This window comes from Tetrao urogallus (genome assembly GCF_951394365.1).
Source record: "Tetrao urogallus genome assembly, chromosome: 7".
Classification (NCBI taxonomy): domain Eukaryota; kingdom Metazoa; phylum Chordata; class Aves; order Galliformes; family Phasianidae; genus Tetrao; species Tetrao urogallus.
The window spans coordinates 26,501,166-26,573,254 of NC_136820.1; positions in this window are offsets into that span (position 1 = coordinate 26,501,166).

Sequence of the window (72,089 nt, forward strand, 5' to 3'; positions counted from 1 at the left end):
AATCTATTTTTTCTTCAAATATGGCACTGAGTATATCAATTTTAAATGTCAAGAGGAGTGTCCAATGGAGCAACTAGAAGCAAAAGGGTATATTTCAGATCGAGATGTGAACTGCCATCTGTAAAGTTCAGTAACATCACCTTAAGGATACAATAGAAATTTATGAAGACAGATATTCTCAAGTCATCGTGAGCCTGATGGTGTGAGAAGGGCTATCCCTGAACCATTACAGAGTGACAACTGTATGAAAGGAAGGGTTAATTAGCTGAGGTGGAACAGCAGAGATGCACTGGGTCAACTAGTTTGTTCACCAATAGCTTGGAAAACCTCAGAATGAACTACAAATTGTGAAGTGCAAATGTGCTGTGCAGATGTGCTTTTGTTTCGCTAACAGCATGCCAATAGTTAATCTAAGCAACCGATTCATGCTCCTAACTGGGAGCAAGATTCAAATGCACAACCAGCTGTGTTAAATTAAAAAGATGGGACAAGAAAATGAGACAAAAAGTACTAACATAAAAATGTCATGGCTTCAGTAACATACGGTATGCAGCTCTATGGAGTTTTACCCTTTCCTTATAAATGTGTGTGTGTGTGTGTGGGGGGGGGGGGGGGGGGAATGATGAAAAAACAAAACAAAGCAAAACTGTTGTAGTTATAAAAGGGATGTTTATCATGCATAGTGCTGCAGCTTAGGCATGAAAACTCTCTGATGTGGATGAACAGCTAGTCACATTACCTGAGTCCTGGCACCAACAGTGGGTCTTCACTCTTAGCAAGCAATGTCAGGTTCTTCATGGTGAACTCCAAACATCAGATTTGCAGAGACAGCTTTATGCTAGGCATTAGAATTTTAGTTTAGGGAGACAAGTTTTGAGTTGTATGCAAGAAAATAAGAAATATCTTTAAGCAATGCAATGCTCACTTACAATCAGCACAGCTATTACCACCAGCTGTCCATCACAAATTCTGTTAGGAGGAAAGAGATCAAAATAAAATTGAAATGACAATTACAACACCTATGTTTTCAAAGGAGAACTCTTTGTATTTTACCAACCTATAATTTGCAAGAAATGTTGCAATGTGTACTTGATATTATTTATTTACTTATTTGCATAACCGTGGTTCTGCTTAAAATGAAATTAAATACGTATATTTTATAGAGAGAGTATGGAAAAACTGATAAAAAGGACAAAAATAAAGACATAAAAATTAAAAAACATCTTAATTAACTCTGGAAATTTTTCTTATCTGTGTACTTATCGTGCTTTGGAGATCAGTTAGGAGTTTTTCTCTTTAAAGAATAAATGTTTTGCTATTCTCATTTAATAGGAACCCTAACAGTGAAGATGATAATGATATAATAGTTCAATTTTTCCTGAGAAATCTCTGTAAAGCCTAGGACCCTAATGTGCAAGAAAGTCAATATACAGTACAGTCAGGTGCTGTTTCAGCTTCTTTCCATGAAAATCTGCTCATGGTGAGCAGATGATGTAGCATGGAGTTAATGTGTGTATAACCCTATAAGTCAGGCCCGTTAGTGCCCCATAAGGGCACTCAAAAGTGATGATGATGATGTTGCTGTGGTACTGTAGAAAGATGTATATTTTTATCAGAGAGAATTCATATGTGACTTAAGGAAAATTGCAGCTTATTTGTATACATATTTTTAATGCTCATCTTTCCTAGACTTTGATATAAGTCTTTGACACTATTTGATGGTTGAAACTGGCCAGCGTAAGAGGCCCATAAGCACAGAACTTTTACTCTCTTTCTACTGCCATCTTGAAAAGCCAAGGGCAAGACATCTGTCGCAGAGCTAACCTGCTCATGCTCAGCAACTCTGTCACAGCTCATGAAGCTTCCTAAAGAAGTATCAGATATGACTGACACTATCTGAATAAAGAAACTGTCTGGAAAAGGACAAGCAGAGACTTTTCAACTAGCCATCAAATAACCATCATTGTAGAGGCATGGGTGCTTAACCTCTGAAGGGAAACACAAACAATTTTTTATTTTTCTAATGGACTGAGTAGTGTTACACACAGAAAAGTTTCGTATTCCATGCTAATCTAATTTTTTATGTAATTGATTGTTTAAGGCAGTTTCCTTGTCTCTGGTGACATATTGCAAGCTTTCACTCTGCCTTAAGAACAACTTCAATCTGAATATTTTCCCTCATCATTTTGTAGAGTCCAAGCCAACACATCTCATTTTTATTCTTAGTAAATTTTGTTTACATTGTTCATCTGTTTGTGTTGGTACTTAACAACTTTTTTTTTTTCTAGACTATAGGTCTGCTACTTCAGACTAAACAATTGTATGCATGACACTACAAGTAAAATATGTGAGTTGTCAGGCTGGACTGCTTTTTATTGCTGCAGTTGTGTGTTTTCTTGTGGTTGTTTATATGTTGTTTGTTTGGGTTCTTTTTGACATATGTTTAAACATAGCCATGTATACAGGTTAGGAAATATATGTTATCGAGATTATTCAATAACAAAACTCAGTTCCTGAGGGGAAAAGTATGCTTGGAATTCTAAAAGGGGGAATAAACAACACACAAAAAAAACAGAAGTTGTACTGCAATATCTGGAGAGGAGCAAGATTATTTCCTTAATAATTAAAGATATTGCTACAAAACTGCTGGAGTTCAAAGAGTCTATAGTGATGTATGTGCTCTTCTGTGCAAAGAAGGGTGAAGGAAAACCTTACGAACTACCAGCCTGTCAGCTTCACCTCTGTACCAGGGAAGATCATGGAGCAGGTCCTCCTGGAAGCTGCACTAAGGCGTATGGAAGAGAGATGAAATGGGACAATCAGCATGGCTTCACCAGGGGGAATTCCTGCCTGAACAACTTAATGATCTTCTATTTTGGTGTAACTACATCAGTAGTGAAGGGAAGAGCCACTGATGTAGTCTATTTAGACTTCAGGAAGGGCTTTGACAAGGCTTCCCATAGCATCCTTTTCTCTAAATTAGTAAGAAATTAATTCAATATGTGGACTGTTCAGTGAATGAGAAATTGGTTGAGAGATTACACCTGCACAGTGGAAGTCAATGGCTCTATGTCTAGATGGAGATCAGTCACAAGTGGTGTCTCTCAGGGGTCAATACTGGGACCACTGCTCTTTAATACCTTTATCGATGATATCTGCAGTGGGATCGAGTGCAACCTCAGCAAGTTTGCAGATGACATTAAGCTGCATAATGCAGTTGATACACCAGAAGGATAAGATGCTATCCAGAAAGTCCTACGCAGGCTCGAGAAATGGGCTCAAGAAAGGAGAACCTCATGAGGTTCAACAAATCCAAGTGCAAGGCATTCCACCTGGGTCGTGGCAATTCCCACTATCAGTACAGTCTAGGGAATGTAATAACACAACATATCTCTGCTGAAAGGACTTAGGGTACTGGTGGTTGGCAAGCTGGGCACCAGTCAGCAACCATATCCTGGGCTGCATCAAAAGTGTGGCCAGCAGGTCAAGGGAGGTGATTCTTCCTTCCTGTTCTGCACTAATGAGACCTCACCTGGAATACTGCCTCCAGATGTGGAGTGCTCAGTACAGGAGAGACGTGGATCTGTTGGATCACGTCGTGCCCAGAGGAGGGCCACAAAAATGATCCAAACGATGGAACGCCTCTGCTACAAGGACAGGCTGAGACAGTTGGGGCTGCTCAATTTGGAGAAAAGAAAGCTCTGGGCAGATCTTAGAGTGATCTTTCAGTGTCTAAAGGGGGCTGTAAGAAAGAAGGGGACAGACTTTTTGATAGGGTCTGATGAGATGGGACTAGGGGAAATGCTTTCAAACTAAAACAGGGCAGATTTATATTGGATATCAGGAAAAAGTCTTTTACAGCAAGGATGATGCAGCAGTGAAACAAGATGTCCAGAGAGGTTATGGATGCCTCATTCCTGGAGACATTCAAGGTCAGGCTGGACAGGGCTCTGGACAGCCTGATCCAGTTGTGGGTATCCCTGCTCATTGCAGGGGAGTTGGACTAGATGGTCTCTAAGAGTCCCTCCCAACTCAAATGATTCTATGATTCCATGAAACTTCATTTTCAGAGGTAGAGGGTAATCATAGTTTTTTTTCTGTTTCTCTGCGGTCCGCTGTTTTATTTCATTCTTCCCTCTGTGATGCCAGAAGTAGGCTTGTATGCTTGCCATTTTTTTTTCTTTACTGGGGGGGAGGTAGAGTGAGAAGGGTGAAAAGTGGGGGAAGATTTCCCATGTTTTTTAAAATGGGGGAAATACTTTCCCTACCTCCTTTTTGAAAAGCTCTTTATATATGATAACATCAGTCAAGATTTTTTTACCATTCATTGAAGATTGGAGGCAATTAAGTCTTCTGTTATCCTACTTCCTGCTGAAAAAATATTGAATTTATCTGAAAAGATACTTGTGGTGGACGGTTACTAATTCCAACCCTTGCTTGTTTTAAAGTTAAGGTCAGAATGAAAGAGAGAGTTTAAGATGCTAAGTACTTACAAGAAGACCTTGAATGCATACCTTGAATAATAGGCAGACAGTTGAGTCTGCATGAGTCCTGCAGCAAATAGGTCCTTGAACAGTCATGCTGCTGCATTCAACATTAGTTGCAGTCTGTAAGTGGTTTTCAAGGGTAACTCCAAATAAAGCACATTAAGGTAATACAGCCAGGAGGTAAGATCACATCTGAGAGATAGGAATATATAAATACTCTTCCTTTAAAAATGAACAGATAGTTCTTGAATTGTCTACTTAAATACTTCCCATAATGCAGTAACAGAAATCAGTGACTGCAGAGGCGACAATAATAGTTAATTTCTAACATTTCTCAGTGTCTCTAGATTCTCCCACGTTTCTTGCCCAGGCATCCTTAATTTAGGAAACTTAGGCAAAATTAACATTCAACATATAGCCTTTGAACCACTCCACCCCATCATGAAAAGAAATTCAAGTAAGCAGCATATTCAACTATAAAATACTCTTTCCTTTTATAAATCCATTTAAAAGCCTCCATGTAGAGATACTACAAACTCTTATTTCCAAAGTGTCTTTTGAGAACAAATGCTTTTCTCATCCATTTTCATTTTCTTTTGTCTTTCAGAAGTTAGTAACTTTGTTACTTTTGTCTTTATATGATCAAATCATTTTCAGAGTTTGTCATCTTTATATTAACTTTCTGTTGGAATTAAAGATGCACTGAAAGAAGAATAAAAAAATTTATATTGTTTATACATAAGCACAGGAAAAAAAAAAAAAAGAGTTTCTTAGGTATTGAGAATTAACACTGCGATTAAAAGAAGCACAGAATATACATTACCTGCAGTCCATCACTTACACATGTTTGGAAAGCTAAGACCAGACTTCCAGGTGAGCTTGCTTTTACAGAAGTGCACTGATACTTTTAAGAAGGCAAGCCTCAAAAATTTCTCTACCCTCAAGAGAACTTGAAAGGCAAAATCAGGGCTGCTGAGTTCTTTGAACTATCTTCAGTGTCATTCTTAAAGGTATTTCAGGGTTTTCTTTTGTTACTTTGTGGAATTTAGCTCATTTCCAAATGTAAGATATATTTTTGAGATCTGTTCACTACTGTCATTTTGAAAAGATGTACTACTAAGTCAGAAAAAATTGAAGTTTCAACAGGCACCATTATTTTTACATTTTACAAGTAATGTAGTACGTATACTAGCAAATTTAGACTAGTCTCAGTTGTAATTGTCATTAAAAATACGTGGAAGGAAAATGTTGGAGAAAAGAACAAAAAGGGAAATATGTTAGCTACCTGTCTATCCATGTTACAAATCAGATGAACATGCAGAATATGTATGAAATAAAGATCATTTAAATGCATTCATGTTTTTTATCTATGTCCCTAACTTTATTCATCAATAACTGTATTTTATGCTGCCTTAATTACTTACTGAGCTGAAATACCTTTTCAGAATAAAAAATCCTCTCCTGAAGACATAATTTGAAATAGGATTTTGTTCCTTGTTCTCTTTCAAATATGTTAACTGTTTTTCTCTAATATGTTAATAAGCCTGTTTTATTCAACTTCTTTATTCGTGTGTGTTCTTTTCTCACTCTTTTTTATATGACATGCTTATTTACCCTTTTTGCTGGTTCACTTTCTCCTTTAACTTTACAAGTCCTAAGTGACTATAATTGGTTTCTATCATTGTTAATTTCTTCACATTTCAAGAACTGTTTCATAACTTCTGATCTCACAGCAGTTTCTCTTTAAACAATATTATTCTCATTTTCATAGACAAGAAGAAATTAAAAACATTATTCTTATAGGCAATGACTATGTCAATGTAATTAATCCCTTCTTCATTTGTTTTCATTATTTCAGAGCTTGAGTATCAAAATGTTTCTGTGTTTTTCCATTGATTTCTTATTTTGCAGCTGTGTATGAATACCTCCCCTACAGCAACAGAGAGAGCTGCGGCTTATTCATCCTGGAGAAGACTCTGGGAAGACATGAGAATGGCCTTTCAATATCTAAAGGAAGAATGTAAAAAAGAATGGGACAAACTCTTTAGTGGTGTCTGTAGTGATAGGACTAGAGGAAATGGTTTCCAATTTAAAGAGGATAGATTTAGGTTGGATATAAAGAAAAAGTGTTTTAAATGAGGGTGGTGAGGCACTGAAGTTGCCCAGAGAGGTGGTGGATGCCCCATCTCTAGAGACATTCAAGGTCAGGGGCTCTGGACAGCCTGATCTAGCTGTAGCTATCCCTGCTCATTGCAGGGGAGTGGGACTAGATAATCTCTAAGGGTCCTGCCCAATCAAATGATTCTATGATTCTTTGATTTATTTACTTATTTAGGAGATAGAAAAAGCTTTATTCTTTTCCATATGGGATTTTGACAATTAAATTTGGATTTTTAATCAGTGTAAATTGTTTCCATAATGCCTATAGTTAATCAAATAAAAGATCTTTCTAATACATACTGTTGTGTCTAGCATTGGCCAAGGGAAGATGCTGTGAATAGTCAGAAGGACAACAATATTTGTGTCTCTGTCAATACTCTCCCCACTTTTCAGCTCATAGACTTCCGAAGTAGGTGGGCTTTCTCTGTAATTACTAACCTCCTTGTAATTCTGTTCCCTCAATTTCACCCATTTCTTCTGGAATCCATGTATGCCAAACTTCTGTCCTACAGGTTACTAGCTAGGCAAGGTTGTTATCTCTACTATTTTTCTTTTAGGCTAATTACTTTTAAGGGATATAAGATATATGTAAAAAAAATGACTTTCTGCTTGCTATGAGAAAATATTTCACACATTTTTCTGTAAAAACACAGATTCTCAGTGCACAGATCTCTACAAGGGTGAAGGGAAAAAGAGAATTCCTAGTTGCAATCAGTTTGGCTTAATAGATACATAATGCATTCACAGAGGCATGTAACAACCTTGCTTGTTCCCAGAACTTTCTACTTACTATACCAGATCCTATAAATTGCAAGGCAGAGACTAACACTTTTTTGTGGCAGATCAACTGCTTAGTCAGTACTTATTTTGAATGATGATTGTGTATGTGCAGGGGACCAGATGTGTCCTTTCCAAGTGTTAACAGGGAATTGCCATTGTTGATAATTCATGGATGGTTTCCATAAGGGAAGCCTCAGTCCCTTTAAAAAATATATATATCATTTTTGCAGTAGCTTGTGAGAAAACTATGAACAAGGCATTTATTTTCTTCTCAGAGCTGTAAGTTAACGATAAAGGTTTAGATTTCACTTTCCAGTATCTTTGTTAGCTTAACACAGTACAATATAGAGTGTAAAAGGGGGAGAAATGTTCATTTTTGTCACTGGCAATTGTATCAGTGATGGTCAAAGAGTGATAGAGGCCAGAATACTTGATAATTTGCCTGCAGTGATGCTTGTACTCCCTGGGAGTTGTTTGAATTAAACACTGCCAACCAGGGAAAAATCAATAAAGTTGTTTAAATGGTTTCAGAGGGGCCTTTGTGATGATTGAATATTACTCTTCTTACAAGACCAAAAGCAGCTTTTTTTTTCCAGTGCATGACCAGTAACTAAAATTATTCAGACCAAGAGTTCAAATGAAGGCTGAAGGTCTTCTTTTCTCATTGTCTTCTTCTACTGACAGTTTTCATTTTCTTTTTCTTTCTTTTAGCTAAAGTAGCACAAATCAATAAACCTCCCAGAAACAGCAGCATTAACATTCCAAATCATCCTTATTTCCAGCTAAATCTGCAGAAAATAAAGGCCAATAGCAATACTGACTTATACCAGCTGAGGATATACTCTTACAATTCTGTGGGTCAGATTATTTTCAATCATTTTGGCCATGAAATGATGTACTTCACCAAAAAAGAACTGCAAACAACACAGATTTTCACTGTACACAGTAGCATAAAATTTTAGTTGTTTAATATGGTTTGGACACTTTTTAATTATATATAACAGCCTGAAGAAATAAACTGAAGAGAATTCAGCATCTAAAGCTGTGTTTCTTAAGGAACATGGAAAAAAAATATATTAGCTACTTCTTCAGAGAAAGTAATAAATCTGAGAAAATCTGCAGCATGTACATATGTAGAATTTCTTCATTCAGATGAAGACCTACAGTAGGTAGGAATTTTTTTAAAAAACTTGATTACAATGAAACCTCAATCTTGACCTTATAATGCGTCAGCTAAACAAGTACCAGTTTCTAGCATTCCTAGCAGAAACATTGTTCAGTTTTTCCTGATGTCAAACTAGTGGCAGCTGTCTGCACATTTTGTCTACATCACTGTTATTATATAGAGGCACATTTTATATCTAATGATATATCACTATGATATATATAATATATATACAACTAGTTGTTATATGTATATATAGAAGATCTGAAAGCACATTAATTTTAAATTTTCACTGCAAATCAGACATAAAGTGGAAAAGGAGTAGATAGAACCTAATCAAGGGAAGTAGGACTTTTGGCTCTTCTATCTTTGTTTTGCCACTATTCAACATTTTAACATATGTCTTGATTACCTTGCTAAAATAACAAAAGTAACAACGATCTCTAACATCCTGACGGATGAAAAACTTAACATAAATCAGCAGTGCTCTTGCAGCTCAAAAAGCAAATGGTATCCTGGGCTCCATCAGAGAAAAGGTGGCCAGCAGGGACAGGGAGGTGATTGCTCCTCTTTGCTCTCGTGAGGCCCTATTTGGAGTACTGTGTCCGGGTCTGGAGCCCCCAGTAGAAGAAAGGCAGAGAGCTGTTGGAAGAGGGTCCAGAGGAGAGCCACAAAGATGATCAGGGGAATGGAGCACTTCCCCTACGAAGACAGGCTGACGAAGCTGGGCTTGTTCAGCCTGGAGAAAAGAAGGCTACAGGGTGACCTCATTGCAGCCTTTCAGTACATAAAGGAAGCCTATAAACAGGAGAGCAGTCAACTTTTTGAAAGGGTAGATAACAGCAGGACAAGGGGAAATGGTTTTAAGTTGAGGGAGGGAAAATTTAGGTTGGATATCAGGGGGAAGTTCTTTAGTGTGAGAGTGGTAAGGTGCTGCAACAGGCTGTCCAGACACGTGGATGCCCCGTCCCTGGAGGTGTTCAAGGCCAGGTTGGATGGGACCCTGGGCAGCCTGGTCCAGTATTAAACGTGGAGGTTGGTGGCCCTGCATGTGGCAGGAGGGTTGGAGACTCATGATCCTTGAGGTCCCTTCCAACTCAGGTCATTCTGTGATTCTGTGAATAATAATGAAAGTATGCAAAAACAGGAAACAAAACAAACAAACAAAAAAAGCCACAACCACAATTCCAACTGTAATTCTTTACAGTGTATTTTTTTTCCACAAAAGTTCTAGGAGATGGTACTAAACAGTTAATTTTGTCACAACTATTCCTGTCATGTACATATGACAATGAACTTTCAAAGAAATGATATGCTTTTCTTTTGGAGCACATAACCTGGTACAGCAAAATATAGAATACATATTTATATATCCTCTCTCTCTATCTCTCTCTTTGTTATCTAAATGTGGAAGTTAGGACATGTATTTTATAGTCAGTTATATATATATTTTATATATAAAAAGTGGTGGCTCTATGTCAGATTATGCTCCCCATCCCAACTTTTGATTTAGAAAATTCATTCAGCAGCAGAAATCATCTTGATTGCAAAAAGGTATCCTTTATATCCATCATATACCTCTAAATGTTTCAGGAAAAAAAAAAAAAAAAAGATGGAGAACAGGCGTAACTATACTGACACAAATTATAATATGCCACTATGTGTTAAGTTTGCACTAAAAAGTTTCTTACAGTTTTCAGTTAAGAGGTAGAGCACATGTTCTCTTTTACAGTTTCAATTTTAATGCATCCAGTGTGATTAAATATACATCCTTGATATCTTAGTACAGTGTGGGGAAGTCAGAAATAAAGTAATGTTGAGGGGAAAAATTCCAATTTGTCATTTAAATATCAGTATAATTGTAGCAATAGGGAACTATTCTTAATTGTCAGATCATAAGTAGCTCATCCATCTTTCTTAGTAAGGTATTGTCTATGTGTACTATAGGCCCTCTACTGGAAAACTGATAGCCCAGTCTTGTCTACTAGCCGGACTGTAGTGTTGAAGTTTTCAGAGCAGTTTTGTGTCTATCTGCTTGGAGTCAACCAAACACATTAGTAATTGTGGTCATGAACAATTCCAGCCATTAAATAAACCAACAAGCAAACAATCCCATCTTTACCATCTAGAAATGATCATCTTTTGAAAGGAAAATGGTCTTCGGTCTGATGAAAAGCTTAATTAAAAATACTTGTGTTAGTTGATTTTTTAAATTCCAGTGTTGATAATAAATTCTAACATCTGGATTGTCTCATACGTGACATTTGCTTTTATAAGCTATGCAGCTATCATAAGTTAATCCTGTACAGAAACTAATCAAGGAAGGTGTTACACAATTGTAAAACATATGATTAAAGTTTGGGAAGGGAAAGCTCATGCAAAGAACTGAGTATTATAATGAAATTGCCACTGAATGGAGATATGAGGACTTCAAGCTCAGTTTAATTAGGCTACTGAGTGCAATCCCCTAAGACTGACAAGAATTGAACAGCTAATAATCAGTTTGTTCTTTACTGATTACCAACTAATCATGTCCCAAACACAACCCCTTTCTCCTTTCTCATTATGAATACATTTGCAAGCCTTTTTTCTAAACTCTACACCTTTATGGGCACACAAGCCCTAATCAGCTATCTTCAAGAGCTTTAATAACTAGTATCTTTAAAGGTCCACCTATTGTTTGTGGAGCAAATATTTGTATCCTTCAGCATCACGTTGGTAAACATTGCCTGTACTTGTATGAAGTGATGAGATAACCAATTATGCAAGAGCAGCAGATTTTGTTATCTCATTTTCAAGTTAATTTCCATTTTCCAACAGCTGAGTGTGTATCTGCTAAGTGCTATAATTTTGTGTACAAAGTAGAAAAACCATTTGCACTCAAAATTTCTTGCATATCATGGCAGTGACTTCTCAGATATTACCGTAAGGCTCCTTTTCTATAAGATAAAACAATAAACTCACTTTTATGTGTCATATTTCATTAAAATTGTAATCTCGAAGAATCTTGCCTACACACTCAAGTCATTTGAAAGTTGACTATTGACTTCATTGGACCTTAGATCTGATTTGTCATGTTATAGGCAATAGAACAATATGGTTAGAGAGTTAGCTAATAATGACCTCTTAAGAGAAACAAAAAGCCAAACCAAAGCAGTAGAAATGTATCCATCAATTGCAATGGGACAAACAGATATCCTGGAGTATTTTTAGATGAAAAGAGATAATTGTTTCTTGAAGAGCAGTTAACTGAGGAAGTGTTATTTGAACTCAAAATATACAATTCAAGGCAGTAAACAAAGCTTACACACACAGATAAACCTTTTTATAAAAATGCCTTCTGTAGTGTATCACTTCCATAACTGGGAGGTGGATGCCTAAATTTTGTGTGTATCTTAATTTTCATCTGTAGATTCCTAAATTTCCTATAAATCTCATCTACTTTGATAAACACCAGGGAGTTCTGCCATCTTGACAGACATAAGCAGTTCAGCAACAAAGTTGTGAATATGTCTCAACAGTAACCTCAGATTGTGATAAAACTTATCCCACACCAGCAGTAAGTTCTACAGAAACCAAAGGTGGCTTTTACTCAAAATCACAGTCAAACAATGAAGAGGTGACTGTGGGTTTCTGCCTTTTAGCACAGAGAGGTTAGAAAACCTGCATAAAACATTCATAAAATTAATTCCTCTGACTTGAATCTTTAAATAAAGAAAGAAAAAGGAAGGAACCAAGGAAGAGGCAAAGTGACTACATTAAGAAATTGATTGATGTGTTGCTCCTGTGCAGTGTTCAGCAAACCTTCCTCTGGAGAGGCTTTATTGGTTTGCTAGTACTAAATTTTCCAAACACATATATATCTTCTGGTGCACAGCAAGTTTGTCACTGTTGAGAAACTACGTCAGCCAAGTTAGAAAAGTTAAGAGCCTGTAAAACCTAAGTCATCCAGAACTGCCACTAATGGAAAAAAATAGACAGAGATATTAAAGAATTTCAAAGTTACATGAAGGTTGGGATTTTAGATGAATAAGAGTGAAAGGTAGGAAGAATAGGTATTACATTTGCAAGATAATTGCAAATATGCAAGATAACTTAGATAACACAAAAAATGATAATTTTAAAAGACAGTAGTATGTCAGCCTATCTTCTTAAAATTATAAAGCAAAAAAAATGAAGAGGTAAATACTTTCAATCATGTAAAAATAACAGGAACTGAAAACAGCATTAAATAGCATTAGAAAAATCAAAGTAGATTTTGCTTCCTTTATAGCCTTAAACATACATAAGCTCAAGGCGATAGTTTTTCTAAGATCTTCATTGTCTTTCTCAGCATTGTACAATTATTTCTGTCTCCAATAGAATTTTTACTTAGCACTTTCTGTGCTTAAGATTTTCATAAAGCAATTTTCCTCAGTTATTCAAAAATTGATGGACTTAATTTAAGAAAAGTTCAGTTGCTTTACTTTGTGTTTTTTGTCTGTGTGTTTGTTTGTTTTCTGTTGTACACCACTATAAGTGTGTGTAGAAAAAGTCTCTCGGACCCTAGTTCCTGAAATTTGCCAGAAATCACTAAGGTGAATTTATTTGTGTATGTAGTTTCTTTTTTTTAGAAAGGAGCATTCTGGGAGATATCAGTTTAGTGACTGACCCTCATTTCTAAAGTGAGCTGAGGATAAAATGTTTCTTTTCAAATATAAATGATTTAAGTATCCTGTTTATTTTCTAGAGCTCAGAAGAGAATTATTTCTTTTTAAACTCAACCATGATTCAGTTATAATTTAAAATCTTACATTTTCACCTACTGTAAACATTTAAGTGTTCAAGCATATTGGCAGAAAACCTGGAAAATTATATTTGTGTATGGAATGCTTGAACATATTCTCCGAACAAGATTTTGTTTTGTGTAAATAGCCAGTAACAAAATGGAGCATCTGCTGGACAGTATGCTGTAAAGCAACAAACTTATTTTTCTATTAGCTAATAGTGACGGACACAAAATATTGTTAAACTTGGACAAACAACAAAGCAATTTGTATTTAAAATTTTCAGTATGTGAGATTCACTCATGCTTTATATAAATTGTAATAAGGAACACAGTACCTCAGAACTGATAAATTCAGACCTGCATATAGCAGGTATGAATTAATTCTGTATCTTTTTCCTGATCAAGTTCTGTATTGAGCATGCCCAGCTGAACCTGTTTCTGAATGCAAATACAGTGTTTGTAGCTGGGGCATGCAATTCAATAAGCTACTCTTGTACCCTTGGGAGTGCAATCCTCCCTAAACCACGTGAAACATGGTTTCAACAGGGTGGAAAAAAAAGGCACAGCTATGACACAGCATGTTTGCAATAGCAGAGTCTAATATACTTTAAAATGCTATTGAAGTACATGTTATGCATCTACAGGAATATTTCTCATTTGCCACAAATCAGGCTCCACCATCCACCAAGAGAAACCTCTGCCTGTGAATTGTTGCACTGTTAAAAAGCTGACATTACTTTCTACTACAGCACAAGGAAATAAGAGATCCTTACAAATGACTATCCTCAGCCATGAAAGCCAATGACACGGGGAGCACTTACAGCTGATAATAAGCATTTACTCTCTGCCACTTCAAAGGCTTCTCCCTGGGATGCCTTTAATCCTACCATGCACCTTAAACCCAGTGCTCTGCACTGCAGCAAGAGAAGATGAAAGTAAAAGCACATAGGCAATGGTGAGACAAGCAAATTTAACAAGATAGGCAATGCATATGACTGATCATTTATTGACCCAAGAAGTATGAGAGTGCAATGTAATAATGAGGATGCAATACTACTAATAATAGTATAAATAATAAGATGAAAACAAATCTGTTTGGAAAACTGTTGCTTTAATGAGTCACAGTGTCTGCCTGCATAGCTTGGAAAGTTGTCTTCAGTTAGGATGAAAATTGAGTAATTAATAAATTAAATGCACAGCAGCACTGGGAGAAAAAAAAAAAAAGTGCACGTCTTTACATTATCAGCAGATTAGCAAAGAAAATGTGGGTTTGTATGTCTCAGATAACTGAAATACTTGCTCTAGAAAACAGAGCAAATCCTGCTTTTTTTCCCTACTTGCAGAACTACTTAACTGAGAGATATCACGACTCTGACATAATACAATGACTTCCAGCTTTAGAAGAACAGTGAAATGCAAAACCCACCAAACTTATGTCTACTAATAAATGAACTGTTTTGTTTTAGTTTTGGGGTTTCTTTTAATTTCTATTTTTCAAGATGCAAGGTAAATTCTTCATGTGGTCATACTTTTTTTTCTAATCTGTGTGAACTTAGACTTGTTCAGGAGATATATCTCCTTTCTAACTCCTTGCAAATGTCGTAGCTGACAGGGAAAGATGCTTGTGTTTTTTTTTGGTGGTGGCGCTTTTTGTTTTGTTTGTTTGTTTGTTTGTTTTTTGTTTTGCTTTGTTTTTTGGTCTTTTAAAAAAATTTATATAACTTGAGTCTTAAGGCTTACTAGCTGATTAAAGGCAATTACAGCTTCTGTGTCTCATTTTCTTCTTATTTATCTCAAAAAAATTGAGAAGAGAAATACCTATCTGCATTTTGTTTTTGTTCACATTTAGAATATATAAACAAACACGTCTGGTTTAACACTTACTAGAACTGGGAGAGAATCATAGCTGTTATTGCTCACATTTCTATGCTTTAGATCAGGATTTCTTTTCAGTCTCAGATGAATTCTGAGGTAAAGCAAAGAGCAAAGTAACAGTAGAACTAACTATAACCTGGGTAACCAAATAATATACCTATGATAAAAACAATCAAGCCAAAACATATACGATTTATGGTAGACTACAGAAGAAGTCTTGACATAATACTTAATGAAGTCATCATCCCATAGTGATGGAAGAGAACTCTAACCTAGCCAACTTTATTGAAGAAAAAAAAAGCTGTAACGCAGACGTTCAAGCTGTGCCAGACTTCTTTTGAATCACTCATTCCTTAATAAATACCTTTGCAGCACTGTACTCAAAATGATACAGTACTCAATAGCATTAACATGACCGAATCTTGACCAACGTAAATATATGACTTATACCTTATACTGATAAAGCTTAGAATAAATATAGAAATAATGAAACTGCTATACAATGCTGCTAGTTAACTAAAAATTGCTTCCAAGCCTTAATCCTGGCCTTTCCCAGGGAGATTTCTGTTAAATTTGTAGCTATAGTTCATGCACAGACAAACATATTCATGGTCCTTGTAATTTTTTCAAATGTAGACAAAATGTAAAAATTTAAAAATGTTTTATTGCATATCAAATATAATTATATAATTGCATTTATTCAGGGAAACTTCTATTTGCATTGTATTTCAATATTCAATAGCTACGTAGACTTTAGAATATCTGGTAATTATATTCTGCAGCTAAGACAAAGCTGCTTGTACTTCAAATCTAGTCCTGGTTGATGTATTTCACCTGTTTCTGTAATACTGAAGAACTTGTTCAATGTAATTAGCTTCATTACTTTGAAATTTTGGAATGACGACAACATAGTACTATGATTACCTCTGTTTAAGAATATGGTGACTATTTTCAGAGTTTCTACTCACCATGCTCATTATTTTGACAAGTTTTTATACTGTTCATCAAAGAATACATATCAAGTGTACACTTTGTGGCTATCAAGGGAATTTTCAAACTCATAAAATTGTATCATTATTCATTAACTGAAGTGAGTGATTGGTGTCCTATGCCATGAATCTTCCTTTTATTATTCTGTATTAGGTATTAAATGAAATTTGAAAACTCTTCACGTTGGCTAAAATGAGGCATTCTTCAAGATCAGTCCTTTTATACCTCTCATTGATTCAAGCTGAATTCCTTACATTATCGCACATAGTCTTAGATGGATATGAAACTTCACCTCCCAGTGCAGTGACTAATTACAGCTTTAAAAAGTTACTGTAATATTGCAGGCAGTACAGTTTGACACTGAATTTATTTGTTTTTATGTCATCATGTTTCCATTAAAAATATTTTTTTTTAATATTAGTAAAATATTTGTTATCTCTAAGACCTCGTTCAGTGGCAAAAACCATGTGCTTTGTATATATATATATTATTATTATTTATATATATGGAGAGGAATATTGTTGGAGGCTTGGAAGATCAGGATTCTCCTATCATCAAGCTGAAACAAAATTTATTTCACCTGAGACAGGAATGCCTTCTGAAAGACTCAACTGAGGTGGGCTGTTGCTATCACTACATCAGTGGCACTAGTGAATGAAATCTCCCACTAAACTACCACCAGTGGATTGAAAGAGTGATTGGTACTACACCTGTTAAGGCAAATTGGATTGTTTGAGGTCTGCCTATTTATTCAGCACCTTTCCCTGGCCAAGGGGATTGCCAGCAGTGGTACTGGCTTATTCTGATATTTCCAAACCCTCCTGGAAGTGTAAATAACTGGGTGAGCCATAGCCCCTCACATAACCTTATAAAGAGAACACATACGCTATCAGCAGTCTAACAGGCAGATCACAGCCAGACAATGGTGCTGGTTGGTGCAACACAGGCAGCTCTATTAACGGCTCATCAATGATTATGCATAGCTGTCTCTTCACAGATAATGTTCTCCTTAACTATTTTCTGAAGGTAAGATATCTAGAGGCAAGGTGACCAGAGCATCACTTAAAATTCCACTGGTCATATCTTCTCTGTTTACATTCTTTTCCTCATACCTCTTCCTTTCTCTGATTTCTCTCCTATTTCTTTTCTCCCTTTTCTCTTATGTGCCACATGAAATTTGGACAGGAGATTTACTGTCTCAATGGAGAACACTAGAGGAATATGGAAGGAAATTAGTGCTTTAAATGGGAGGAACTAGACGGTACTTTTTAGTTTCAGGGCCACTGTCTTTATTTAGGTAATTTCAGCAAACAATTCAGTTGCTCATGATGTCAGGAAAATTGGAGAGACATGCGAAATAATTTTTTTTTACTTCCAAATTATTCTTTTTCAAATGTGCCATTTCGTATAATTTCTGTTTAGACCATAGCCTGGCATGTGCACTAACTGGTAAGTTAACAGCTCATTTTCTTCAGGGAATAGCTATTTGTAAGCTAAAACTACCTTCACTTAGGAAAGAATAGAAAGTGGCAAGTAGAAGCTAAAAGCTACTGACAAAGGAGTCTGAATAAAACTGTATTTTTCCTGACTGTGCAAACCTGTCCTGAACAAAATTCTGCACCATCCTGGTTAGGAAATTGAGGATAAAAGTAAAGTGACATCTGATAGTGTGATGAACTCTCACAGTCCCTCCTTTGGAGCAACCACTGTATATTCTTCGTTCCTTTTTAATCATTCCAGTCACCTACAGGCAGTTCTCTCTTCCATTGTATTAGTAAAAAGTGAAGATATTTTTAACTAGTGAATGTTCATTTGACATTTTCAATGCTGTCATTGTATTATTTAGGATAGAAACACTGTTTCTCACTAAATAAAAAGATTTCAAGTACAGTAGATTCAACACAAGGTGTCAAAGAGCTTTGATTATGACATTTCAACAGCATAAAAATCCACTGTAAAGGCTTAAATGAAAATTCTGTTTCTCTGTGAGAGAAAAATCTTTAGAACAAAGGCCTTTTAGTATCTATAACTTTACTAAGTTTTAGATGCTAGTTTCCCTCACTTTTCAACATTGGAACATCTCTATTATTGCTTTTGAGACTGGAACATCACGCGGTGAATTAAAAGATCATTACAACCTGGCTACTGAGGTCTATTATCGTCACTTAATTATAAAATTATATAACAATATATAGCATCTAATAAAAGTATGAAAGTGAAAGAGCAAAAGTGTTTCATTCAGACAGTGTCCTGAATGAAAAAAATAAAAATAAAAATAAAAAAATTTTCACACTACTCACATATACAAACACCTGCTCTTAGCTGGTGGTTCCTGAACTTGATGCATCTATACCAATTCAGTCTGTCTCATAAATGTATGTAAGGAGATGTAGCTGTATTGCAGGACAGTACAGATTTCAAACAACTGACTGCCAGACAGTCATGCTGAGGAACAATCCTTCTGTCTCTATTTGAAGGTGAATAGAATTGAATTGCCCTAGCCCTGATCTTGGTGACAGCAATGTCTACTGCATTGCTGTGACTCATCATGGGGACCAAGTACTCTAGACCACTAAGTGTGCACACACCTGTGTCCTCACTGCTGAAAATTATCTCACTGCATACACGGGAAGAAGGGTGGTATCATGTGTCTCTGAATGTTCTGCAGTCATATGGGTAACTGGCAGTGACACCAAGATATTGAGGGGTAAAAAGGACATTGGACTCTCCTTCAGAAACATCTTATCCTTAGAGCTTTTAGGGAATTACTTGGTAATTTCAATAGCATCTGCAGATACAATGTTTCTCAATGTTTTTCAAATGTGGTGAGGAATCCTTTTTGCTCAGAACTCTTGTTGTAAAGCTAGCTGTTCCAGTTGGTTATTTAACTGCACTTAATTTTACATTTCACTCACTTTTGACTTGAATCTCATCATATTTGTTGTGTGGTTTCTGAGGAGTTCCAAACTGGCACCCATACCCACTAAGAACAAAGAATCAACCAACTGCAAGTTAATTCACCTATCTTCAACAATCCTTTAAAAGGAATTCAGCACACAATTAAGAAAGTGCTACTGGCCCCTCACCTTCTACTTTATTGGTATATTTACTTGAATTCTATAGTTATGGAATTTTTTAACCTTTTATCAGTTTCTGAAGTTAGCAAGATTGCATTGGTGAATGAAAAATATGAGCACTTATATTTTACTATACCTAAATATACTTGAATATAAAGTTGAAATAATGAAAATTCCAGCTACAAAATAGACTTAAACTGAAATGTAACGTAGCCAAAACTTAGTCACATTAACATGCAAATTGTCCTACACGTTTCAAATACAGAGCAACAAATTTAATTTTAGGGGTCAGACTACACTTTTTTTTTTTTTTTTTTTTTTTTTTTTTAATCTGAAACTCAAAATGGCAATAATTCAGCAGCACTCCAGCCAGATGCAACAAATTTTTTTGACTCAACTCCTAGAGTAGTAGTACCTCAGTGTTCCTACATATCTGCAGACACTCTGTGCAGTGAAAACAGACTTGTGAATGAACTAGTGTTTAAGTGTAATACCCTTATCCTACTAAAAGTATTGTGTAAAATGCAGAGTTCTGAGATAATATGCTCCAGCATTTTGTAGTTTAGTTGTAGTAAACATAATACTTTTCCTATGTGCTTAACTTCATTTTTACTAACTTAAGATACTGAATAAAATACTATTTTCTGTTCTCTGCTTAACACTAGTTACAGGAAAATGCAGTCAGAGCTTTAATACTTACTTAAAGTATGCTGCAGAATTTTTAGCAATAATGTTAGTACTTTGACCTTTACAATATCCTACATCTTCATTGGATACCCACTTCATCTACTTCCCCACAGGTGAGAGAGACAGTAAAATAATAGGATACATGAAACAGATATGCATCATAGCCAATCAAACCAAGGAATATTAAAAAGGTCAAAATACTCAAGTCTACAACTGTGATTTATAAAACATATGAAGAGTTCGAGTTTTAGTACCCAATTCTACTGAGAATAATCATAATGAGAACTGAAAATGGCACAATGAATAGATTTTGGAGACAGTAATTTGATTTTGAATGAGAGATAGTCATCTGTTCTTCACTAAAACTAGGTTCATTACTTTTATGATTTCACTCTTCAAAGTTACGTTTGAGTCTGGGGCCTATTCTTACTTTTCCTCACAGGTGAGCTTAAATATTATAGCTATTTATATCACAAGTGCCACTCTGGGAAATACTGTGGAATCTATTTCTTGCTGTGGGAATAGAAGTTCAAATTTAAGTATTACTGTGATTTAACCGAGGAAGTAGCTGAACACCATACAAACTTCCACTCTCTCTCTACCCCTCTCCTCAGAGGAAAGGGAGAGAGAATCAGTCAGGGGGAGAAAAAAAGGGAAGAAAAGGAAAGAGGAGAGGAGAGGAATATATATATATTATATATATATATATATATATATAAGGTGATGCGCAACACAACTGCTCACCACCACCTGATGCCCACCAGTACCCAAGCAGCAGCCACACCCCAGACAATTCCCTTCAGTTTATAGTTTTTCTACATGATATCTCATAGTATGGAATATCCATTTGGTGAGTTTAGGTCAGCTATCCTGGTTTTGTTCCCTCCCAGATCCTTGTGCTCCTCCAGACCCTCTGCTGGCAGGACAATAAAAAAGCTGAAAAATGGAAATGTCCTTGGCTCTGTACAGCATTACTGAACAGCAACTAAAATATTGGTATGTTATCAACATTGTTTTTCTCCTAATGCCGAAGTGTAGCATCATATCATGATACTATGAAGAAAATTAACTCCATCTCAGTTGAAACTAGAGCACTAAACTCACATATTTTTTAGTTACAGAAGTTTATACAAAAACGTATGCAAGCATGTGCACAGACAACTCCTCCAAGTGTTACGAAAATCTTCTCCACAAAATGCGGCTTCTGCTCTTGCACCTGCAGGTCTTCAAAGATCTGCATATTTCCCTCAACGCCCTTCCACTCTATTTCACTGCTACGGTTCTTGCCCAGTCCAGCTTAATTCCATGACTAATGGGGTGGAGGGACCCACAAACCCATGCCTCAGGAAAGGGGGGAGGGGAGTAGGGAAAAGGTAAGGAGATGGGCCTTAACAGCAGCAATGACCTAAGGCAGAAAACTAATTTACTGAATGTGATATCAGAATGTGAGATTACACAATACAATACAATATAATTTGAATTGAAGCTAATAAGTCAAATAAAAATGAACGAGTGTCGAAAAACTGAAGGCCTTACTCTAGTGCTAAAGGTGAGACAGCTAGGGAGTATGCACTGCAGAGACAAGCAGAAAGAAGAGAGACAGTCTTGCGACTCCCAGTTTTATCTTTCTCTCTGAACAAAAGATGGAAATGGAACAGTGAAGTCTTCTGGGACCTCGAGTTCTTTGTCTGAGAAATGTATCTGGAAATATCAACAGTCTGCTAAACTGGAGCATTAATGCTTTAACTCCCAGTGCACTACATGGTGTTTATGATGTGGAATACCAATAACAGAAATCAGAAAACCACGACATCCACCTACCAGTGGGGTAGTGAGGGCAAAGTGAATAAAAGAGCAATTGAAGTACTAGCTCAACCATTTTGCCCCCAAAACCATATAATTACTATCTAACTCTCCCCTACTTCTAGGTTTTCCTATAAACTATACTATTTTTTGTACTTTTGATTTTAAAGCATTGTCACATTTTCAAAAGAAACTATAGCTTTTCGAGGGCTAAATGAAGGCATGTCCATGTCATGGCATGATTATTTGTGAACTGTGAAGTTGAATCTGGTTCGAAGTGGTGCTATTCTTATGCGTTATTTTTTATTTTTTTCTGAAAGCCTTCTGTCATAATCATCATTTGCTGCTTTATTACCTGTCTTTCCCCAGTTTAGCATAATCTTTCAGAATATCATTGGCAGTCTGTCATATATTTTTAAGATGTCTATTCCTGAAAAAGGTAAGTTGAATCATTTCAGAATCAGTTTTTATCAATAAAAATGATTTTCTGTTTTTCTAAGAATCTCCGTTAATCCATGACAAGCTGTGAAATTTGCCATTTTTGCCATGACAGATCCATAAAATCTGTCATCTTCCTGCATGATAGTGTTCAAAACATACATGGAGCCTTACTTACATGGCCACTTATTAAAATGGCTGATGAAAATTACCGTTAAATTAGTGGGTACATCACCTAAGAGGAATAAAGTCACATAAATACATTTTCTCTTTTGTAAAAAGATTACTATTTCAATTTTCATGAATTCAATGTGATGCTTATTTTCCTTCAGGTGTTAAAAAAATACATATTCCATTAGTTTCCTTCTGCTGAGCATATAATTTTTGATAACTGATAAGAAAGAAATGGAGTTATATGATGTCTTATGATAGTCTGCTGATGTCTCTTCATTATATAGATTGTAAGGCGAGAGATAACAGCTCTCTGGGTTTGTGGCTACCTCTACCTTTTTACTCATCTTTTCAGAAACTATCCTTAGCCAGCTATATTTGGTATAAATTTTCTTAGATTATGCACTATTTTCTTACTTTGATGTGGATCTTGAGTGACTCTTTTCAAATATGCCTTTGTTTTGCGAAGTTCCCTCAGAGAAAATGCTTTAAACCAGAAGGTAGAAAGGCTCCTTCAGGCTTGTGGCTCCTTCAGGAAAACAAGATCTTTTGTGAGTTCCAATAGTATCGTTAAGTGCCCATCCCTGCAGGATAATTACGGGGTTTGGCCAGAGGACTTCTATCCTGCTCCACACAGTGTTGTTTTCTTCTTAGCGCCAGCATAACAATGTCTCCTGGTGTTTGCTAACAACCTAAGGTTTAGAGGTTTTGTGGTTTCTTACAGAACTATCATGGGATGGATTATCCACCACATTCTGCTCTGGAGGTTTACCTTCTCTCAAGAGCTGGACCCTTCAGTAAGTCAACTCTGGTATACATTCTACATAAATTCACTCCAAGACTATAGTCAAAGCTTCACAATATTTAGACATAACCAGAGAGGTCACATGCAGTCTTGTTGTTAGGATTAGAGCTAAAGGGGCTTTTGGGATGTTTACTATTTATGGAGTAAGATGTCTAACTTGTATTTGGCAAGATAGTGTTGTCGGTCCTGAGTAAGGGCGTAGTGGCCAGGCCAAAGGAGGATGCCAGGGGCAGAGGGGAGCATATTGTCACAGCATACATTCCCATTCTATGTCCATATCAGGTATTTTGGATCCCAGAGGTTCCACATGAACTGTTTAATCTCTGGATTTTTATGCTTCATCCAGCATGACTGTCAGTGGATTGCCTGGGCACAAGTTGGAAGCAAAACATTATTCTGGACTTCCATTCAGTTGCAGTTTTGAAAGGGATAATGTACTCTCACAATCACTCAGGCTCCAATTCTATATTTTCTGCTGGATTAAATAGTTTCTACAACCCTGATACCAAGCTTATATCGTATCTAAATTTTCATTCTTCTATATTCACATTCATTTCTTTTCAAAATACCATAAACATGCATAAATAGACATATATAGATTTATTTCTAATAAATCCTCACAGATAACCTTAATCCGAGTGCACATAGTGCACATAGCATCCGATATGCATCATAGTACCAGGAATATCAGGAAATAGCACATCCTGATGGGAAGTAGTAATTGCCTGAAGAGGGTGGATATTCTGTCACTAGTAGATGGTAGGTTATTCTCTACCGAAAGGAAATCTTTAGGCAGAAACTAAATTGTCCCTTGTCAGGGATACTCATTTATATAAAGTGACGTTGCCATTCCCACCCACCAGTACTGACTTCCAGTAATCACTCATATGTCACACATACACCCATGCAGAGTTATAGTAAGTCATGTGAGCTAATTTTCACTTCTATACTCCCGGGCTGTGACCACTTACTCATGTCATGATATCTGCTGTCCTGTTCATTAATACTAATGCCAATTCAAGCATATCCATGTAGTCATTTTCAATCTTACTCAGTTATGCTGGCATTTTACTCAATCATGATCAGTCAGATCCACCCTTTTGCACTATAACTATGACTGATACACATGCTCAAAGCCTCAGGGTGTGTTTGAAAAATAGAAAATATGTCTCTTATGTCTGTGTCTGGAGAACAGAAAATCTCATATTTTAGTGGTAGAAAATCTGCAACTTCAGACATTTCATTTGAATAATTAATCAGAAGGACAACATTCACTGAAGGCCAAGTCAACATTTTTTGTCCAGGTCCATAAAGACTTCTATGTTTTAGCATAGCTATAGACAGAAGTGTAAATAGGTAACTGGCAAAGAGGCTTCAAAGTGACTGATTGCATCTGAAAATAGGTGATGGTGCATGTATTTAATCTTAGGTTTTTTCACATTCTCTATTATTTTTGGTGAATTTATTCAAATGTTTGGTAGGTATTAAACCTCAGCACTCATTTTCAGAGGCTGATGTTTCTCCATGAGTCTTTGCCAATTCTCTGGGTCACTGCATAATATTACTCCTTGTAACAGCAAATTTGTACTTCTTTTTTGAATTCTTCTGGTCAAAGCAGGTAAGGAAAATGTTTGGAAAAGAAGAAAAGTGATATAAAATTTTATTTTAATCTTCACTGGGATTAAAACAATCAAGAAACCTCTTCACATTGCCACTGCGTTATGTCATTTTAGACAATGTTTTGCATTAATTATAGAGCTGAAACGTATTTCCATATCAAAACTATTTGGGTTATTTTACATTTAGCAGTGAAATTTTAGAGTTTACACTATTTGATTATTACGCAATTACAACATTTAGGTGCTTTAAAGACAATAAGGACTCACCCTCAAACATATCTGCCTCGTAATCTATTGGCTTTGCCTGATATTAAAGGAAATCAAGAAGTAAAGCAGTTTCTGCAGACAATAGGAAAATAGTGAATTAACATATTTAACAATTCACAGAAAAGTATTTAAAGCCAGAATGAAATGTTTAGAGGATAGAAGATTGAATAATTTCATCAAAAGGGCCATTCATACATCAACATTCTCTTTTCTGGAATTGAGTGCATCTTAGAAATGTTCCAATTCATTACAAGTCAGTATTAGTTGTTCAAGCCAGCAAAAATAATCTGATAATGACCCTGTATTAATTTAGAAAGATAGTAAAGAAAAAAATAAAGAACATCCCGATTGTGTAAAGAACATGATTTTTACCTGGAAATTCTTTTTAAAAAGTTTAATTATGAGATGCCTATCAGCTCTAGATTGAGTTTTCTTACTAGCTTGTGACATATCTAATTAGGCAAGCAAGGAATGAAAAAAAATCTCTGTCCTCATGCTAGCTTCACAAATAGTAGCCTGTAATCTATTAGGGATGAAAAGGGTCCTGTGAAGACACCTGTCAACAGCAAGGGAGAATAGGAAGCTGTTGTAAGTACCCAGGAGAAGAGATATCACATCTTCTAAAATAAATTTCTTCATCACAAGGTTAACTGGGAAGGAAATGTCATGTGATGTTTCTCCATGAAGGCACAGTGAGTACAAGCTTTGTCTTCAAAGACATGCTTTAGCTGTGCTATTATTGGTTTTTCTCTGTTTTGTTGTCTTCCACTAAGCACATTGGAAAGCACAATTACAAGTTATGACTTAAAGTGTAATTGACGTTTATATGCAACACAGTGGAAAGAAATAATCTGGTTGCACAAACTACTAGATAAAAATATGTAGAAAATACTAAGGTGTGCACAATGCCGAATACTCTTTCAAAGGTTTATTTTAAAGGTTTATTTTCCATGTGAACTAGTAACATTTATTATTCAGTAATAAATATGCAATGGCATGAAAATATTTTGGTTCCTTAGTTGTTTCTGCATGTCAAACTTAGTGTCTACATTTCTGCCTGAGTACGGCTCTCTCTTTATGATAAATACAACTCTAAGAAAAGAGTTACACAGAAGAAATTCCCTGTTCAGTCTTACTGAAAGCTTTCTGTTTAATTTGGATGAATTAAAGGGGTTTACAAGTCTCTCCAGAGACATTCTGCTATGCTTAACAGTATACACTTGTTTCTAGCTTCTATAACATCAAAATCATCTGCTTCTTTTTCTTTTCTTGCTCAGTCAGCATACATAGTGTTTAAACCTTGTCACTTCTTCCATAACATTTTAAAATTCCGATATTTCTAATGAATTTAATTAAGCCTCAAACATAAATTAAAGCATAACCTAAGTATTGCTACTTTGTCATACAAACAAATATCCTTCCCATAATCCCCCGTTTGTCTGAGTGTGTCTGGCTATTCCCTTCATTATTTACAGATAAATGTACTCCTGTGTTTTCTTGCTACAGGTCAAATTTTTATCTATGCTCTAGTATCCTTCTGCTACAGTTATGGTACTGCATATCCTGTGGTTTCTGTATGTTCCTGAGTGTTAGACTGCAGACCACAAAAATGTATTTGATGAGATGATCTTATAATATCTGCTCTGAATTCCTCCATTCTGTAATGCATTTCCCTAATGTCACACACAATCTTCTTGATGCCTTCAAAGTTCTTCACAAAAGTAAATCCTCCTGCACTTCTCTTTACCACTATGATAACATTTTCTCTACCTTTTCAGACTGTAAATCTTATTTCTAAAGCATATGCTGAGTCTTAGGATCACTTCAGTAGTAGTCTAAGGAGCCAGTCTATAGACTCTTTATGTTTTCAAATCTGTTTTCACTTGCAAGAAGAATGACCATAGAACATAAATGAGACCCAAATGGACAGAAACAGTGGAAAATAGAAGCAGGACTCACTTCATCCTTAAAAATTTAGAAGAGATTTCAGGTTGAATAGCCAAGAGATTGAACTAGGAAGATTTACGGAGCAAGGTCTCAGAGAAACATAAAGACTGACTGTATCAGTGTAGACACAGTTCTAGAACCATAGAATCACAAAATATTCGGAGCTGGAAGGGATCTATAAGGATCACCAAGTCCAAGTCCTGGCTCCTTACAGGACCATCCAAAAATCAGACTGTATGTTGGAGAGTGCTGAACAAATGCTTCTTGAACACTGGCAAGCTCAGTGCCACAAACACTTCCCTGGGGAGCCTGTTCCAGTGCCCAAAACCCTCTCAGTAAAGAACCTTTTCCTGATATCCAACATAGTCATCTGATTTTTAATTTCTTCTCTTTCGTATTTTTGTTAATTTATTATATGTGACTTTTTCTTTAATCCTTATTTGATTGCTTGATGCAACCTACAGATGCATCTATTGGCATAATAGATGAAGTTACTCTTAATCACTGCAACCCCTGTTGCTCACAGAGCCAAATCCTTGTGGCATTTTATTTCCTCAGTCATTTATTAGCAGCAAAAGCAAATAGAATATTTAGCAGATAAAACATGAGAATGCTCACTGGTAGAATACTCAGGCCTTTCTGAAACTGCTGCACTGACAGACAATCCAGGTGGCACTTACAGGTGCACAGCTGCAGTAAATGATGAAGGTGACATTTTTGACAGTTTTCCTCAATGCTGATGGCAGTGGACTTTTTTTTTAATCTAGTTTGTTATTTCCATTCCTCTTCTGTACGCACAGAAACACCTACATATTCAATTTCTCTTTACAACTCTACCTCACAAATGTGATATTAATTGCAGAGTCATTATGTGCAATATTATTCTATTTTTCATAATTCTGGTTTTACAGAGCATCACTTTATATGTGTATACATGTGCATATACATTATTTTAGTATTGTATCAAATTTTTCATTATAGATTTTAGAGAACAGCACATACACATGTTTTTAGCATGAAGTTTCTAAAAGGTTGTAGAATTGAAACATTTAAACCAAAGAAACATTATTGATACTTCTGAGTTTCAGACGAGAATCCAGGAGCCTTGTTTCACTCTGGTGTAACACATGTCACAATGGCACATGATAATAAAATATAAATTGCCTTATAATGTAATAACAAGTATGTCAGAAGCAATATAAGTAACTCCCTCAAAACACAGTGAATGAACTTGAAGATGAGACATAAGGATTCTAATGGATGCTTAAACAGAACCTCAGGTCATTTTTTCCTACAAAAAATATTTCTCAGGGACACAGATATTGTGGCTGACGTTGACATAGCAAAAAGCATACACATTACATCACATCCTATCCAAAACTTAATTTGCATTGCAGATTAGATAATTGTTACAAAGGACTACTTGTTTTTTAAAGACATTCCTAGGACAATGACATACTAAAAACTGTCATCTTGGAAGGAAGATCTGGATCTTTTCTACCACTGCCACCTGCCTGCCTTGCACAGTCTTTCACTGAGCACAAAACCTCCCTCATTAAGTGAGAAGATCCTTAGGAGCTGAATTCATGACTGTTTTCTTTGGCTTTGTAGTCTTTTCTACAGGCATTTCTATTACACACTTCTTGTCCATCAGTGCTTTTAGAAAGCCTTTCCCACATGGCAGCATGGATATGACAAGTGATAGCATGAGTATTGTAAGTAGCTGAGCACATTTGCTTCTGGAGGAAGTAGTTATGATTGTTCCTAGTGCAGACTGAAAAAGGAGGAAGGCTGAATTTACTGCTCTCAGCCCACTGACCTGAAGAGTAAGTTCGGGATAGACCCTGATGAGTACAAAAGATTGTTCACTCTAAGTGGAAAGGAGTTTTCTTCATTACATTCCCATTCAAGTTTCCAGTAAAGGAGAAGATCAGAGAAAATGGTGGTTCTCTGGAAGACCCTCATGGGGCAAAATAGTAAACAAATCAAACTACTGCACATGTGTTTTTTTGAGCTGAGAAAGACTGCTCTGATATTCCAGGGTTGGGGGGGACACAAAATATCACCATCTATGTATAGAAATTTTTCCTCATCAAAATCATATTTTAAAATGAATTTCAAATCTACTGTATATTCAAATTTTCTTTTAAGTAAAACCTGATTGGTTAAAATATCTAGCTACTTTATTAGACTGTAATGAACTTAATGATCATAAAAACTTTGAACTGTGATAAGGGCCAGCTAGAATATGAAACAGTCAAAAGTATGAAAAGTAATGTACTCAGGACAGTCTGATCTAAGGATCTGGACTTTCTCCCAGGTGTCATTGAAACATATCTTCTAAAGTTGATGGGATTGGTAAGGGCAGAGTTATAATGCAGATATCTTTTAACTCTGAAGAAATCAATATATTCTTCCACGCAGCAATTAAATGCATAACTCTGCTCGTGCACGTGTATGAAACTTGGCATACTAGGTATGGAAAAGAGAAATGGCAAATCTGATTACATATCTTTTTCTTCCAGTAGTCAATTCTGCTGCTTTTGAATATTGGACACACATTGAAAAATGAAAGATAGATTTCCCACAAATACAATCTGAAATACTAGTATTTTAAGACAAGATAAAAGAAAGCGTAAGTTAAACAAAACAACTGTCATTTCATCTACAACTGTATTCATCTCTAATAAGAGAAAATTTCTTTTTAATATTCCTGTAACTTTTAAAGCCTGACACAAGTAGTATGGCAATACAGTATTTTTTTCAACTTTCATTTCACAATGAACTAAATCAGCTAGAACACCCAGGAGAAAGGGAAAGCTTCAAAGCATGGCCCCAAATAATGTAGAGAATAGGTATGGTCTGAATACCAACACAGCCTGAGCTTGAAGTTCAAACAACCTTTTAAGACACTTCCTGAGAAATACCTTTTTTAATTAATTGAGTTCATCTCAGGGGTAACAGTGTTGTAAAGGTAGGTTCCAAATCTAACTAGTTCTTTTCTGTACATTTTTTATATTCTGAGTAACAGCTTGGGCACTGGGGATGACTCAGAAGCACCCTCACTACCATATCATCTCCAGTGAATAAATTCCAGAAACAACATCAAAAAAAAAAGAACTTTCAGAACCTCATAATTAGGAGTTTATTGTTCAGTTTAATCAGCAGGGAAAAGAAGATTGATTTAAGAAACACTCTTTGTATGTGAAACAGAGAGGAAGTTCTCTCTTCATAAAAATATATATTTTCAGAATGTAATGAGAGTAGATAATGAGTGGAAATACAGTACTCCTGCCTTAGCAGGCTTATCTCTGGTAGAAAAAAGGGACATTCCAGCCTTAAAACAGAAATGTCCTATTCAGTATCATCAATTTTCACAAAGATTTATTAACTCAAGCAAGAATGCCTAGATGGCATAGTTTTCCAGAAGCTCCTATTGAGATAACTGTGGTGTTAGAAGAGGGTGGCTGAAATATCCCAAACTTCTGAAGTTTTATATTAGAATAGAACTTCTTGCATAGCACTTGCTGCCCAAATAAAAGTATGCAAAGAAAAGCTCAAAAGTAACTGACTCCAATATAGACATATTGTACACGATTCTATCTGTTATATTCTTGTTTTCATTCTTAGAGGAAAATGGCAAAATTCTAGAGTAAAATGGCAAAATTCTCTAATTGCTCCTTACACAGGGTTCTACACCTTTATCCATTGTGAATTGCTTCACCTTTTTCATACTGCATGCTTCAAGTATTTTCTTTACCTTGATTTTTCATTAGCCATTCAAATTCTTGTAATGACATCCATTTGTTCAAACTAATTCTTTTGACATTTCCCTATGCCACACGCATGTCATTATCGCAGATTTTGTATTATACTTAACAGCAAGAAAATGAGTAAAAAAAAGTAAAAAATGAATTCACCATTCTGTAATGTTGATGCAAATATCTTTTCTCTATTTTTTTAAACAAGATCATTTTCAATAAGCTATAGGTTACATAAATAAAAGAGGGTATGCTTATGCCTTCAGTTTTAGCCTTAGTTTATATACAGGAAATTAATATGCTTTTCCATTAGAATTAACTTTTTCTACACTGAAGCTTTATTCTGTTGGGTTTTTTTTGGTTTTTTTTTTTCATGGAATTTTGCAACATAGGAGAGGGTTTATGAAACAGAAATGTAGTTTAATTTGTCCAGTCTAAAGCATACTGAAATCACGGGCATTATTTTACTGAAAGAACTGAAATCATTAGGTGGTAACAGCTTGTTGTCATACTAACTACCAACGTGGCCTGAATTGAAAGAGGAACCCTACTGAGATTGTTACCAGAACTCATTCATTAACTCCCTCTCCTTGTTCTCATCTGCTTTGCAGCTGTAGCCAGGTGAGAATTAACAGGGCAGTTTACATCAGGCAGATGGTAGGTTCCCCAAGACAACTCTATTTAAAGAGTAAGGATGAGAAACTAGTAACTGGATAACAAGCTTGGGGCAGATGGGAAATACAGAGATTCAGGATACTTTGAATTTACATTTGCTCCTGGGTTAGTGTCAGTGGAGGGGAGAAGTACTGAGTCTCCCAGGGATTTTTGTCCTAGTTTCAGCCAAAACAGTATTGATCATACACCAGTGATGGGTGGTGAGAGTACACCTAGTGCCAGAACCACTACTGCTTTTATGATTCGATCAAAAAGTCTCCTTCCTTATCATAGTCTTTCCTTGCAACCCATCTTCCTAGTACTGCCAGCTTACTATTTTCTCTAATGTTAACTTTTTGTCTTCCTTTTAAATGATGGCATTAATACAACAGTATTATTCCACTATGCAAAATATGTCTCTCTCAAGCAAGCAAGAGGTAGAAACACGCTAGCTTAGTGCATTTGCGGCTTCGTATTCTATGTCACCTGGATTTTGAAGGAGTTGTGTTGTGCTTGTGGGTTTTTTCTTAATTTCCTTGAAAATTCCTATTTGTTATTGTATCTACCAAGAGAAGTCTAGATAAAATGTTCTTCTTCTGCACTCTGTTTATTCACACTTCATTTTGTCAGAGTAAACAGTAGCTCTATGAGTAAGTGTACAAGTAGTTGATATAAAGCAAAATATGAAGATTCAGCTTTTCATTTCTTATTGAAGTAGCTACCTTAATAATATTGAGCACTTAATTAAAAAATTACAAACTTTTCTTTTTCCAAAAGTAGAGCTAAACACATATGCTACTGTTACGATACCCTGATGGTACCAATACACTGTGGGATTAGAGAACTCAGGAAGATGAGCTATTTTTCTCTCTTCTGAGTAGCTAGGAAGTTTTCCATCAATAGCTGAAACTCTCATTCTGGCAGTGACTGTAATTCCTGGTGAGATATAGATAAAACCCAAAAACGTGCATGCAAACATCAAAATTAAAATTTAGTCTGATTCTTCAATGTTAAACACAGTATGTATTTGCAGTTGTCTCGCTCCAATTTATAGGAGGGAGAGGAGGTTCTTCTATTATCTATATACCCGGCGTGAGATTAAGAAGCAACGGTTCAAATGTTGGTCCAACCAGTTTATTACAAATCTTAATCAGGGGAAATGGGGAGGGGGAGAACGGACACTATTATGAATTAGGGTAATGGGGGAAGGGAAGGAGGGCGATAGAAAAGATAGAAAAGAAGAAGCAAGGGGTCTTTATAGGCATCAAGAGGGAGATAGTCATCACCATGGATCCAGCGAGGTTCATAGTTCAGTCTTTGATCCTCAGTAGCGGTGTGTCGTCAGGCAGAGTTGTCCTGTTGCCAATGATGACGACGACCATGGTGATGATGGCCCTTTTTCAATGCTTCAAAGTGGATGAGTCAGCTGTTTTTGGAGTGACAGCTCAAACCCAAGGTGGTTGAGTCAGTTCTCCTTGCGGTGGCAGCTTCTGGCTCTGGGATCTCAGCAGGAACCTCCTTTCTTCTTATCTTTCTGGCCTTGCCAGCAGATAAGAGGAAGCAGGGAGGCACCAACTTGCATCTTGCCTTCGCAAGATACAATGGTATCATCCCCCAGCCTTCCATACTTAGCTGGAGTGGTTTGGCCACAGGCCAGATCTTCTGCCAGTGAACACTCCTGAGCACTCTCTTCCGCTCTTCTACAGAGCAAGCAGCTCTGGGGGAAGGGGCTTGCAAATGTTCCCAAAGCGATATCGATTGTCACACAGTTAGCACCCATCAGTTGCCTCCTTGACAAGTCACTCAGAGTCTTATCACAAGAAAAACCTCAGGAAGCAAGCTTTGAGCCAAAAAAAAAACCAAAGAAGGATTCTCATAGCAGTTAACAGTGTAGACTGTGTATTTGGAGGTATATTTTCTGCTGGAAAATTTGGTAGCACAGGCTGTAGCCTGTGCTTTATTTAAGATTTTAATGTAATTTGAAAGAATATGCATAGCTCTCTTCTTTAAGTAAGGATAATTTGATTGAAGAAAATGTATCAACTTCTTTCCTGTTTGCAAATGACACTTCTCTTTGACTGGTATGATATCTTCTTCTATCATGAAACTTGAATGTTTTGGATGTATAGGTTATCCTAAAAAATTAATATCTGACTGGAAATTCTTCCTCCTTTGGTCATTTGCTTGTCTGTACTCTCAGAAATATGCCTTAAGAAGAACAGAATAGTTCCATCAATTTCAATTTAGGTCTTCGTATAAGATCTGAGCAATTAAAAAGAATTGTGGGATTTATAACACATTCTGATGCTAACATTTGCCGGGTTTAGAATGTCTGTACCTTTTCATTTCAGATAATGAATATAACAATGTGCCCCTCTGTGCACCTGCTTGAGATAGCTTAGTTTATTCTAGCTGCATGCACACTTTTTGCTATGTTATTGCACACCCTGGAAGGATCACAGAATAAAATACGGTAGTTAAGAAAATTAAGCACTGTACTCCTGTATTAACAGTTATTTGCTTAAACATCTCTCTAGCTGCCTCATTCTATACTATAAATAAGATAAATAGAAACAGGATCTTTCATATTCATTTCCATCTTCACTCATCCTGTAAATGGATACTCATTCCATGTAGTGTTAGCTCTAAAGCGGAAAAAGAATATTTCACTTTAAAAATTTGTGTTCATAATCCTTTATTAACTACTTTCAAGCAAGGAAAGAAAACTTGAGCATCATCAACAGCTTTTTATGACCTTTTAATATACGCTGTGAAAACATAGTCCTTAGTTAAGTAGAATTTCTATCATATAATTCAGAGGATAGGGATATTCCATTTTAATTTTATTTTGTTTTACTGCAGATGTGAAGGATATACAGCATCGACAGCATCGAAGTTTAGGTTCCACACTTGAGGCATTTCATTTCTCCTGCTGGAATGGCTTAAATAAAAATCTTGCAAGAACAAAATAAATAAGAGCAATATTTAATATTAATAGTCATTTTGAGCACTTTCCAATCTGTACTGCCAAGCGAGCTTTATGTCAACTTTTGTTTCTTCCCTATTTTTGCAATTCTATTTGATCTCTGATGATTATTTTAAAGTCATATAAGCAAGCATTGAAATATATTGAAAAATAACTCAGAACAGCCCATGCCTTCGCAGTTCACCTTTTCCAAAATCCAGGCAGCTCAGAGGTGCTTGTATGCATTCAGTCTTGATTAATTGATCTCACAACTTGATAGAACCCACAGCAGGAGCATTCTAATATTGCCATGAATTGTACTCATTTCTATGTATACTATGAAAAAACAATGTTTCTGATAATCCCACTTTTCTTTGAAAAGTATAGGTTGCTGTTTATCGATCTCTAATTTTAAATGTTTATTTTACTATTGAAGTAATAGTATTTATTGCTCACACCTGAAAGACTGCTGCTTTGTCTGCAAGTTTTCTGTGTTTTTCCAGCTACAACTTTTCTCCAAAATTGTTCCTTCTTCATTACCTTTTTTTAAAATTCTGTTTATCAAATGAATATGCCCATACTGTGTAATTTGTTAAACTGGGGCAAAGGGGGGAGGAAAAAAGTAATATTGTAACAATGTGTGTATTTCACATATTTTGTTTAGTTATTTATTTGACATTAATTACATGCATGGGAAATATACTGCTGAAGTTAGTTCTTGTTCATCTTGGAAATTGAAGAGGAATTTGGAGACTGCCATGTGAACTTCTGAAGACTAAACTGTTTCAACTTCACCTTGGCAGGATGTGAATTTCCTATGTAAAGTTTCAAATTCCGATAAGCATACTTGTGCCTCTAATCCAGGATTTATCTGTTTATTGGCACGACACACTGTTTTTTGTTTGCTTATTTTGTAGTGCTGTATAATCTCACAGAAAATCAAGTACTTTGGTGCCTTCTTCTTGCAACAGTAGGACATTCGTTTAAATGTAAAGCATCAAGGACTACTTTAGTATGTAAATCACCTGGAAATACAGATTGTACATGTGTAATGGGAAAGGAGAAAGGGGGAGTAGGTAAAATTAATCACAGTCATCTTCCTCTCAATTTAGACTTTGGGAAAATCATTGTTGTTTCCTCAGTAGCCTTCCCACATTTAGAAGGTGAGGTTAAAGTAGTCAATTAGAGACACGCAAGTGCAAGAGAAAATGACTAAAAGTTTCATAATGCTATTTTTAAACTGTGTCTTTTACACCAAATAAGTCCTTGCTGAGAAAATGCAGAGGTCACCTCAAAAAATATAATACAGTCTTCCAAAATTAGTAATTTTTGCTCATCCTAAAACACTGTATGTAATTCATAATAGGATTATTTTCTGTTTTATTGGTCTGCATTAGAATTAAGGTAATTTCATTACTTATGTTTCTATACTTGGAAATGGTTCCAATAAAACCAAATAATATTAATTTATAAATATGTTTAGTGTTATTTGTATTTGAAATATATCAAAACATAACAGCAATACAATTAAAAAAAATGACTATATCTCTTTATTATATACCATCAGAAGAATCTGCCCTGCTTGATTAATAAAAAATGCAATTAACAACAAAAAGAAGGAGGCCAGCTTGTTCTTTCTCTTAAGCAACAGGTTATTCTAAGCAAGGAACAACAATTTCATTCAGCTGGAGATTGAAGAGTTCTGATCAAGACTCATAGATGTTAAGTCATTAATTTTAAATAAATAAATAAATAAATGACGGTATGTACAAGAAAATTTCCCTCTGTGTGATGCTTCAGAAACCACAGACCAAAGCCAATTTGTTTTGCTCAGGTAAGTATTTTTTTTTTTTTTTTTAATTGAGCAAGAGGGCAGTCTTGAACAAGTAGACTTGCAATTCAAAAGAATTCCATCTGAAATCGATGTAAGTAGATATCTCTGAAAGTAGTACTTCCTATTAATTTCCATAGAAACTGCAACAGAGGGCACAATAACACTATTTGATAGAGGAAATCTCAGCTACAAAACACTTGTTTTCAAAACACTCATTTTCAACATAGTCATCACTGTTAGCTGTGCATTTTAGACAGTGGAAAGCAAGAGTCTGCATGATGCAGTTGTAAAAATATTCACCAGTGGAAGTGACCCACTGTTTTACAGCTGCTATGAGAGCATCATTGCTGAAATGTACCACTCACCACTTCACTGTCCTCACATCCACTGTATGGTCTCCATAAATGTTCAGTAAACATCAGTGAATGTCAGTGAGTGCCATTTTTTCCTCATGCACCTTTGCTCATGACACACTTTTGCTTCATATACACTTCCATGTCAGATGCCATTTTGTCAGACTGCTCCTCTGCTGCCATCTGTTGTATGGAAACAAGATGGAATGGGATATTGGTGGGAAGATTTGAATGTGACTGCCATGGAACCAGCATCTGCGTCTAAAGTCTTACAATAAAATAAGAGGCATTATTTTCAGAGTGGTCCTCAGAATAGGATAGCAAGGGATGTCTGATTTTCTTTTACTATATCTAAAGCAGAGTATTAAGACTTCAACATATATACCAACTTTATTAATCTACCAGTACAGAAGAGCATAGAAGGTATCATGTAGGAAGATAAAGTAATATTTGTGTAAGCTGTCTAGGTATAACAATCAGTTCAAAGTCCTAGATCAAAGCCTTTACACTAATGCACACAGCATGACAAATAAGCAGGAGGAGTTGAAAACCATGATGTGCTTGGATAATTATGATCTGGTTGCTATCACAGAAACGTGGTGAGACAAATCTCACAACTGGCATACTGTGATTAAGAGATACAGGCTCTTCAGAAGGGATAGACAGGGTATATTGTATGTAGTCAAAGGACACTATTAGATAGTGCCTATTTGCATATTTAAATGTATTAATATCCTGAATGGAGACCTCAATTGTTACAGAAACTCCTCCAGACAATTCCAGCCTTAGAACTGATGAAATTCTACATGGAAAACATGCTTTTAATTATTCAGTGGATATTGTTCTTGCAAATGTGGAATTGATCATATTAGGAGCATGAGTCATCTGTGAGTAAGGATCCAGCAAAAAGTTCTACAGGGACTTTCATTCAATCCAACTGGAGTCACTGTTGCTCTGGATATTGTGACTGTCACTGGCTGGACAGCAGCTAACCATTCTGCTCAAGCAGGATGATGTGCAAGAAATACCAATGATTTCATTTTTTCACACTCTGTGTCAATGTTAATTTGAGCATATTTAATTAAAATAATGAGGAAAAGAGTAGAGAAGGATGGCTTTAAGTACTTAGCAAGTGGATTGGCACAGTTTATATTCTTCATACATAAGACAGAGGTTTTTCATTTCACAGGCATTTGCAGCTGCTTTCAAATAGTCACATGTCTGTATGAAGATACTAGACTTAACAAAGACTTAAAAGCTTTTTTTTTTTTTTTGTGAGAGGAGTTTTATTTCAGGAACAGTATTTATGGCTTTTAATTTAAACATGGTTGCAACAAAGAAAGCAGAAAGAGACCCAATTTTTATGCATTGCTGATTTAGTTTCCTGAAGTAAAAAATGGCTCTTGAGTCATGCAATATTCCAGTCTTTCAGTAGTGTCTTTTACATTATTGGTAAGTGGGAAAAATTTAATTTAACTAGAGGTTTATCCCTCTAAAAAAAAGCAAATTTGATTTTGCAGTTGTCTCAGTGATTTTTATGATTCTAAACTTCTGTATGCAACTGACTGTAGAGACTTCAAAATGTAACAATATCATAACTATGGGAAGGGGTCAGGTCCAGTGACCTCTATGACATTAGTAAAAGCCCAAGGCAAACTGATGCTTACCTTGAGCTTGAAATGTAACATTCATCCCAAAATAATTCAGTAGTATCCTGCGAAGGATAGTGTGGTTTTGACCTCAAATGCTACTCCTTCACCGTTTGTCCTAGACCATTCTAAACTGTCCACTAGTGATGCTCAAAAAGCAGAATGTAATTGCAACAAATGCAGGATGTTTTCTTCTAGGTGTCACTACCAGCCTAAGGCTCTCTGAAAGGCTTTCTTGTCTAGATGTCATTTCTCTTGTAGTTTTACTAGTTTTCACCTTGTTTGTACAAATCAAATGTATTTCACTTGATTTTTGTCAACAAATTAATTAACCACCTTCCACCATCTGTTTGTTGTCAGCTTCTGTATACACAAAGATTCTATGACGGAACAGGACACAGCTGCTTCTTCTGCTGTTCTCCATTTTGAATCCAAACCAGCAAATTCCAACTAAGTTCTTTCCAACCTTAGGAATGTGGTGCTGTGCTTCTATGTACAAACGAATGGGAGTCCTATTATTACTGAAGAAGTACAGAATTTTCAAGACAATTTGGAGACTGACTAATCAAAGTCTTTCACAGGCATTAGTTTTGAAACAGGTAGCAAAAGTGATTTATAAACATTCAGAAGGTCATAGCTTAATTCCAAGGAGTATAAAACATTTTTAGTTTGAAACATAGGCCACAGCAGCTGCCAACTTTTGATACAAAAATGATCATTCCTAAAACTCCTTTCAGCAGATTAGAAGCATAAATTACTTTCTTCTCTACTTAAATTCACATTTAACTTTGTTACATAGACCTGCCTGATACTATTCAAAGTTCTTCCTTCAGTGATGATTCTTCATTTTAATATTTTATTTACCAAGTTATACTGTTGTATGGATTTAAAAAAAATACATACATTTTGGGTTTTATAACACCTTTGTATCAATTTATTCCCTCGCTAAAACATCAGAAATCTTGAAACTACAAGTAGTCTGAAATAGACTTAGGAAAGTTTTCAGCCTCTGCTCTTCCAATACTGCTTTTCACTAGGAATATTATAAATTTTTCTCCAAGATTTCCTTGCAAATGGAGAAATTTATTTACAGTTCAATCTATCAAAATTACTCTGAGCCAACAGAGCCTTGTAATAAGGGCATTAAGAAGTACTTTCTGTTTACCAACATGAGCAATATTCATTGCCTTCTTTTTGTTACTGATCCTGCAAACCTACAGGGAAAAGGATTTTCAGGGGAAGTATATAGTTTGCTTAAAGTGGTAAAGGGATGAACAAGTCTGTCTGATTACAAAAAAAAAAAAAAAAAAAAAAAAAAAAAAAAGTATCTAATTGTGACATTTGCCATAAATATCCTATCACATCCATTGCTCTTATATAACCACTCAGATGATTATTACCACTGATTTTTCACTGTTTGGCTCTCAGTATGAACACGACTTTATAACATGCAAAGACTGTAATTATTGAATTTGTCAGAGCCTCTTCAACAGTTCAAATTTCATAGAATCATAGAATGACTTGGGTTGGGAGGGACCTCAAAGATCATCTAGATCCAATCCCTTTTCCATGGGCAGGGTTGCCAGCTGCTAGATCAAGCTTCCCAGGAATCTATCAAGTCTGGCCTTGAACGTTGCCAGGGATAGGACATCAACAGCTTTTCTGGGAAGACTGTTCCTGTGCCTCACCACTCTCTAAATGAAGAATTCTTACTAACATCTAACCGAAACCTCCTCTCTCAGTTTAAATCCATTCCTCCTTGTGCTATCACTATCTATCTAAGTAAAAAAGTCAGTCCTCTTCCTGCTTGTGTGTAAACTACATGGGTAACTTGGTGAACTGTTCTTACTTTCCATCACTTTTCTACCTCTTCTCTTGAAGATGCTATTGTTGAGAATGAATCTATTGTAAAACAGTGATATTTACCTGTCAGTGATTTCACTATTGTGTCCTATTCTCTCTCCCTCTAAAGTGAAAACAGATAAAAAGATATTTCATAAAAGAAATAATCCACCACTTTTCTTTTTGGTACAGTCCTTTCCTATATTCCCTGTTCTTTAGGATTTAAGCTCTTTCTGGAAGGAGTTTTATGGTAGTATTTGTCTGCAGAGTGTCTACACTGTTGTTCATTTCTTGTTTGTTTTTTGTTCTGTTTTATTTTAATTAATAGTAAAATAATGTAAAGGAAGGTATCCAAGATTCTTCTCTATTACCAGTTGGTTAAGTGTGATCCAATCTTCCTTCCTAGTAGCTGCTGTTGATACATAAGGACTCCTTCCATCTATCCCTTCATATACAAATGAGCCAGTATGTTTGAATTTGTTACTGAAATATTAGTGGCTACATGGTATACATAAAAGCACTCTTGTGCTCTCTTTTATAGTTAATTATGTTTTTGCTTAAATTCTCCTTTGAGAATAAGTGATTTAACCCCCAAGCTACCTATAGCCTTGTGAATTATGCTCACACCTCACTTTTTGATTATGGTAATGCTACTGATACCATCAGCAAATAATTAATAGCAGGTTTTGTCAATTTTCTGCTCGAAAAATCCTCCTCGAGCCTTACCTACGTCTTACCACATCACACAGGATTACATTCTTTCCCTTCTCCTTTTAACGTTCTTTCATTTCTCTTGTCTGCATCTGAATATCTTGAGCTTAATTTTAAACTGTGCTTATTTCTTTCATCTGCAAACAAAAGAAAAAGAGTATGGGGGGACTCCAAGGCTTCTGCTTGCTCATTTTCAGTGTTTAGTAATGTTTTGACAGGAAATCCTTCACAAAATAAAATAAAGGCACTCTGGAACTGTTTGTTTTTCAGCTGCATCTTGAAACAGCCAGTGCACAATAGGTTAAACAAAGCTATTGACAATTTCAATTTACAGCCAGCAGCAGAGAAAATTTTAATAGAGAAAAACAGGAAATATCCACAGCAAGACCCCCATTATCTAACAAATTATTTGCTTTCAAAATATATTAAAATCATGCAGATCTTTGCAGGACTGTCTGTAGCACAACACTTACCTGCCTCCTGGCAACACAGTTACAAAGGCGAAGTGTGTCTCATTCCACTTGTGATATTATAATGAGATGTGAGCCTACATTAAAGAGTAACATGTTTGTTTTCTGAGTGAAATTCCCCAGGTATTCCAGGATGCCAAGCAGCCTTTCTATCTGTCTGCTCTATTGTTAGCATGTTTCATAAATCTAACTCAAATGCAGCTGAATCTTTTTCCTTTACAAAGCATTAGGTTTTGAAGCTAAGCAGCCATCACATGCATAAAATGGTTAATTACATTGTGGCTTTCAAAAGCAATCTTAGTTTAAATCATTTGCTGTTCTGTGAGGAAAGGGTCACCTATGCACCATAACTACAAAGGCAAGGAGGCATTTCTGCTGTCTGTTCTGTCTCCATTTTGAGTTCAGGCTGCCTGCTGATTATTCTGCATTCACTTCTCTAAAAAGCTTATTAATGTGGTCTAGAGGGAGACTGTCAGAAATGGCAGAGTGAATCAAGGGATTTTCCTTCAACATCCAAATGACATGCTGCAGCAAGAGAATTAAACAGATGACTAACCAGTGCCCTTTTGTCTGCAGATGAAGATGGGATTGCCAACTTGTAAACCAGAGACTGACATTTGGGTGGATTAAATTGTCCTGTTATTGTACTGCTAGCTTCTAATCACTGGTGCTTTCTTGATCTCAAGTGCCTCAGCTGAAAGCCTTCTCAGTTCTCTAAGAATTGTTTGCTGAAACCCTCAGCAGAGCTTTTGCTGTAAACATTTATCCATAGAGAAGTACCTCTCTGAAGCTGACTGAGGAGAGTAGTTGGCTTCTAGGTATTTAATTAAAACATTAAGTAGAAAAAAGCTTTAGTGTCAACATTCACAAGTGCTTTACTATAGCTGTGGGTTCTTATAATTGAGTTTTCCTACAAATGCTTTTTTCCCTCTTTCCTTCTCTAAGAGCTGGAATAGCTTGAGGTTTGCTTTGCCTCATGCTGTTAGTTGTGGCTTTGAGACTGTGCCCCATGCTGTCATCCTCTGGATTCTTTCAATCTGGTTGTTAGCTTTAATTTCTAAAATCAAGATTGGATGGCAACAAGGGGCTCTAATGAAGAGTGGAAAGAAAAAAGTCATTTGTAAAACAGCATTAAGAATTCTTATTTGCAGCAGCACATAATATGGCCAAGCTGATTTGTTCTGATTTTGTAAGCTGTCAGATGCTTTTCACCTTGCAATTAATATTAACAGGAAGAATATACTGTTCAGGAATCAAAGGTACAATGACACCTATAGCAGTTCTGCCCAGGTATCCATTTGCCAAGATTCAGACGCTTTGTCGTTTAGAAAAACAGAGACTGCACCTTCCCGTGAGCACTATCATTAGTATTTGCATTTAGAAAATACTGTGCTCACACAATTAATTGTTGTCAGTTAGTTCATCAAGTTTCTACTTTCAAGAATAATGCTTTATTTAAATTAAACAAACAAGCAAACAAACAAACAAAAAAACCCAGTCTTGTATCTTCCAGCTTGGAACTAATAGCAAAGTAATATCCTTTCACAACACTTTTCTGAATTAGATCTGTAGAGAATATCCTTTTCTTCCACCACTCTGGGAAATCTCAGTTCTACTACCTCAAATGATCCGTGCATTTTACATCTTCAACACGATGAGTTAAATAAGAAGTTGTTGTTCCTGAAGAAAGCAGGGAGGTGAAGATTTAACATAACATCTTAAGTCACAGAGACAACTTTTCTAAGATGGTAAGCCACTGTTTCCAGGTTGTCCCTGGTATTTTGCATACAGAAGTACAGAATCTGTAGGTTACATAAATGAAAAAAAACTTGTTAAGAAACATTCTGAGATGTCTACTTCTGTAGTTATTCTTGCATTATACCTTAATACCTTAATCCTCACTTCCCTACCTCTGATAAACAGAAGTTAGAGGGGAAAATTTTGGTAGAGCATACTTTAATATAATCGGCTACCTGTTCACAGCCACTTTACAATCAATATACTTCGCACACTTCAATTAGAAAAGAAATCCAGGTTTAGCCTGGCTGTGTGCTGTGTTGCTGGAGCTCTGGGTTTCTGGAGCCTTGGCCTTGCCTCCCTCCCTAGCCTGTGGTGCACTGCAGCTGGCAGCACATCTCCGTTGCTGCAGCTGGCTGATTCACCCTCACTATTCCTGACATCAGGAGGCAAAGTGTGTTTGCAGTTCTTTGTAAAGTATTTACAGAAAGCCCTGGAACCCAGGGTATTACTCTATTAAGCAACACAGTTTGGCTCTATAGACATAGCATGAATTAGCATGACACAACTACTGCATCCAAACTCAGTTCCTTGTGACCCTCAGTACTTTGCCGTTTCACTGCAGTGATAGATATACAGAAAAGCACAAGAACACGTTACCTCTCCTATGCTAGGAATTCATCCGATTATGTATGTTCACAATAGTTACCATTCAAAATCTATAGCAGTAAATCATTCCTTTTTGTTACTGCATTTATTGTGGGAATAACCATATACTTTCACCAGTATCCCAAGCTTTTAGTACTTTGATTTGCATAACTGCAAAAAACATTGCAGATACTTTTTGAATATGTTAAATAAGCTTTTGAAGTACTATTAGAAGATGAATCAGTCACATAAACAACTAAAACAACAAGAGCTACTATTACTGTTTCATTCTGTAAAAAAGGAAACAATGCCAGTACTAGAGATATCTTGAGAGAAAAATCTCTGAAACTTTTGAAAATGTTTCTTTAGAAAGTGGAAATAACAAGCAAACGTACAATAAAGAACAAAATTGAAAAAGAGAGAAAAACTCAATAGAAGCAGTTTAATTGAAAAAAAAAAAAAAAAAAAAAAAAAAGTGTATTAATTCTATTCAACTAAATTCTTCTCTCTTTACACCTGCACACAAACCCAGACACACAGACATATGTGGTATTGTCAGAGAAATGCCTATCCTTTTTTGTATCAAGTTATGAGCTAGCTTATTAAGATTGGAATGCCTGAGTAAACATTTACTTCTCCCTTCCCCCACTTTCCAAGAACTTCATTTTCTGTTAAAGACCTGCAAGAAGGAAAAAGAACACTGGCTGAAGACTGCTATTTTTCTTTCTTATTGTGGCTATTATTAACTACTATTTTTAATAAAATAAAAATTAATCTACAAAAACATCAGTCTATTTGAAAATTTCTCATAAAGAAAATTCTGAGCAAAATTATTTCACAGTAATAAATGAAAATTAAAATGTGATATTTATTTTGAGATTTAAGTGTTGGAAATAATTAGGAGAGACAATACAATATGCATTCTTATAATTATTTTTAAAAAATATATGATTTGTGATTTGATGAAAAGTTATGAACTTATGTTTGTAAGTAAATTAATTTAATTTTGATATATTGTTTTGATTGTCATAAAAAGTCCTGTCTAAACTGTGGAAAATATTTTACAATGCATTAATAAAAATGGATGATACCTCTTTAAAACTTGTATTAGCAAGCTGGAGAAGTCATTAGTACACAGCTGTAACCCTAAGAGTGTAGACTTGAAAGAACTGTTTATTTTCTGCCTTGCAGCTGTGTGTAAAACCCACTGAGAGAGAAACTTCTTACCAATTATTGGTTTAGAAGCTTCAAGTAAAGACAGCAGGTACCAAGAGAGTAAAACAGTCTAGCACACAAATAACTATAAAACACTGAAATTCCTTAAGAACAGTTGTTGAAGGAAAGGAGAAGAAATACAAGTGCTGAAAAGAAAAGGAAGGGAGGAAAGAAGGGAAGAAGGAAGGGAGGGAAGGAAAGAAGGAAGGAAGACAAAGCAAAATGAAAGAAAGAGATGAAGAGGAGAAAGAGTTAACTGAGATAGAGAAGGAAGTTTTTGCTTCCATTTACAAACATCAGATCAATAGTTGCAATCCAAGAAACAAATGCAATTCAAATAATGTCCCAGTACTTGAAATAACCAATTGGAAAGTCACACCCATACAACATAATGTCAATGAAGAATATATTGCAAAAGGAAAGAACGTTTAAAGAGTGCAAGAGAAATTATTAACATGAACTACTGCAAAGAAAAATCCAATTCTGACTTGGAAGAGATTTTATCAATCAGTGAAAATAACATGATTCAGGGTACACACACATTAAAAAAAAAAAAAAAAAAAAAAAAAAGGATTATTAAATGAGAAACAACTGATAATCCTGAGGTGAATAAGATAAATGAGCAAAGTTAGAAAAACTCAGAAAAGTCATGTACAGGTAGGAGTATAGAGGTAGTCTGATATGCTCTATAGCAGATGTGTCCAACCCATGGGCCCACAGGCTGCATTCAGCCCTGGACAGCTAGTAATGCTGCCCCACAATATCTTAAACCTTTGATGTTATTATGTAATTTTTAGCATTGTTTTTTCATGATTCAATTGTGTGTAGCCCAATTGAAGTCTGCACAGGCAACAATGTGTTAATTTCACTTCTCCCACCTGCCACACAAACTCAGTTGAATCAAAGTTCTGTGTGTATTAAACATCACATGCACTTGTGCAACTTGGTGAGTAAAACACACTAATTGCCAATAATGATATTTAGCCTACTTATATCTGTGTGTCAGTAAAGATGTATTTTTTTGTTATTAAGAAGACATGTAGGTTTTCTTATTTCACTATTAAACTTGAGCTTGTGTTATTTTAAAAAATACGTCAACACATTCTGTGGAAGAAATATCCAGAACTCTCGTGTAGTGCTGACAAATTTTATTGTCTCAAAAGAAAGCTAAACCCAAAAAAAGAAAAAAAGAAAAAAGACGAAGGAAGGATGAAGGAAGAGTGTTCAACAATAAATGAACAGATGTCAGCAGATTTGTCAACACAAATAATAAGGTGGTATGCTTAATTTGCAAGGAAATAGTATCATTTTTCAAAGATTACAATTTGAAAAGGCACTATATGAAAAAACATGCTGTTTAATTCACTGCTTATCAAGGAATGTTTTATAAAGATAAAATAGAAGAGCTGAAAAAATGTCATTTTAACAATTTTTTAAAAAATATTACAACTCAAATAGACTCTTATTAAAGCTAGTTATATGGTAGTAAAGCAGATGGCAAAAAAGAACAAAGCCACATTTTGATAGTAAGTTTATTAAGCAGTGTGTGGAAAGCATGTCATATATAATTAGTACTGATGAAAAATAAATTTTTCTAAAATCTTTATTAAAATCATCAAAATACAGTTCAGGAGAACTGAAGATATAGGAAAATCTTCTGAATGATATTTGGGGAGTAAAGTTACTAATTTCAAACCATACTTTGGTGATGACAGTACAGATGCTACAGATATGGATCAACTTGCCATTTTTATTAAAGGTAAAGTGAGCAAAGATAATGTCATGAAGAAATGGCTTCTTTGGTGCTATTTTAAGGCAAAACTACATCTCTTTATTTGTATGAAGTGGTAAAAATTACATTAAAGTGATTTTATTTAACCTTGGTCATCACATCTGGTATAGCTACTGATGGCAGCGTGTGTGGTGATGGCTGGTAAAAAAAAAGTGGGGCTTTTTTAAAATCAGTAGAGCATGGGGGTTATAAAATTAATAGAACATGATGCAACTGCCACCAGCAGCTCACGTTTGATGAAATATACCTGCAACATACAACAAGAAAATTTATGAATGAAAATTTTAACGATAGATAACGTCATGCAAATCATCATCAAAGCTGTGAATTTCATATAATCTAGGGGATTGAAGCATCACTGATTCCAGGAGTTCCTTGAAAGTATGGATGCTGCTTATGGGGATATCGTTTACTTTTCTAGAGTAAGGTAGCTAAGTTGGGGTAAAATGCCAAAAAGATTTTATGATCAGGAAGTCTTCATAAAATTCACCACTTTGGATAGCTCTATTCATAATACCTTCAGGAAAAAAATAAGAGTGATAATTTCTATAACTATTTGAATGTGATTCACAAATGAGCCTCAAACTTCTTCAGATTTTGGTCTACTTCTTCCTTTCTTCCCCCTCTCTCATTTATGGATGACTGCCAGTTACATATAATTCTTGCATTCAGAGCAAGCAAAAGCAAGATATTGAACTCAGAACTGGTACAAAAGAGAATAATGTGTGTATTTTCTCTTCTCTTTTACATCCTCACATTGACAGGATGAAGTCCAGCTGCTTGTGCATTATGTTTCTAAAGAAATTTTCATCAGAGGAGCTCAAAGTGCTGAACAAATATAAGCCCTATAATACTCCATGGAAAAGAAGACATTACGGTATTTCTGCCCATTCAAACATAGAAAGGGAAAGAAGTTTGAAGACAAAGTCCAGTTCAGAGAGATATTAAGCAGAAAGCAAAAAGAACCAAAATCTGTTAAAACATTAAGCTTCTAGATCAGGTTTCTTTTGGCCCTATCCAACCTGGCCTTAAATGCCTTTAGGAATGGGGCATGCTCAACTTCTATGGACATCTTTTACCGGTGCTTTACCACCCTCGGAATAAAGAATTTCTGTGTAATGTCCAATCTAAACCTCCCCTCTTTTAGTTTAAAGCCATTTCCCTTGTCATATCACTATATCAGACTGTGTAAAAAATTGGTCCCCCTCCTGTTTATAAACTCACCTGAAGTACTGGAAGGCTGCAGTGAGGTACCTCCAGAGCCTCCTCTTCTCCAAGCTAAAGCAGTTACAAATTTTATTCTCCATTACACTCTGTAAGAAAATGTCTTGAAACAGAAGAATGATTCCAAAACCTGAATACTGAGCATTAAACATTCTAGAAGAGAAAATTACACTTTCTCATCACCATTCAAAAAGGATTCAGACTTGCAATTACTTGCCTACCAGCTGCTTTGGGAATATTCTTTCATGAATGTGCATGGGGTTTTCTAATCTCAGTTTACATTTCTTAATCCCTGGGCATCTATACTATCCATGGGTTTATATAGACTTTTCAGTCTCAGAAGTATCATCAGTATCAAGGCACAAGAAACAACTATGAGAGAAGTATTTGATCCACTCACAATCACAATCACAATCACAGTTCAAGAATCAAAATCAGACAATTCAAGAAAGATGTACAAGGGTTATTGTATCAAAGCAGAATGCTAAAACAAGAGCTCTGGACAAGAGAAAAGATTTGAAGCCACAGGCAGTTTCTAAAATCATATGCTTACTGAAGTCAGCAGGTAGATACTCCCAGTAGGAACTGGCTTGAGCAAACAGAAGAAAAATTCTCCTTTTTGCATAGTCTTCTATTAAAGCACAGTTTAAAATGTCTGTTCTCATGTAGACTTTCTTTGGTTTTTGGTAACCCATAAATAAAAACTTTAAGTTATTTTTACATATAAAATGCTGATAGAAAAATTAGGCAAGTACTGAAAACAAAATGAAAGTTCTCACTGCATGTGCTATTTAAATGTGTATCACTCATTATATCTGTATATCATAAGCACACATTTGCAGTTTTTATATAAGCTACTACCCATGTGACAGAAGGATTTCTGATTATACTGAGTATAATCAGAGTAACTGAATTATTTCCAAATTTAAAGGTGCTTTGTAAAGATTGCTGTTGCTTACCCTAAATGCTTTTTATGCGTTTTCCTTTAAGGTGCAAATTGTGACTGCATTGGTTTTAAAGGCTTGCTAAAAGGATATTCCAATGTTTACTTGAAAGAAGCTGCTTAAATGTTTAATGACATTAGCTCTTTGCAAACGGCATTCATTTCCTGTATATGCAAATTTTCTTAATGTGAAAACCCCATAACAGGTAGAATGTAGAAAGTTAATGAAGCTATGTAATTACTATCACTATAGTGACTGCAGTCCCCAGAGAACAATAATGTGATAAAATACATGGGTTTTGACTTTCTTTGGAAACAACAGCTTATAATTTGAAAATAGATAGTAAAATATTTTCATTATCTTCTGCTGCTTTCTGAAGCAAATGGCAGGTAAAAATAGATTATACTTTTATTAACTTCAAAAAAGGAAGATAATGCAATTAGGCAACGTTTAATTGTATTCCATTTTCCATGACTGGCATTGTTTTGGGTTTAAACTCTTCTTTCAGCCATGGTGTAAAGCCAAATTCAAACTAACTTCAGCCTGAAAATATTTATTTCTAGGAATGGAAAGGTACACATTGAAAATTACCACTTATAACCCTGTAGTATGTAAAAAAGAATCAAAATCTAATCACGAACTCTGAATGCCATTTGAAACTAAGATTTAAAGGGCTTTTTTCTGAATTTCAGTGCAAAATTCTAATATGTTTTGCAAGCAGTCAGGAAAAAGTCATGAAGTGTTTAATGGGTATATTTACAGTCTATTTTTATTTATTTACCTATGTATTTATTTATTTTCTGATTACAGTGAGCACTATGAAGAGAAGAAGAAAGAAGACATAGACAAGCTCTCTCCTTCAGAAGCACATTGTTGTGGCACAGCAGTCTGGGGCAAGTCCTGGAGCATCAGGAATCAGATTTCTGATTACTCTGAGAAAATTGGAGCTGGCTCACAGAGAGCTTTTCCGGCCTTTCACTCCCTATCCAAGAGAAGAACCTAACTGCAGAATCTAGTCAACCTGAAATCTCTGTGGGATAAGAAAATAGAAAAATAAATCGATAACATAAATGGTCTTCTGGAAATACAGAATCAGAAATTCCAGTAAAGACTTCTTTTTCTTATTTTAGTGGACTTTAAGCACTTCAGCTAGGTGACCAAGGTTTTCTTGGTTTCCTTATTTGTATCTTTACCCTCCTTGCACAACTTATTGGTCTCAAAGCTGTGGAGATATCATGTCATTTTATTATCTGAATTGATTTTTGGTTTTCTAGATTTCTTGTGTCTCAGAATGGAAATTTTATTGTATTCTGCTATCATAGGAGATGTATTTTTAAAGGGAAAGGATACTTTACCCCATTGCAGAGTAGTGAACTCTTTCTTAAGTGATGAAATGCTGTCTTAAACAAAATCTCTCATCATCAAAGCATTATTACAGATTCCACCACAATACTCTCATTTCCCACAATATAATTTTGTGTCAAGCAGCACAGAGGTTCCCCTGTGTAGTGTGTGCCCTTCCTGCTGTACTTTATGTACAGCTTGCCCACTGCTTAAAGAGATCTAATAAATAATATTTATTTTATTCTATCATCAACAGATTTGTTCTGTGTTTTGCTGACCTTAACATCTAAAACTGTAGTGCCAAGGAGCTGTAATAGACTGACTCAAAGTAAAGTAAGCAGCTATATCAGTCAGGGCTCTCATGTGTCGTGTTAAGTCAGCAGCAGCAGCTCTTGTAAAAATGTCCTGCCTGACCAACTTTGTCTCCTTCTATGACCAGGTGACCCACTTGATGGATCAAGGAAAGGCTGTTGACATAAACTGATGCAAGACTAGACTTCAGCAAGTCTTGTGATGCTGCCACCCATAGAATTCTGGAGAAGCTGGCAGTCCATGACTTGGACAGGGAGTGGCATTGAAAGTAGTTAAATCCAGTTGATGACTGATCATGAGTGCTTCTCCCTAGGATATTGGGGCCCATTCTGTTTAATATCTTTATTGATGATGTGGATTAGGGAATTGAATACACCTTCAGTAAGCTTGTAGATGACACAAAGTTGAAATGAAGTGTCGATCTTGAATGTAGGAAGGCCCTATAGAGGGACTTGTCAGGCTGGATCGATAGGTTGAGGCCAATGGGATAAAGTTCAACAAGACCACGTGCCAGGTCCAGCACTTTTGTCGTAACAACCCCATACAACACTACAGGCTTGGGGCAGAATGGCTAGAGTGCTAAGTGGAGTAACAGGATTTGGGAGTGTTTGTTGATGCTCAGCTGAACATGTGCCAACAATGTGCCCAGGTAGTCAAGAAAGCCACTGGCATCCTGACTTCTATCAGAAATAGTTTTTCCAGAAGGAGCAAGAAAGTGAGTGTGTAGTTAGTCTGGTGAGGCCACACTTTGAGTGAACTTGTGTTCAGTTTTGGGCCCTTCGCTACAAGAAAGGCATCAAAGACCTGGAGCATATCCAGAAAATCTGGTAAAGAGTCTGGAGCACAAGCACTATGGGGATCAGCTAAGGGAACTGGGGACACCTTATCACCCTCTACAACTACCTAAAAGGAGGCTGGCCACTTCTTCCAAGTAACTAATAATAGGAGAAGAGGGGATGACCTCAAGTTGTGCCAGGGAAGGGTCAGTTTGGATATTAGGATGAATTACTTCTGAAAAAGAGTGATTAGGCATTGGAATAGGCTGCCTGGGGAAGTGGTAGTGTTTCCATTTCTGGAAGTCTTTAAGAAATGTGTAGATATAGTACTTAGGGACATAGTTTAGTGGTCAATATTGGTAGTAGGTGGATGACTGGACTAGATCTTAGAGGTCTTTTCCAACATTAATGATTCTATGATTCTATGATCCCATGTAGCATTACCAGTGGTAGTAACAGGAATTGTACCTTGATATAACATAGTTAAATTATCCTAATGGTGAAGCTACAAATATTGAGTATTAGCAGCCTGAGATTTTTCCACAAAGATCAGGTCTGACACCTGTTAAATCAGGTGCTGATCTGTGTATCTCAAGTGGATGTGTGCTGAGCTCCACAACATGTTCTGGATGCACAACCTGCGGTCCTATACTAATGGCTGCAATCCAGACTGGAAGGGCAGGTTTTGTCCCTTCTACTCCTCAAACCAGCCTTGAAGGAGATGTTATGTAGCTCTGTCCTTGCCCATTAATGGGAAAAGGATATGTACAGGTTATGCATGAGGAGCTTCAAAGTTTCTTGTTCTACAGCAATGGAAATTGGACAGCTAATTTCCTGAAGCACTATGTAAAACCCAATCACAATGAGCATTTTGCAGTACATCCATTTATTGAATTTCATTTGCATAAAATGTTCACACAGTTATTAAGAACAAAGAAGTCAGTAAAACTCCATGTCAGTTTCTGAACACTTCACACTGAAGGAAAAAACTGTATTTCTTAGATAAATTAATTGCTGTGAATTCTTCATCCACCTTAATTTATCATTTACCTCATTGTGAGGATTAATTAATGTCAGTAAAGCAATTATGAAGATGAAAATTGTTATAAGTATTTAGAAGATATGCATATTTGTTCTGAACAGACTGTGAATCATATAAAAATATTTCTCATGTCATCTCAGAAATACTTTACACTTATATTTATTCCAGGTCTTTTTAGAGCACGGCAAGTTTTTTCCACAGATAGAGGATGGCATCATTGTGTCAGGATTTCAATGGTATTCAGTCTCCTAAATGTCTCCAATGCTTTTAAAAAGAAGCATGACATTCAGGAGACTGTCTCTAAGTTTGATATACAAATGTAACCAGTAACACTCAACTAAAAGAAGCAAAGGCTCCATTTGATATGGAGCATGAAATCATACTTTTTGAATAAAAAATGTAGAGGGAAGACCTTAGCTTAAAAGGAGTGTCTCTGTCCTATTTATTCTATTTCGTAAAAATAATCACGGTGGGAATTTATTTCACATTACTCTAACTAATATTATGAATTAAATCCGGGTGGAAAATTGAAGGATACATTCTGAACAAAGGTGTGACATTTTAAGAAATTTCATTTAGAGAATTCCTTACTTTGAAATATTTTCCAGGTGTTTTTAACTTTAGAGAGAATGTTGTGTTATATATTTCTTCTTTTGTTGAAAGAGAAGAAAAAATAGGCAAAAAATTTCTAGCAGTTAACAGATTGAAAACCTGAAATTGTTTACTTTAATATATTTAGAAAGTTAGTTTTACTTTGAGATTGCTTCAAATTATATTGAAGAAGTTATTTCAAAAAAGTGGCCTGTTCAGTGCTTAAAAAGTTCCAAAGATGTATCATAGGGGAAAGTACCCTTACCAGATAATCCATAACTTCTAATGTGATTCAGATCAAGCTATATTTCAACATCATTACAAAATATACAAAACCGTGCCTTACACTCAGCTATGACATGTGAATACAAAGTCCCCTGAAGTTACCAATGGTGTTTCCATGAATGTCAGTTGGACTTTGGTTTGAATTTTCATGATTTTTTGTTTTGTTATCTTTCATGAACATCCATGCAGACTGCACCTCTGTACCTCGAAAAAAAATGGCGTGCTTCATTGATATATAAATATATATGTATTATGAAATTGTTAAACTGGGAAAGGATAGTTAGGAGAGGGGAAATAAATGTTTAATTTTGGGTTTGCAACAATGAGTATATGGGCCTCTACAGAAAGAAATAAAACAAATAACCATAAGTTTGAAACACATTTTAATTGCATTTGGAGATAATTGACATGTTATCTCCTTCAGCCCCTCTAGAGAGACCTGCATGCAGCTTGGATTCCATTTTGGAGATAAACGCAACATGTTAGGCATTACCAAACTTTAAGGAGATTTTTCTTGGATCTGAACATTAATCTCAAATCTGTAAGGGACACTCAACACAGAAGTGTGAAAAAGAGAAAAAAGTCAAGAGCAATAAAGACAAAATGGTTTCTGTCTAAATGCCAAGCCATCTGTGAAATTTTTCTTTCAACTCTATGGACAATTATTGTAGTACTTACATTTGTAATTATATGAGGCTTATACATTCCGTGGAAAGAATCTTATAAAAAAGAAATATGACAAAATTTAACACTCACCACAGGGCACTTTTTGCTCAATGGTCAGAAAATTCATGGTTTATTCTAACAGATTATTATTTTAAAATATAATTTGCAGAATTAAAATGTTGTACACATCATTTTTCCCCCAGTTTCACACTAGTATAAGAATGAACGGAAGGCAAAGTTTGTTTTCAGCATCTTCACACAGTGCGTAATCAAGTGCGAAGATGTTGGGTATGAACAAAACGACAAACTTCTCTGAAACAGGAAGGTATTAAGAATACCTTCAGTCTTTTGCTAGTTCCATACAACACACAGAGCAGTTCTGGTCTCATATGTAATGTGAGCAAAAACAAAATGCACAGTGAAAAGTAGTGCATCATCATCTAAAAGGGTATAACACCCAGTGATTTTCCACATGGTATTAAGGCTTCTTTGTTTGAATATTTGTTTTTATTTATTAATTTTTTTCTTTTTTAACCAAATATATTTACAAACACATGACAGTTCACAGGATAAGATATTCTGATTGATAGCATTCTTCTAGAATTACAGTAGGCTTATATCTCATTTATTTAATTTATTTTAAGTTAGATAGTGTTAATGGGGGGCCAGGAAAATTTATTGTTAGCAGAAATATTTTTTTCTTATTGCCTTCTGTGTCCTTGAGCAGGTCATTTAACCTCCTTACTGTTCTGGTTTAACCCAGCAGATAGTTCAGCACCACACAGTCATTTGCTCACTTTCCACTTCCAGTTGGAGATGGGGGTGAAAACTGAGAAAAAAGAAAAGTAGACGTCATTGGTTAAGATGAAAACTATTTACTAAGACAGAAAAGGAAGAGAAAGAAATATTAGTAATGGTGATAATGATGCTTGTTTATATATGCATATATATACAAAACAAGCAATGCACAACACAATTATTCACCATTTACTAACTGATGCATGGCCATTTCCTGAGCAGAGGCTGCACCCAGGCCATCTCCATACAGTTTTAAAATTTTTTCAAATGATGTCATGTAAGTAATATCTCCCTGGCCATTTTAGATCAGATGTCCTCATTCTATCTTCTTGAAGCTCCTTGTGTCCCCTCAGCTCTCCTCACATGCAAAACAATACAAGAAACTGAAAAAAATGAAACATCCTTGTGCAGTTCAACATTGCTCAGCAACAGTTTAAACATCAATATGTTATCAACATTGTTTTTCTCCTAAAGCCAAAACAGTGTCATACCAGACACTATGAAGGAAATTAACTCTGTCTCAACTGAAACAAAGACACTTTGGACTTTGATTCTGTAAACCAGGACCAGTAATACTTTGTTTTTAAATGAATTAAGATGTTTCCTAACCAGTGTTTGAATAATGTTTTAAGAGGTGAGAGTTGGCACAGATGACTGAACAATAAGCCTAAGGAAAATAAAAATAAATCCAAGATGTTTATGTAGCAATACGAGTTAGTTTATTAAGTTCATGAGTTATAGATTTTGATCATGTTAAATTGTATTATTTAATAGACTGAATTGTGCATGTTTGTTAATTAGAATTATTATAATTTTTCAATTCTAGGTGAAAGGATTTTTTTATTTCTTAATTAGTCTTTTCTTTTTTTAATTTGTCCTGAAAATATGCACTTAAAATGAAAGCAATAACACAGCTGCCAAAAAGCTATGTAAGTATATACATCTCATTTTATATGCATACATATGTTTGGAAGAGTACGTTCACATTAACATTCCGTAGCTATGTAATAATATGATGAGCTAGTTCTGATTTGTAGATCTTGGTTCGTCTGCAATAGTCTGTGATAATAAAATGCATGAGAGTGTTGCATCTCTGCCTGTACAAGTACTCCTGTACATTAGATATACCCTGGTGTGAACAAATTAGGAAGAACAAAGGACAACAAAATATACTATACTGATAATCTGCTAGAAGATTGCATTTATATATTAAATGTAACATGAAACTTCAGAAATGTTTAGAGCAGAGAGTGTAAACTTTCACAGCATGATTTAATAAAACTGCAGTATATGAATAAACAAAACACTGGAAGAGTCATTACTTTCATTAAGAATATTACAGTGAATAAATTAACCTATAACAATAAAACCTGAGCAGCAGATATATGTAAGTCATTTACATCGTGTAGTAGACTCATTTGGTGTAGGAAAGAATGAATATGTTATGGTAGAGGTTTCATTAGTGCTTGCATTTCAATTGACTTAGAAGTGCACCATAATACAAAAGCAATAAATATCATTCATAAACAAGAATACTGTAAAAGGCTTTTTTTTTTTTTTTAATAATTAAAAAAAAAAAAGATGTTCGATGCCATTACACTTTAATAGTCATCTTGCACTTTCAGTATAAAAACTGCTAAGAAAACTTGCAATGCTGTCATCAATGAAATCAGTGTTTGTAATTTACATGACTATATTACGTAACTTTGTTAACTCTATGAGTGTGTTGTCATTTCATGAGACAAGATTCTGGGAAAGCAGACTTTATCACATTCTGTTTAGGTCACAATGAACTACCTATTCTAGACAAACTTTGCCCTTGTTTGCTAAGAATTTTCTACAGTCTAATAAGGTAGTCCACTGAGTCTTTTATATGTTTATGTTTACACCAAGAAGTATTTTTCATTAGCATTTTGTTGTTGTTTTATCTGGGCAAACAGAGAAATCTCTTGATTTTTCCCTACAGGACAAGAAGACTAAAAAGATTTCTTGACCAGGGGAGTGAACTCTTTTGCAGACTGTCATTTCTAGAAATAAAATTCAATATAGGCTGAGTTATTGGTTTGAACTGCTTGAATCTTTTTAAGCATCAAAGATGACTGAGGAACTGCCTGTGGCTTATGTTTATCAGCTGTGATCTACTGCTCTGTGTTTGAGCATGTCTATGCAACACTGCAGTATATGATGAACTGTCCCTAAAAACTAAGTATGCAAGGTACCATATCATACAAGCAAAAGAGCCAGTGTTGTTGTAACTTTATGAATATATACACACATCCCATGAAGACGATTATTTCTATATGTTCATGAAAATGAATAAGAAGTTTAATGACTCTACAAGTATTTCTACTTTTTTTTATGCTTAGAAAAGGCTTGAAAATTGTTGTTGCAAGTAAAAGTGGGTGTCCTTTTAGCCCATAATCACAATTGAAAAGTGACTAATAACAGTTTCTGTAGAAAAAGTCTATAAGATTAGGGCAAGAACTGCTGTATGATATATTATTTAATATACCCACCCACTTTCCAGAATTCAGAGGAGAATCTTCATTACTACATATGACATTGCATGTTTGCTCCTTATTTCCATTTAATCCTTTAAGCATTCAAACTTCCTTTGGTAAAGTTCAAAACTTAATGAAGTACTTAATGATAAGTATTCTATCAAATACCACTCCCTGCTGTGGTTTTTTTTTTTCAAGTTGAGTTCTAATCTATTTCATCACTCCTTAAACAGAAGTCATTCAATATCTCTAATTATTCTTGTTGCACCTCTCTGTAACTTATCAAATCCAATTATATAATTTGTGAGAAGGGATTGATTGAACTACTACACAGTTCACATTCTTAATAGCTGTTCATCACTGATTTAGTTGGGTTAAGTATTTCTTTTCCATTCTCTTTAATTTTCTTTATAAAATATAATATGTATTTGTCTGTCTGGAGGAAAGAAGATGGAGTCCACCATCATTCATGCTCATTCAAGACTTTTCATTCTCAGAGTGACTTTTCTGTACTTTTTAAGAATAAATTCATTTCCCATGATGACAATCAGACCTTCATGAGATTTTCATCTTTCAAATGTTAGCGCTGTAAACCTAGAGTAACATTAACAACCAATTTATCTTTATTCATTTTCAGTTTTTTAGATCATTCATGATTATATTAAACACAATAGAGAGTGAACATTTCTGTTTGGGACTCTAATAATTGCCTTTCTTGAAAGCAAATAAAGGTCGTATTACATATATTATGTTTAAAACATAATATATGACTCTTCTTGCTCGAAGATTGGTTAAAATTCCTTGCTGAAAAATCTTCTTGAAAGATTCCTGAATATGTGTAAGATAAATAATATTTTATCATGTCTTTTAATTTTTCAAGGCGTTCTAGTAGGTTAACAAATGTAATCTTCTGGGAAAGCCATGTAAGTCTATCAATATACAAATCTATCCATCTACCTATCTGTCTATCTATCTATCCATCTACACTGAATCTAATATTTGCCATAGTTTCAACCAATCTGCCCATTACAAACTTCAGAATTGTATCCTGAAGTTCTCTAAGTTTTCTCGAGACTTCTTAATGCGCTATTAAGTTTATGATATTTCTTTGTTCCTAGTACAAAGGCTGACTCAGTAGATAAATTGTAAACTACAACTCTTCTTTTGGCTGTTTCATACTGTGATTTATTTATAATGTTGGGGCTAAAATGTCTAGTCATGGAGATACCAATGTTCATTGCATCAATAATTTCTAAAACTTTAAATACTGGCAGCACAAGATGCAGTAGTCCATCTGTCCTATCCCCCCTGGAGAATAAGGTCTACATTGTCATAAGCTCCTCTGCAATGAACACTGAGTCAAATAATTCATTCTGATTTTCTGTAGTGTCCATATCCTCCTTGAGAACTCATTTTAGATCTTGAACTGTATATGAGCTACCAATTCCCTGGCAGGCTGCCAGATTTTTACTGTGTTTGAAAAGTTCTAAGGAAGCTGTTTTTCAAAACCTTTTTGCTTTAACTTCTTATTTTTACATCAATTTTTTTTTATGCCGCTACTTCTGTTTTTACATATTATAATTTCATACACTTTCTCTAATCTATCATGGCTTTGAAACTACCCCTCTCTTTTTCTCTCCCTCTCCCTCCTTTTCCCCTTTACTAAAAACAAAATATTTACTACAGTCTTAAAGGGTACTACAAGATGCATGCACCCTATTTTTGTTGTTATTTTTTAAAAATCTTCTTTGTTGTATTTTTCCTTCCCAAAATATCATGTGACCTGAACTCCAGGAAAAAGGGACTGTATCAAAATCTCTTCAAATACTTGTAGTTTGTTGCAGTGAGAAGTTGTGATGTGCTGAGGTTTTATTTAGCTGTCCATGACTCTGTGTGATAAGAATCTTTCCCATAGTATTAAGCTACTGCTCATTATGAGCATTTGAGTATAACACTAAAAAGTTATATTGCAGAGTATCATACCTTACTTACATTTTTTTAAGTTCATATTGCCTTTCCTAAGGGATTATTTTCAGCTATTTAGAAAAATATCACTCCTTTCCAAGCATAAAGTAGTTGAGTTTAACTACTGTCTTCCTGATAATCAATTGCCAGCTTTAAGCATGAGGGAAAACACACACCTTTCTTATTGCAGAAAAGGTATAGACATCAAATTTATCAGAGAGATATAGCTTTGACTTTACAAGTCTGGTGAAAATGGCTCTACTTTATCAAAGTTACTGGTCTTTTAAAAAAAAAACTACGGAATGTATTTGCAATTAGCAGACTGGCAGTGCTCCACTACTAACTCTGGGTACGCCTAACAGAAAGACATATGTACAGTATATGATATTCTGTTTTCCATGAAAAAATGTTGTGGAGAAAGTGTATGTTTGTCTGTGCTGAGTGAAAAAGACAAGATTGGCAAAAGAATTTTCTTCCCTGCATTTAATAAAGGAAATTTTCAGAGTGTGTAGGGTCACATGCAAATACAGTCATGAAGACAACAAAAGATTTTATTATTTCACATCTGGGTCTGAAGAGGACTCTGCTAGCTTTCTTAAGCTCAGAAGTTATTTTGCCTACCACCTTTGATGCAACAAGTGGTAGATTAAGCATAAGTCTACAATTATGTCTTCTGGAAGATCTTCCATGTGCGTGGGTTTTTGGTTTTTTGTTTGTTAGTTAGTTTGTTTGTTTTTAACTTAGGACTTTTAGAATATATTAGTAAGATAGTATTATTGAGGAAGAGTTTTTGAATGTCCTTTCAACTGTGTTCACAGACTTTTGTCTATCTCTACCTCTTTCCTGCAATGTTTAAATACATTATTTTTTTTTAAATGAACGTATTTCCAAAATTAGATTTTCAAGGACTAACTAGGATTTTATAACTCAGAAGACTTTTAAAATGTTAAGTGTATATAAGCTTTCTTCATTACGTTATGTTATGTAATATACAAAAGTGTAGAGTGAGAGAATGCTAACCACATCCCTTGCGCCAGTGACTAAGACCTGACAGTATGTTGTCAGTCCCAGACATCACATAAGCATCTAGTTGTATTTTCTCTGCACTTGTATGTATATTGAAAATACTCCCATGAAAAAGAATGTAGAGAAAAGTACATGTTCTGATAGGGATATGGATAAAGATATTCAGCCTGCAAATCATTCATCCTGAAACCAAGCACCAGCCTAGAGATAATAGAAAACTGTTAACTGAAAACTGAATAGTGAAACTGTGAATATGTAAACGGAAAAGTCTTTAATCTTTATTATGCAGGTAAGAATGCTAACCAGTGAATCCATAGACATGAAAGATATGCATTTCACTTTATATATCCTATCAGTCATTGTATACTTACAAGTATTTTCTATATTTGTTGCTGTTAGAATTAAAAAGTGTTACCTGAAGAAGAAAGATATTAAGATTTTGAATGTAAAAAGGAACTATAAAGCTCTAATTCAGCTTCAAATCTGTTAATGAGACCCCTTCAAAATCCAATAAGGGGGCCAGGGTTGGAAGGGACCTCAGGGATCATGAATCTCCAACCCCCCTGACACATGCAGCGCCACCAACCTCCCCATTTAATACTAGTACCATGTACTGTAATGACTGTAACATGACAGCTGAAGCATATATATTTGTCTCCTGATGTTTCAGAGTTTTTCAGTATACAAAATAATTTATTCATCCGTCATATACTTTTCTTCTCCTGTATATTCAAGAGTTAATTTCAAAAGCTTTTCCTGCAGATACTATACCTAGTAGTCAGAGGTTTATGATTGTCATCAAATGATTTCATAACTACGTTTCAGTGAAGACATGCTAAGAATTTTGAATCAAATAAGAGCAATGAATCAAGTGGTAAAAGATATCAGCTAAAAATCTTCTAGCTTGGGAGCCTCAATGGAGTGTACACTGAAACTATGCATACTTTTGTCACAGTATTAGAGCTTTTGTTTATTAGCAGGGCTGGTACATAGTTTTTATTTCAAAATTTGAACAACATTTTACCACTAAAGTTAACTGGTTTAAGCTTTGTGTGGGTTTTTTTGTTTGTTTGCTTGTTTGCTTGTTTGTTTATTTCATTTGCTTTTCTTTACCACAAGTTCAAGCGTTTGGACAAACTATAATATTTGGACAAATATATTAATATTTGGACAAATATTAAGTCATATTTCCAAGATTTGTGTTATGTCTCAAATAAATTCACATTCTTTTATTGATTCATAGTTTATTTGAGTTAGGTATAGTGCTGCAATTTAAAATCTTTCACTTGTCATGCTTTGGTTGATTCAAAATGCAAAATGTAACAGGAAAAATATTATTTTTATCCAAAAAGAAGATTCTGATAAAATATTTTACAATGAAAGCTTTTTGTTGCTGCTGTTAATGACAGAAAAATGTACTGGACTTGATTTCCCTTGGCTTCTCAACGTGACAAATTTGTTTTTGCCAGTTTATCTAATCTCGTTCTGAGAGATCTTTGAATTAATATTCACTGTTAATTCAAAGATCTCTCATGAAAAAGATGGAATTACAAATATTTCTCAGAGTTAACATATTTTTTTTTGCCAAAAATTCATGGTAGCAGAATTTCTACCTCACTGAGACAGAATGTCCTCAGTCAAAACCCATCAAAATATTTTCATTAACTGCAGGAGAACTCTGCCCCTCCACAGATTCAGTACACATTTATCGCTTCCGTGTCTGCTGCTAGGAAAAATATGTACTAAGCATGAGGTGACATCTAAAAAGCAGTCTGGTGATCGCTCAAAGGAACATAAATTTCATTCTATGAAGTTTCACTCCACATCACCTATTAGTTTTCCCACAGACTGTGTTAGAGTTAGACAACATGAATTCTTTGTGCCTTTCTTTCACCATTGTGTCTCTTCATTTTTGTGCCTTTACTCATTGAGCAGAAATCTTTTGAAGAATTCAGAGTAGAGATCTTAATTCATTTATCTCTCACCACTGAAGAAGCACACACACTGGATAAATACCTGGTCCTATATACTACTCTTTGAGTAGGCTCTTGCGTGAAGTCCAGCTGACTTGATGGGAAAGTATTAACACCCACATAAAGCTAGGAGATGTTCTTTGACCAGGGACACTCCAAGGTGGCATGTTTGTCAGTATACCCCCATGTGAGATGGAGAGAAATGGCTGTGAGATATGGTGAGGCAATTAGCCACTGTGAGCATTTTACAGTTGATGCATGAGATTTAACCAGCCTTCTTCAGTTTGATTTAGATACCAACACATATTTTGAATGTCTTTTTATTGGTTTGCCTTCAGGGACTGAAAAACAAGATCTTTATTTTAGACTCTATAATTTCCCTGCTTAAAGAATTACTGCAAATCTTCCATTTGTGATAAAGTTTGATAAATAGAAAGTATAATGTGCGTCAAAATTATATTTAAAAATTCCCTTCATCTGCAGAAGTCCTGCTTACTAACTATATTGCACATTTGACTCCAAGATTATAATCAATAACTAATCAGAAAGTAAGTTACACAAATCACAATGAAGTTCTGAATAATATAAAAGTCATAACTTCTCCAAGTACATAAATACCAACCCTTTTATTGAAAAAATATGCAGTTAACACTTTTTCCTTTTTGTTGTGGCATCTGTTTTAGAAATAAATTTTAAAAGAGTTTTCAGAAGCAGCAGCCTCTGTTTTCAAGTGCTCTGTATCTACAGTAGTGAATCCACTTTAATCAGAGAAGTTGGATAAGTGCCCTATCAAAAGCATAGTGCAGGGGAAAACACGCAGATGGAGCTGATTGGAATGGAGGGTCCAGGGGTAGAAAGCTCGCCTTAATAGACAACTTCTCTGAAGTGGACAAAAATGAAGGAGAAATCCATCTGCAGAATATGCAAATTAATACTTGCCTCAGCTCTGAAGCATAACTCAAATGCTATGGTAAAAGGTGTGGTGAATAGAGTCATTTATGGATGTCCAGGGATGAAATCTTTGCCTATAAAGAAAACTCACACACTCTTCAGTGATGTAAGTATCAACAGTGTAATAAGATTTAATGTGACCATCAAAAGAGAAATAAAATGGAAAACTTTTTCATCACACTTTCTATAGTGAGGGCAAACTGCAGGAATGACCTTTATTGCTAATGCCAAAACACTGAGCCAAATTCACTCCTGGTGCCACAGTGCTGAATTCCAGTAAATTACAGCTGGGATGACCTTGGTCCATTCTGTTTATGTATCCTAGCTGTAAGCACCCAACGGTAGCCAGTGTATTGTGTTTGAAGCAATAGCATTTAACAGTCCAGAGGTGAATTAAAAAAATAACAGTCAATTTTACTGACAACTCAATTCAACTTAGGTTTAATTGAAATAGCAACAATAAACTGGAAGTAATTCCTCCTTGGGAAATGACTTCACTACCCACCCAAGACAATATCAAGAATCAAACATTTCACTACTGGAAAACAAAGCCAAACAGAATACTTCTCATTTCTATTGAACATTCTGAAGGTAGAACAACTTTGATATCTCAGAGTTTTTGAAAGCTGTTGCTTTTAACTATTTCATAGAAGCTCTTAGGCCATTTGTGAGATATGTACTAGCATTAAGTAATACTATTATTATACTATTTATAAAAATATAAAGGTAGCGTTAGGATCATTTTAAAAGTCCTGGATATGCTGACCTTCCCATTTAGGTTTAAAGAGTAAACAAAATAGAAGACCGCTATATGAGCAAAGACTTAAATTTATGTGCACAGTATTTCCCTTATACAGTCGGAAGAATCTGCATTACATATGCAGTGAGTCTAGACTGCATAGACTCTATTAGCCCACTATGTCAGAGTTGCCAAGTACATTCGGCTTCCTCTGCACTAGGACTAAGACATCCAGACTTAGCTCACAGTCAGCTCAAGGTCTCCTTTTCAGGCCGGAGTCAAGTGAACTTACATACAAAAAATACCAATAACAAAAAGTAATTTTCATCCATTAATTTTTCTTTTTCATTACACTTTTAATCAGATACATGTTTTTACTCCCTGCTCTCACTTTACAGATATTCAGAAGGATAACAAGAAGGCATATTACACACATTCCTGGGGTTCAACTCATGCTGTCCAAACTAGCAGTGAAGTGAGCAATAAACCTGTGCTGACTACTGAGTCATTCTTCTCCCTAGACTAAGGATAGCTAGTGCTGGTGCAACAATCTCTAAAATGTGGAAAACTGAAAATATCGTGATGGTGTTACATATTAATTTATTGCTATTGCTACCCCTTTAAATATTATTGTATTTAATTCTGTAGAATCAATGTGAGATTCAAAGAAGTTAGAAACAAATTTTAAGGTGTAGGCAAAGACTATCACAGAATCCAGGAATTACATAGGATGATTCTTCATACTTTATTCGAAAGACAGTTTCTGAAATATTTCCAATCATAGTTTGAATTATGCTTCATTACCTTGAAAAACACAAAAATAATTTTTATATATGACTTGCTTGAGTAAAGGAGTTGTATCAGATAACCCTCACAGGTCCTTTCCAACCTCATCCGTTCTGTGATTTCAAAATTTTTCAATGGCCTAATTTCTGGCAATTGAATAGGAACAGGAAGTTATACATAAAAATAAAGATATCACCCATAAACAAAGATATAATAAAGGATGGTTATTTGAAGGCTTTCACACATAAAGGACTGAATATTCTGTTCACTTACAGCAGTTGATAAAGGAGGAAAAGTCACCTTTGGAAGAGTGATTACCACAGAATTACAGAGAGACAGGATAAGAAAACAGAAAGGATATTAAACAATTACTTAAGCACAGCCTGTACAAATGAAATCAATGAACATTTGCCTATATCAGAAATTGGATTTACCAGGACAAAAGAGAAGAAATTAGAAAGTATCTTGATAACAGAGTTAATGATTATTAATGATTATTAAAACATTTGAAAATTGCACAATGCTAATACTCATAGATCAGAGTGTATAAATTCAAGTCCAAGAATGCTAAGAGAAGCTAGAAAACAAATTAGAGTAATTTAGTGCATATTTTTATGAGTTTAGTAAGAGAAGACATTAAATGTCAGAAAGTGAGAAAAAACATTATTTGCAGAAGACCAACAACAATACAGTAGGAATTTTCACTAGTCTTACCTCTAGATAAATTTATTATCAGGCACCACATAACTTTAGTCAATGTAATTTCATTCCCTATGAAAATTCAAGTATTTGATGTGGCTAGAAATGGGAGCATCATTCCTCCTCAAAGGAGGAACTCTTTGATGATGTGCATCAAATCATTTTTGCTACTGGCAAGTCAAGATCAGCCGTCAGCATACACTGGTTTCTGTGTATTCATTAAAGAAATGTTTGTGAATAGTCATTAGGTAGAAAATGACTTACTGAACAAAAACAGGCTCTATTAATGTAAACTAACTAACTGATCCAACATCTTGTACTGTACCACTAGTAATCAAGTAACCAAGGAGACAGATTCTACTGTATTATCAACATAAGAAATACAGGACTGTCCAAGTTCATTGACTTGCAGTATCTGAAGTCTTTTCTATGCTCCTGCTGTATACCTTCTCTCTTCACATTTGTCACATGACAGGTAAAGGCAGAGAGAGTAAGGCAGGACATTGTCATGTACAATCTTTGTATCACAGAATCATAGAATGGTTTTGAAAGGGAAAATATGTATTACATATGTACATATGTACTTCAGCAAGTGAAAGTCTTCATTTCTAATTTATGACTAGAAACTGTTACTTTCAAGGTACCTAATAGTGTCTGGTCCACAGATGTCTGAAGTAAACCAGTATGAGATTTTTCAAAAGGTCATATGCAAATTATAAGATGTTTAATTCAGCCTTAGTTGTGCTATTTGTTTATTATTATTATTATTATTATTATTATTATTAGTAATGCCTTCATCCAAATTCTCAGAATAAAAATTGCATGGGACTTTATATTAAGGACCAAGTGATAGTCAGTCATATTTTCAGCATCTCTACACTGCAAACTAGAGAAATCTAAACTACATTTCATTGGCTTACTCAGACATGTAAGAGCCAAGTAGCTGCAACAGTTACAGAGTGAAATAGAAGCCTACTTCGCTGAAAAACATCCTACAGAGAAGGTTAATGTAGTCTCTATGGTACTCTCTAATACTGTGCCTAGAGAGCCCCCAGTACCATGCTAATTAACTTTAAGAGGCTCACTGGATATGTTTCTACTGTATTCTTCAGTAGCAGATACAGGAATAGCAATACACAAACCCACAAGCCTACTCTGTTAGATAAAATGAACATACACAAACATATGATATTGTGCTTGTGCAAAGTAAGGATTCTAAAAAAAAAAAGAAGAAGAAAAATCTTTCCTGATGTGAATATTAATCACAATTTAAAGCAAGATTAAGAAAATATTGTGTAGGTAACATCTTGTCAAGTTTAAAATTCATGTATATGCTGAAACAGTTTGAGATTAGCTATAAAACTGCACGTGGAAAAGAAGGATCAGGAACTCCATTTATTCTTACATATTCTTTCTTCAATAAAGGCAGGATTGTGATAGTGTAGAGAAATCTACAAATTTTTTATAACAATGTTTGTTATATGTTTGTTTTCCCTGAGACAAATAGGAAGTCTGTTACCATGTATTAGAAATGGAAAGCAGGAATGATGCAAAATTCACTAGAAATGTATGGAAGACCAGCTCTAAAATTGATGTGACAGAGTAGAGATCAAAACTGAAAGTCATTTTCTACTCCAGTGCCCAAAATACAAGAAGCAGAAGAAAGATACTTCCTCAAAATATCAGAAATAGTAAAAGCTCTCATACAAAGAAGAAAACAGCTGTAGGAGAATTAAGTTTAGTTTTAGAAAAATTACAGATGACAGAAATAGAAATGAAATGCACTGAAAGCAACTCTCAGTTTGGAAATAAATGATAATTCTGAACATATATGCCAAAAAGCAGTATACTTTTTAAGAAATTGGCCTCACACAGTTGCTGGGTTTTTTTCTTGTTTTCTGAAAATTCTGCTTAGCTATTTAAAATACCAAAGCATGAATGTATAATGAATTACTATAAAAGTGATGTGATTGCAAATAAATTAACTTAAATATCTTTAAAATATGTTAAATACCCTAAAAATAAACCCTTAAATAAAACAAAATTCCTGAGCAAGTAACTAATGCAAATGCTTTCTGTATCTGTACCTGCGTCTAAGTGTTTTTCTGGAAGACAATTTTCTTTGGAAGACAAGTAATATAACTAAGTTTTGCCTTTCCAATTCATAAAAAATGATTATCAGTGTTCATTGCAGTTTGTAGCTTCTTAACCTCATTCCCAAATCTTGCTGTGAAGTTTTAAGTATGTATACACATAGGTCGTTCCAAAAGTAATGCTTCCTTTTTCTTTTCGTGGAAAATACAGCAGACACAATGAGCACAACACTATCAGACAGAGTATATTCTCAGCTACAAAATACTATTTTTCAGCATAGTCATCAACATTAGCTATGCATTTTGGCTAGTGATGAACAAGAGCCTGCATGCTGCACTTGTAAAAATATGCATGTCTGTCCAGAACACGGCTTGTCCTTCACATCTCTGTTGCCACTGTTGCAGTGCACCACCCACCTCCTTACTGTTCTCACATCCACTATTTTGTCTTCATAAACATTCAACAAGCATTGGTGAATGTCAGTGGGTGATACTTTTTGTGCATGGAGGAATTCAGTTTTGCACCTTAGCTTCATACACACTCCCATGTCAGATGCTATTTTGCCCATCTGCTGCCATCTGTCACATGGCAACAACAAGTAACAGAATATTGGTGGGAAGGTTCAATATCTACTGCCACACCACCAATATCCACCTCTCACATCATAGGCCAAAAAAATAAAATAGGATACAATACTTCCAGAGCAGCCCTCATAATATAGGAAAATACAAAATATTTATTTATTTGCAATTGATAATCACTATAGGATCCCATCAGGGTGAGATGGCGGTATTCATAATATATTTTGGTTTTGATTTCAGAATAGTTGGATTTTGTGACTGTACATCAAAATCTGTTTGTTTGGGCAGGTAAATTAAATAAGAACGTCTTCTCTACTTGTATTCTAAGTGAATAATTTTATCCAATCAAAATATAATTTAACATATTAACATATTCTGGTACATATGAATGCATAGGTTGAATTCTCTGAAGATCTGGAAAAGGTTATATTAATTGGAAGAAGGGTCAAGAAGACATGTAGAAGTGTGTATGGAAACAAAGCTAGGGTACTTTTTTATCTTGTGTAAGATCTTGTATGGTTGATTGCTCAAGATAGGCTGCCCATGAAGAAGAACAATAGCTAATGAGGATGGATGCATCACCTAAGCATATCAGAAATGGCTGCAGCAAAGAGAGAATTGTGATATATGTAGAGAGCTCTATTTTGTTCAGCTCTCTCTCATATGACTGGCTTTGAAAATGGAGAGAAGTACTGTCTGCCTTCATTCCACTTATTAAAGCAAAATTATAGAGGCAAATATTAACCTTATTTAAATATTTAGATTTTATACTTTCTTTGTTTTCCAAAGAAATAATTCAAATGGTATTCCCTTACTACTGGTAAAAAATAAATCCATTAGTGGAGAGTGAGTTAACTTCAATTATAATAAAGATAAGCTCAAAAAGATAGGGGAACTATTTTATAAAGGGATGGAGACATACTTACAGAAGGTAGCAGAATAGTGACACTGATGGTCAAATAGCACCTGTTTTTACTAGTAAAGAATGTAAGAAAAAGTAATGTGTATAAGAAAATCATATCTTTTTGTCCTTTCTGGAAAGCAAAATACACTGGCTTAATATTAAGAGTTTTCCTGTTGGTTTTTCTATAAACTCAGCTACATGAAATAATATAAAATTTGGCACTTGTTACAGGTGTTTATTTTGATATTCAGTAAAAATAAATATCCTGAACAGGCTTGCATTTTTGTCTGTGAATAACAAATTTGAAAAGGTATGGGAGGGTAACAGGTTGTTTCTGAACAGAAGGAAGGTTCATCAGTTTGGATGATTCATTTATTTGTTTTATTAATATAAATAAATGTTCCTATCAGAAACAGTATTAAAAAAATAAAAAAAAAAGAAATTAGATTTATATATCTTATGCACTTAAATCTAGAAGAATATGTTTGTCTATTTGTCTTTTAAAGCAATGTAGAATCCAAAAAGACTATCATTCCTGAAAAAATAATCTGTTCACTTCAGTAGAGAACAAGATGCTATTCTTCCTTGGATGTAGATATCTACTGCAGCTGAACCCTAAACTTGAGAAATGAAGGAACAGGCTTTATTTTGTATCCCTACGATAAGCCCCAAGCTGGTAAGGATGCTAAGAAAATTACAGTAAAAGCATCACCTCAGGAGAAACACAAACATCCACAAAGTTCTCTGTCTCTCTTTTTCCTCCAGGGAACTGCTTGCACTTTATTGCTGACCAGTATTAGCAGTAAGAAGGTTGCTAGCTCAGATGTTCAGGATGCCATGCACAGGGGGTGAAATATTTTTTGTGTCTTTCATCACCCACACAGTGGTGAGAGCATTCATCAACTTCCCCTGAACCATATGCTAAAGATTCAAACACTCTCTGCCAAGGCCAAAGGCATATAAACACATAAACAAAGCACATAAAAAAGGCACATAAAAAGTGTGAAATCATTTAGTTAATACATGACAATGTCACACACAAAAAAAGTGTAGCACTCTGGGTAACTTTCAAAAGATTTGGAAGAGCAATCCATAGGTAACAGATAGTTATGACTTTTACATAAGTGTATCTTTTTCATCTGTGGCCTTCAAAGCCAAAAAGAAAAGGGAACAATAACTTTCCAGATGAAATCATGGTAAGCATGATTTCTCACATGATTGCGGGGTCATCAAATGTTGTTAATTGGTTACAAATACTTTACCTTGAATCATTTTTTTCTGCCAAAGTTCAAAACAAGGCATGAGTCCATCAATCTATCCTTTCTCGTCATACTTCTCCGTGTAAAGAGATCAAACAACTCCACAGTAATTTCTGAATCTTGCTTTATGTAATTATAAATGCTCTGTAGTCCAGCTAGTTATGATGCTGGCTTCTAGGACACAGCCCCGGTGCTTTTTGCTTCATCTGATAAAGCTGATTAAATAAAATAAACCACTGAATTTCTTTGGAATCCACAGTCAGTTGTGTTCAAAATCCTTAACCATCAGCAGAATATCTCAAACTTTTTCTATAGTAGACTTGACTGATCCATGCAAAGTGAAGCTGCACTTATCTACAGGTCAACACTCATTTCTGTCCTCAAATATTGCTCAATTTCTGTTAGTTACTGCAGTATTTTCACTGCTAAAGAAACTTCGTTAACAAATTTAACCTAATGTAAATATATCACCTACAGCAAAATCTGTTCAGCCACAAGCAGTGTTTAAGTGTATTCCGACATATAACCAACACTGTCAAAAATAGTACTAAGAACCACGTAAATGAATTACATATAAACTTTCAACTAGAAAATTTCTTTCTAGGATAAAAAACCTAAGGTTCAGTTGTTGTTTGAGCTAGTATTTTCTACTTCTTCAACTCAGTATCATAACATTATTATTGGCATGAGAATTGCTCTTGATATAGTTATTATCAAAATGACCAATACTTAAACTGATGGTTGAAATAAAGAGTAACAAAACGAATGTGACAGTAGAGGGAGTAATACAACATTTTAAACTTCAGAGGTCATTATGATTATTATTATTTTTTCTTTTTCTTTTAGAAAAAGTGCTTTCAGACACTGGATTGTGTCATGAAGCACTCTCAAAGAAACCATGAGAAGTTATACCAGCTCAACCAGTGACCTACAGCAATCTTTTTTGTATTCAAAAACTATTAGTGCTTAATCAAGGTGTTTACTACAAAAAGCTCTACTCTTTTTTTTTTTTTTTTTAAATTTTTTAAGTACCATAGAAAAATGAAATATGTTGTTATATTTAGAAAGGAAACCTTTTCCAGTGCATAAAAATATAGAATACACAAGTGCTCTTGCTCTAGAGACTTAAATCTGAAGTTTCATGACAAAACTGTTCCAGTAACCTGATCTACTGCTTTCATGTGCCTATCCTAAATATATCAGTGTATTTTTATTCCAAAGGATTTTCAAGAAACAAGAATAGATCAACTTCTTTACTAAAGGCTGAAACATATATAATCTTCGTGGGATTATCAGAGGGACAAGAAAATAGCCAGTTTCTACTGGCACTTGATAAAAGATCTCAGTTTTCAATGTGTTGGCACTACTTTGTTTGTTTACCAATTTTAGGAAGCACAACAATCAGTTTTCAGCTCCCATTAATAAGAAGTGATTTTGTTACTAAACTGTGTCCAAACTGAGTGATCATTAATCTTGTACCATTCGTACAATGCATCATATCATTTACACTTTATAATTTTGGGCCAGGTGTAGGCATCAGAGTGGTAGTGTAACATGCTAATATTAACAGTCAATTATATACATTTTGATACCATTACTTTTAGCTTAAGAAGAAAAATAAAAGGGAGAGTCTGAAGTCTGCTCTGTATCAAAGTCAAGGATATTGGGAATGATTAGAGTTTTCCATATGTGATGCAGTGATTGAATGTCTCTGCTTTTACACCACTAAATCAATTTCTTCCTTTCTTTTCTGACTTTACACCTGTCTGCATTTTGGCTGGAATCAACCCTAAAACAACTTTTCTTGTATCTTTGCCAAAACTCTATCACATTAGTTCAACATCATGGCATTATGGAACAAAAAGCTTATTCTTAAATCCCAGGTTACCCAATAGAAAGAGAAAGCCTAGAACACACATTCTTTTCCTTCAAGGAAGCCTCAAGAGCAATAATCTCCAA